The 72,089-nt window shown below is 43.0% G+C and overlaps 1 protein-coding gene across 3 annotated transcripts; it reads right to left on the bottom strand.

Moving 5' to 3' along the window:
* Nucleotides 1-1,142: 1,142 nt before the first annotated feature.
* Nucleotides 1,143-37,255, bottom strand: LOC122941365 (oocyte zinc finger protein XlCOF7.1-like). Of its 3 annotated transcripts, none has more exons than XM_044298566.1 (7): nucleotides 37,158-37,255; nucleotides 28,607-28,755; nucleotides 28,336-28,524; nucleotides 28,138-28,261; nucleotides 19,244-19,329; nucleotides 18,627-18,735; nucleotides 1,143-4,819 (listed from the first exon to the last, which is right to left on the bottom strand). In XM_044298566.1, the coding sequence occupies exons 2-7, from the start codon at nucleotides 28,676-28,678 to the stop codon at nucleotides 4,065-4,067; spliced, it is 1,335 nt and encodes a 444-aa protein (XP_044154501.1). In that variant the 5' UTR covers nucleotides 28,679-28,755; nucleotides 37,158-37,255; the 3' UTR covers nucleotides 1,143-4,064. The 3 variants fall into 3 exon arrangements, with proteins under 3 accessions (XP_044154501.1, XP_044154500.1, XP_044154499.1); XM_044298565.1 differs by having other exon boundaries at nucleotides 1,143-4,816; nucleotides 28,327-28,524; XM_044298564.1 differs by having other exon boundaries at nucleotides 28,327-28,524.
* Nucleotides 37,256-72,089: the final 34,834 nt, after the last annotated feature.

Below are 72,089 nucleotides of genomic sequence, written 5' to 3' on the forward strand. Positions count from 1 at the left end.
TAGTCTTCAGCACAAATCTTGGCACTCCAGTTTACCTCCAAGAGGTAATTTAACTTCCTATGAAAATGACCCTACTGTGTGTTGGGGATGAGCATCCACATGTCAGCCACCAACTACCCTGCTCCACATCTATGATGTGCCTCGAGTCCCTTGTTTGGGAATAGCGTATTACAAATGTTTATCATCAGTGGTCTTAAAGGGGTTTTGCCATCACAGACAACGGAGGCATATCGCGAGGTTATGCCCCCATTATCTAATAGGATAAAGGAGCAGGGAAAGTAGTGGAGGGTGCACTGCACATGCGCAGCCTCCCTCCATTCATTTCTATGGGGCCACCAAAAATAGCCTAGCGAAATGGCCCCATTGTCTGTGATGGGAATACCTCTTTAAGGCTGTATTAGACACCCCAATCAGGTAGACGATTGCCAGGAGGGAAGTGTTCCTTCTTGGAAATCACCTGATCACTAGTGGCGGCAGTATTACACTGCAAGATGATCGCTAAGGTTAAGGTCACACTTCAGTTATTTGGTCAGTTATTGTGAGCCAAAACTAGGTGCAGGTCAAAAACACAGAACAAGTGCAGATCTTTCCATTTCCACCTGGTCTTTGAGTAGGCTTCACTACTGGTTTTGGCCTTATGCAAACGGCCATTCTGTGCATTGGGGACCGCAATTTGCCTGTGCGGCGGCCGTGACGGATCGAGACCCATTCAACTTGAATGGGTCCGTGATCTGTCTGCACTGCAAAAAAAATAGAACACTTTTTTTGCAGTGCGTAGGCGTGGACAGAAACACCACAAAAGCACTCTGTAGTGAATAGGTCTGGATCCATGATGGGGGGAGCAAACAGCCGGTGCACGCATATTGCAAACCTGCTGTTTGCGGGCCGCAATACGGCCACGGCCGGGTGCATGAGGCCTTTGGCTCACAATAACTGATGGAAATAACTGAAGTGTGAACTCAGCTTAATCAGCATTGATACGAAGGCTCGTTAGCAATGTGCCAAAAAATCTGCAGATGCAAGGCTCCATTCACACGTCAGCAAATGGGTCCGCATCCGTTCCAGAATTTTGATTGGGAAAAAAAACTGACAAATTTACTTTCTCCATGGCTTTATTAAAACCAGCGCCCATTAAAGTTTGTAATTCTTGAGCAAAATCTTTTCCAATGCAAACTTTCTCAGTTTGGTATTCCACAAACCACATTGTAGTAGCAATCATAAGTATCTGAAACACAATACTGGAGTAATATTTACAGAGCTTGACGGTTCCTTCACACAAGGCGTAAAAATCAGACAGAAAATATGCAGTTGTGATTTTTACAATACTGTGGATTGTGAATCTTGATGTTATCTGGATTACATTCCCCATTGAAATATATGGAGACATTCTGCTTTAGAAAAGCTGCAACACATCATTATTTATGCAGAAGAATTTGCAGAGATGACCCTTCAAACCCATAGGATAACAAAAGGCAAATATGGGGCAGATTTTCCTAACATGTGAAGTCTCTTGAGACCAGCAGATAGAAACTGTCTGCTGTAAGTTCTGGTAGAAAGGAGTATAAATGGACACAGAAAAAGAAAACATAACATGCTTTATTAGATCAGATCCAATGCAAAAACAAAGGATTGCAGTCTGTCATTTTTTAAAGGGTAAGTAACACTGTGGTCCGGATTACCATCTATAATTGTTATTCTTTTTTTTCCAAATCGAGACTAAATTCTAATACAGGGAAAAATGAGAGGATTTTTTTCCCCCCATTTCTGGGTTATACTAGGACCATAACTACTCAATTACTGAAATGATACCTCTGTTTACCTTAGCTATAGTTCTGCGCACATTCAAGCATTCCTTTGTTTCTAGATCAGCTGCTCACAGCAACAGTTAGGGCTCATGCACACGACCGTATATATATATTGCGATCCGCAAAAAACACGGATGAGGTCCGTGCAACATCCATATTGCATCTGTTTTTTGGCGGATCCGTTGTAGCAATGCCTATCCTTGTCCACAATATGGACAATAGTAGAACATGCTCTATTGTTTTTACGGAACGGACATAAGGAATGCACACAGAGTCATTTCTGTTTTTTTGCAGACCTGTTGAAGTGAATGGTTTCGCCGCAAAAAAAACCCCAAAAAACAGAATGGATAAGAAAAAAAAAACCACTCGTGTGCATAAGACCTTAACCTAATGTAGGCAGATATGCTCTCCCACAACAGAATGGCCAATATATATACAAGATCATGAGATGAAATTAGAAATCTGAATAATGGGGAATTATGTGGCTTCCATATAAACGTATTGGTTCCAAATGGAAGTCTGAAAAGTCGTTCAGTAGTTTTACAGAATTTTTATTTTTCCATTCACTCAAAATAAATCTTGACTGTTCCTCATAACAGATATATTTAGTTTATGATTATATTATTCTGTACTATGCTCATCATCAGAAAGGGAACTGGAACCAGCCTTCAGGGGAGCTGCTGAATGACAAAGACCTCTGCAAAGGACAAAATAGTTGTGCTGAACAGTGGCACAACTTTTTCTTAATCCGTCCGAAAACCAAGGTTGCCATGCCTAACCACCACCCATGGGGCTGCCCTAGCCTATGTTGGTTCTCACAGCCACTACCTTTGATGATAACCTGGCTACTGTAGGCTGCAAGTGTACGCCTTGCACCTTGCATCGACATTTACAGACACTGGAGTATGGCCCTAAGGAGGGTGGCAAACACATCTCTAGTTCAGTTCTAGTTCTTATGAAAACGAGTACCATCTCTTTAAGGAACCTCTCAATGGAATTTGCAACAACAGAACAACAATAGCCCAATACAGAGTGCTAGAATACTTTGTCCCACTATTTCTTCCACTCTGTTAACTTGGAGGATCTTCAGTAGCCTTCAGGTAAACCAGTTTCTCACAGCCCACACTGTAAAGGCAATGGCTCTCAATTTTGTACAGTCACTGCCACCACTACACTTGTCTTACAACTGTGTAGCTTGACTGACCTAGCTGGAAAAGAGACAAGTGCAGACAGCACTTTACTAACCTAGACTCAAGGAGAAAAGTCACAACCTTCTCAGCACACGTCAACTTCTCAGGCTGGTGCGAGAAAGGCTTACTTTCTGTGTTTCATCCACTCTGCGGCAATCTGCCCCACTGTTTGTACTCCGCTCGGCCTTGTGCAAAGACCTCTCACTACACCTAAGACATTCTGCAGGAATAAGAGTTGCCGCAGGTACACTGACACGCTACTGCCTGCCACCAGTGTTTTAGTAATACAGCCAGCCCCTTCAAGCCCTACCATGGTCCCTCGCTACACCGTAATAATACAGTACAATGCTCTGCACCATCTCTCTGCCTCCACTGTCAGCATGGATCCACTTTCTGCAAGCTGGCCATTAGGATGCAATTCCTCCTGGTAGCCATCATTCAAAGGGGCAGAGACTGTAATACAGGCATGCAGGACATATAAGGGCACAGAAACAGGGCAAAAACAAATACAAGGGGAAAACACAGGACTGTAAAGGGGAATGAGGGTTACCTATTTTACAGGTTCATAGAAGGTGCTGTTAAAAAAATAAATGAAATCAGACCCCTCTAATTTGACCACCTCTTGGTGCTCCAGAAGACTGAAGTGCCAGAGAGATGATTAAGACTGTCCAGTCTTTACAATACCTGCAGCAAGGACTACATGTCTAGGAATGCCTGTACAAAATGGATTTTCTGTCTATACACAACTGGTTTACTAGCACAACGTCACTGGTGGTCATGGATCATGCTTGACCTCAGCAACAGCGATCACATTCCTACTAACAAGACTATAATCCTCTTCTATCTGCATCCAGACAGCAAACTGTATTTGAGAAAGTTGCAGTGTAAGTGGATGAAATGTCACATATTTGAGTGGACTGTTTGAATGGATAATAAATTAGCATTTATACCTGTTTGAATGCGGAGTTCATCTCTAACCACATTTACATCTGCAACAGACTATCTACATACACATGGTGTAAAGTTTCAGGGTGACTGATGCTCCAGAGACATTTCTAAGCCTACATTTTCAGGTATCAGATCCTAAAGCAGCTGTCACATTGGGGCCCCACACATGGGGCAAAACATTGCCAACAGTCTGAGCATCGAATGGGTTCTGCACTTTGTGACGTTTCTGATGATCAACAAGATTTGATTTCTTGGTATAACTTTTCCCACATTCTGAACATGAATATGGTTTCTCCCCTGTGTGAATTCTCAAATGTTTTACAAGATTAGATTTGCTTGTAAAATATTTCCCACATTCTGAACATAGAAATGGTTTCTCCTTTGTATGAACACTCTGATGTTTAACAAGATTTGATTTCTGGATAAAACATTTCCCACATTGAAGACAAGAAAATGGCTTCTCCCCTGTGTGTATTTTGTGATGCTGAAGTAGATGGGATTTCTGGGTAAAACTTTTATTGCACTCTAAACATGAAAATGGCCTCTCCCCTGTGTGAATTCGCAGATGTTTTACAAGATCTAACTTCCTGGTGACGCATTTCCCACATTCAGAACATGAAAACGGTCTCACATCTTTTTTCTGCAGATTAGAATTAGATCTATTTTTGAAGTTTCCCCCATATCGTTCAAATGCTTGATCCCCTCTGTGGCCTGGAATTTGCTTTACAGTCTGTAAATAAGCAACAGGAGGGACTGAGGGAAATATAATGGAGCGTTCTCCAAAATTATCTCGAATAGTATCATTAGGCATTGCTTCAGAATCCTGGTATGTAAGAAGATGTCCATCTGAGACTTGCAGACTGTTGTAATTATCTGCTGAAAAAGAAAAACAATGTAATGTTATTTCTTTTCCAAACCCCAACAGAAGCTACATTTTCTGAGGCCATTACACACATTTCTGTAAAAAGAAGGAACATTTCTTTATTATTATAGCATGTATGGCATACCCACAGAATGTACCATACATGACTGATAACTGCCATCAGAACAGGGGTCTAGTCACCTCAGTTTGCCAAGGATTCATAGATTTAATGAAGGGGTGGCTAGGGTGGCACACAGCCCTCTAGATAAAAAATAGGAGAAATCCTTGAACAGGGCACAGGGCTGTATTTACGAAAGGGTTTCTACACTTGGCTCCCTGGCGGCAGCTCCACTTTCAAATGCTTCAGGATGTACATACTCAAAGGTTATGGAGCAGTTAGCCACTTTGTATAACACAAGCACGCAATGCATCATGCCCCATTCACATGACCGTATGTTTGGTCTGCATTTTTTGCAGATTGGATGTGGACCCATTCATTTCAATGGGGCCACAAAAAGTGTGGACAGAACACTGTGTGTTGGTCATGAATAAGACAGTTTGTCAAAACGCGTAGACCGTAAAGCGCTCTGATCAGCTCATGGAATTTTAAAAAAAATCACAATAAACAGGCTGGATTTTATCCGTAGTACATGTGCAGGATTTTTTTGCTCCTGAAGAAATTGTTTCCCTGATCCGGGGTTCCTTGCATGCCTATGGAGTGGAGCAGGCGAGCTGGAAATATTTTGCTGTTAGAATACTGTGTGTCCTATACTAGTCCGTCTTGTGGACATGAATAGGTATTGTTACAATGGATCTGCAAAAATAATGGATGCAACAGGGATGTCCCAAGAACATCATCTGCATTTTTTGAGGATCCATGTTTTGCTGACCTCAAAATACATATGCTTGTGTGAATGCACCATTTGCTTGTTTTACGGTCCGCAAATTGTGGATCCGCAAAACACAGATACCGTCCGTCTGCGTTCCGCAATGTCTGGGCCATAATAGTACCATCCTCTCCTTGTCAGTAATGAGCTGTCCACATCTTTTGCAGCCCCATTGAAGTGACTATGCACACAATGCATTACTCTGACAGACTAGCGCAACATTTGGTTGATGAAAAAGCTACCATCTCTCTTCGGCTACATTCACAGGGCTGTCACATGGCCGTTTTTTAAAAGCAATTAAAGTCAATGGGGTTATTCATGTGAACTTTTTTTTTACCAGTCGGTCAATGGCGGCTGTCAAAAAATAGGACGTGTTACTTTTGGACATTTTCATGACTAGACGGACCCCAATGAAATTAATGGGACTGTTTTTAATGGTAGTTCGACACGAGTGCACCCATCTAATGGCCATTAAAAGAGGTACACTCGTGGAAAATAGCCATTTACGAGTTCACAATAAATAAATTACTCATCTCATCCACTTGAACGCACAGTGGCACTCGCTCCTCTTAATGGCGAAGGGCCTGTGTTCCCAGCATCATGACGTCACCACTCTCTCCCAGCATGATCACATGGGAGAGCGTGGTGACATAATCACTCTGGGAGCACAGGTTCTTCAGCATCAAGACAGGAGCGACTGCCACGGCGTGTGCTAGTGGATGAGGTAATGGGGACATTATTACTGCTGGTGGGCCAGTATGGGGGACATTATTACTGCTTTGGGCCACCACTATGGGGGACATTATTAATGCAGGGTACTACTATGGGGGACATTATTACTGCTAGGGGACAGTATGGGGGATATTATTACTGCTGGGGGCCATTATAGGGGACACTATTAATGCTGGGGGCCACTATAGGGGGAGTTTATTACTGCTGGGGTCCAGTATGGGGGACATTATTACTGCTGGGGGCCATTATAGGGGACACTATTACTGCTGGAGGCCTCTATGGGGGACTTTATTACTGCTGGGGTCCAGTATGGGGGACATTATTACTGCTGGGGGGCTCTATGGGGGACATTATTACTGCTGGGGGGCTCTATGGGGGACATTATGTGTACTGCAGGGGTTCGGCATTTAAATTAAAAAAATAAAGATCATCCATTTGTAATGTCCATTTTTAACGGCCGTTAAAACCAGATGCAAAATAGCAATTTAAAAACGTCCAGACTGCCAGAAAATGGATGAAAAAATGGTTGAAAAATGGTCATGAAAAACAGACTGTGTGTCTGTTTTTTTATGGCTATTTTTCACATGTAAATGTAGCCTTAAAGAAAACCTGTCATCAAGATCAACCATATTGGACCAGGCTTGCTGCCTGCTTATTAAGGCTGCGTTCACACGGGCGAGATTTCCGCGCGGGTCCAATGCGGTAGGTGAACGTATTGCACCCGCACTGAATCCTGACCCATTCATTTCAATGGGTCTGTGTACATGAGCGGTGATTTTCACGCATCAGTTCTGCAATGCTTTAAAATCGCAGCATGTTCTATATTCTGCGTTTGTAACGCAGGACAGGCCCCATAGAAGTGAATGGGGCTGCGTGAATAACGCATTGCATCTGCAAGCAAGTGCGGGTGCGATGCGTTTTTCACTGATGGTTGCTAGGAGATGTTGTTTGTAAACCTTCACTTTTTTATCACTCGCGTGAAAAATGCATCAAAACGCATTGCACCCGCGCGGAAAAAACTGAACAACTAAACGCAGTCGCAGACAAAACTGACTGAACTTGCTTGCAAAATGGTGCGAGTTTAACTGAATGCACCCTGAACGCATCCGGACCTAATCTGTCACGCTCGTGTGAACTCAGCCTAAAATGAGACGTATTGTGAAAATCAGTTGTTGCATTCCAAAGAAAAAAGATGTTTATTCTTTATGCAAGTGAGAGCTTCACTGCACCAAGGGGTGTGGCCAGCACTGGAAAACTCAGGTGCTAAGCCCCACCTCTCGGTGCACTGAAGCCTTATTTTCCTGGAAACATTGCAACAGATTGTCACAAGACAGGTGTCATTTTATTCAGAACGATCAACCATACCAGGTAATATCTACAAGTATTATGAGCCACAACATGCCAAAAATATGAAAGTCTTTATTGACTCAATACCGTAGTAAACATTACAGTACATAAAATAAGTATAAGAGGCAGAAAAAGGCATCATCACTGGTGACCATACACCATATGGGAGTATTTAAGTAATGACCATAAATTTTAATATTGCGGCAAAATGGTAGCGGCACTTACAGAATATAATAATCACCAAGCAGGTGGAACATAAACCACCAGACATAAAGCTATCATGGGCAAGAAGTGTGAACAAGCCCAGATAATGACACAGTAACAACATGCCCTGCAAAACCATACATTGACCAGGATGGAGCACATTTCGGCATATTTGGTACACTGTGGCGCATAATTCTTGTAGGTTTTTTGCAATAACTTTGGAGCCTCACCAGTGACTATATTGGTGTATTTAGGTACCTGACTATGCACACTGAGTGGATTTACCAAATTCTGATAATATGCCTGGTTTAATATGGTTTATCCTGCTTACAAACTCCTTAAGGATGAGCACTGTATAGGCACAGCGGGAAGCAAGTTCCTGACATGTACTATATATGTATACACACAGCGCTCTGATCCAGTGGCGCTATCACTCAATCAAGACAGGGTTCTGGCTGCTACTAACAGCTAGGCCTCCGCTGTAACTACCGGCAGCAGAGATCACTCTACTGCCAGCTGTTTGACCCCCTACATGCAGTGGTCAATGCTGACCGCGACATCTGAAGGGTTTTCCAGAGGGAGGGGGCTCCTTCTCTCAACCCATCGACTCCCCAAGATGTAATTGAGTTGCTATGGCAGCCAGAGGCCTTACAAAGGCTTCTCGGCCTGCAAGCGATGGAAGTCTATGAGACCCCAGGCTGGGTCTAATAGGCAACGGTCAGTCTGAAATCAACAGTTACAATGCAGTAATATGTAGTGTACTGCATTGTATCAATGATCAAACACTGAAGTCCTCTATTGGGATAAAAAAAAAAAAAAATGTGTGTTATAAAAATAATAAAAGTTTCAAGCTATCAAGAACTATTTAAAAAAAATAGACATATTTGGTATCACCATGTCCATAACGACCGCCTCTACAAAAATTTCCATGATCTACCCTGTCAGGTAAATGCTGTAAAAAAATAAAAATAAAAACAATGCCAGAACAGCCTTTTTTGTCACCTAGTCTCAGAAAAAGCATAATATCGGGCGATCAAAGAGTCGGATGTACCATAAAATGAAAATGTTATCAGCCCACAAAACAAACCCTCACACAACCCTGACAACCATTGCCAGAAAAATATAAATAAAAATATGGCTCTCAAAATATTGGTGATACAAAAACATGATTTCATTTTTTTCAAAAATGCTTTTATTGAATAAAAGTAGTAAAACAAACAAATACATTATAAAATTGGTATTTGTGTAATACAGTTAACATGTCATGCTTCCTGCATAGTACACGTCATATAAACAAAATCCAAAAAGCAATGAAAGTATTGCTGCCTTTTCTTTATCCTTCTTCCCAAAAAGCAAAATAAAATAAGATTCAAAAAGTTGCATGCAACCCAAAATAGAACCAATGAAAATGGAAATTTGTCCTGCAAAAAATAAGCCCTCACACAGATTATGCTTATTAGAAAATGGCTGTCATGGTACCCCAGATGCTGTTCAAAAGCAACATGGCGGCTGCAAAAGCCAAAAGGTGGTTGTTCCCTTCTGAACCCTGCGGTGTACCCAAACAGAGGTTTATGTCCATAGTTAAAGAGGACCTTTCATGGGTCCGAACATTGTAAGATGCCCAGGGATCTCACTGCACTTACTATTATCCCTGGGCGCCGGTTCACCAGGGAGGATTCTGCCCTGTTTCTCTCTGGGCGTTCCTTCTCCCTGGCTGTAGCGCTGTCTAATCGCAGCGCAGAGCTCACAACATGGGAGTTTCTTTTCTCCCAGGCTGTGAATTCTGTGCTGCGATTGGACAGCGCTACAGCCAGGGAGAAGGAACGCCCAGAGAGAAACAGGGCAGAATCCATACAACGCGGCAGAAGGTAACGGGGTCACAGCGGGCGCCCAGGGATAATACTAAATGCAGTGAGATCCCTGGGAGCCGCTCTACATGTCCAGATAGTTATCTTACAATGTTCAGACCCATGAAAGGTCCTCTTTAAGGCATTTCAGTACCCAGTCTAACAATTTAAGGGGCGTTATGTGTCTCAGATGGCACTGAAATGCCATATCTATGGAAAACTTTACAGAGTTCACTGCACATTAATTGATGCAGAATACCTGTGTCATCAAAATGTTCTCTCCTTAAAGGGGTTGTCTCATCATAGACAATGGGGGCATATCGCTAGGATATGCCCCCATTGTCTTATAGGTGCTGGTCCCATCACTGGGACCCGTAGCTATTTCGAGAACGGAGCCCTGCAAGTGAAGGAGGGCGCACTGTGCATGCGCAGCCGCCCTCCATTCATTTTTGTCAGCCCAACAGAAATGAATGGGATCGGGGGCCGGTATGCTCCTCCTATTCACTTCTATGGGGATCCGGCTTGGGGGTGGCCGGACCAAAGTCACCTTGCGGGGCTCCGTTCTCGATATAGGTGCGGGTCCCGCACATATAAGACAATGGGGGACATATCCTAGCGATATGCCCCCAGTGTCCATGATGAGACAGTTAATGCCTTGATGGGCAGAGTTTTCAAAGGGGGAGGGGGGGGGGGGTCACTTGTCAAGGGTTTCATTTATTATTTCACCCCAGATTAACAAATTATACCTTTGCTGCAATGAGGGAGTCATCCTTGCGCTTTATGCACCCAAGCTCCACTCCTTTCTGTGGCCAAGCCCCTCCCTCGTTGCTTTGATTGATAGGGTCAAGCAGTGGCAAAGCAGCGAGGGACAGGCTGGACACAGAATGGAGTGAAGCTTGGATGCAGAAAGCGCAAGGATGACTCCCTCATTGCAGCTAAGGTATAATTTGCTTATTAGGTTAAAGTATCATAACTAAGTAACTGAGCCCCGGTTCATCAAAAGAAAAACGACAATAATGTTGATAGCACACATTTAATCCCTCAGATGCCATGGTCAAACAGCCATGGCATCTGGGAGCTCAAAAAACCCGGGAGCACAGGCTCGCAACAGCTCCCCCTAGTCGGGATTGGTGGAGACGGATAATGTGTACGGCAGCCTCAGTCCTCCTGAATGTTCCAAGGCTGCCGTAGATAGGTTGCTATAAAGACCCCTGCCTGTGGCAGGGCTCCACAAAAACACAGTGTAATTCTCATAGACAACAATGGTTATGCACTGATGTCTACGAGAGAATCTATCTGATGGTTGCTTGTTCAAGTTGAAGAGTAACTAAACCTTTATAAAAACTTTTAATACGATGTCCCTAATGCCCTAATAAAACTATCTCTAACATACTTGATTAATCAATTTAGGATTTTTACTACACTTTTCCCTGCCTAAAGCGCACCATTCAGTGTGCGCTTAAAACTCTGTACGCCGCTGACAGCTCAGCGGTGTACGGATTACAGGTTGTAGACATTTTATGAATAGGGCCGCAGCAACGCTGTGAGTACAGGCAGGAGCGCATATTGCTGCTCATGCCTGTGCTCCCTGGACGATTACTAACTCTTGTCATGGCACATGGCTACCCTGTACCGATGTACTATGCTAGGATTAGCTGAGTGGGCTCCTGCTTCTGCCTGCTCCACTAAGATAAGAGAGCTGCATGTCAGCTTTTAGCTTCAAGGAGCAGGCAGAAGCAGCAGCCCGCTCAGCTCAGCTAATCCTGGCACAGTACATGGGTCTAGGGTACCCATGTGCTATGCCATAAATTAGTAATCCTCCGGGAGGATAGGCAGGAGCAGCATTATGCGCTGCCTGTTCCCCATTTTTTTTTTTTTTTTTTAAAACAATTTTTATTTCGGAGAAGCAGGCAGCATACAAGAGTACAGGTGTACAATCAATAGGCATGCACGCAGGCATGAATATACATGCTGTTCAGCCGAACAGTACATACAATAAAAATCTGTCTGTTATTCAAACATTGCCTGCTACCACCGAATTTTTCAAATTTTCTCCCCCCCTTTAATAATTATCCCCTCCCCGTTCCCCCCAACTGTTTCCAAACTCATAATGCCATGCCAACACTTCAGATTGAGATTGCCTGGTAAAGTATCCCACCTCCCTGTGTAAAAAGAAAAGAAAAGGGTGACATCCAGAAATACTACCTCTCTCTAGACTATCTCTAAGCCTCCTAGCGTTCCCTTCAGTTTCCCGTCTAGGTACCATTTAGTATGTACAAAAGGCCTAACCACCTCTGAGACTTCTGTCGGTGTCAAAGAATATTCAATGAATCTTTTCCAGGTATGAAAAAACTGCCTTGCGGATTTCTCCTTACTACTCTCTACTTCCAACCTGTCCAGATACATAATATACTTCACTGCTCCCAGTGCTTCTTGGAAAGTAGGAACCGTGGGGTATATCCAGTGTCTGAGTATGGTCTTCACTACCGCCAGTAGAAACAAATGTACCCCCCTCACATTAGTAGAGTGGGATATTTCTCCCTTCTCATCCAGTGGGATATAATGGAAAATGCAGTGTAATGGAGTCATTTGCGGCTTAAAACCCCATACCTGCTGGATGTACTCTACAGAGTCCTCCCACAAGGTCTGCAAGCAAGGACAATGCCAAAGTCCATGCAGCAAGTTGGCTTTTTGCAGTGAACATTTCGGGCACCACCTCAGATAATGTGCGGGCGCGTCTCTATAAGATAAATCAAAGGCATACGTAGCTTTATGGAGGATCCTAAAATGCATCTCCCTCCACATCTCACTCGCGATCGCCTGTCTCACTCTCTCCATCCCTTCCCTCAATTTAGGGGTGACTGCGACCTCTCCTAATTCTTCCTCCCACCTCTTATACACTTTATCTCCTAAAGGAGTCGAAAGGATGTTCTGCATACGCCCATATAGGTCCGATAGCGAGTATTCTTGGGATCCCACCAGAGCCCCGAACCAAGTTAATCTCTCAGGATCTCCCAGACTCCCTGACTGGGCAAGACAGAATGAGTGAATCTGCTTATATGACAGAAAATGGGACGCAGGAATTTGGTATTTGGATTGAATCTCAGGCCAGGTTAAAAGCTCAGTACCTCCCTCGTTCAATAGATGCTGCAATACATGAATCTCCTTACCTCTCCACAATCTAAAAAGACCTGATTGCCTGCCTTCCGGAAATGCTGGGAGACTCCATAACGGCATATAAGGAGTAATATACATGGGTAATTGATATAATTTCCGAATGCTCCGCCATGCAGCCAGCGTGTCTCTCAGAACTACATAATCCTTTAACGGTTTAGGAAGATCTCTTATTCTAGTATGTAACAAGGCTACTAAATTCCAAGGTGCTACCAATTCACTCTCCAGGGGGGTGTTTGAAAAATGCGAGGTGTTCTTCAGCCAGTCTCTAGCATGTCTAAACAATGAGGCCAAGTTATATCTCCTAATTGACGGCATCTGGAGTCCTCCCTCCCATTTAGTGAGACAAAGTTTATCGTAGGCTACTCTAGGACGTTTCCCCTGCCACAGGAACCGTACAAACGCTCTCTGGATCCTTGTGACATCAACGTGCGTTATCAGAAGGGGAATTGTTTGAATCGGATAGAGCAGTCTCGCAAAACTCACCATTTTTAAAAGGTGAGCTCTCCCAAAAAGTGAAAGCGGTAATTTAGTCCACCTTTCTAACTCCAACTCTATCTTCCTAATTAGGGGATCATAGTTCAACTTATACAACGAGGACGGGTGCCGTCCTATTTTGATACCCAAATAGGTCAGATATTGCGGTACTACGTCAACATTACATAGATCTCGTTCGAACTGAACTGGAAAACCTCCTTTATTCAGGAATAACAATTGGCTCTTAGTGACATTTATTTTATACCCAGTGGTCCCCCCAAAATATTCAAAAGTGTGTAGTACTTTTCGAAGGTGGAGGCGAGGGGAATCTATGAACAACAAAATATCATCTGCAAAGCAGACTAATTTAATTTCTTTCCTCCCTACCCGAATCCCTTGAAAAACATCTGATTGGACCAGATGCTGCACAAGTGGTTCTAGAGCCAAATTGAATAGGAGGGGAGACAAAGGACAGCCCTGCCTTGTGCCTCTGCCGAGCCGGAAAGGAGCCGACAAAAAACCGGGCACGCTCACCTGAGCTTGCGGGCTTTGATAGATGTTTTCAACCAGTGATCTGAAAGCCCCGTCTACTCCAAAGGCAGTCATGGATCTCCACAACCAGTTCCAATTAACAGTGTCGAATGCCTTCTCCGCGTCGACAGACAGCAAGGCAGGGTTCCCTCCCACACACCCATTCTTATGATGAATAAAATCTTGCGCCACCAACACAGATCTAATGTTAGCTACCGCAGCTCTATTTTTTATGAACCCAACCTGGTGTGGTCCTATAAGGTGTGGCATATACTGTGCCAGTCTATTAGTTAGCAGTTTGGTCAGTATTTTAAGGTCTTGGTTAATTAAAGAGATTGGTCGATACGAGGCGGGCTGTGTCATGTCTTTGCCTGGCTTGGGGATAAGCTTGATATGCGCCATATTTCCGGATTGCATAATGCTTCGACCCTCCAGGCAACTATTAAACAGTAATGTTAAAAAAGGGGTGACCTCCTCCTTAAGTCCTTTATAAAAATCTGCTCCAAATCCATCAGGGCCCGGAGCTTTCCCGTCTGCAAGGGATTTAATGGTACTTTTTACCTCATTCTCTGTAATCTGAGCATTAAGTTGGGTACACATTTCCACTGTAAGTCGTGGTAGCGATACAGTAGAAATAAGTTCCTCTGCTACCTCAGCGTCATAGTCTGCTCGACCATATAGCGTAGCATAATATTGCCCGAAGCAATCTACTATTCCTTTTGGGTCAGTAACTCTGTGCCCCGATGCATTTATGACGCACTTAATGCTTGTGTTAGGTACATAAGGTTTGGCTAAATTAGACAGCATCCTCCCTGCCTTGTTCCCATATTTGAATAATTGTGCTTTTTTTATAGTCCCCAGACAGTTTGGCATTTTGTTCGGCATAGAAATCGTAACTGTGCTTAGCCGTAACCCAACGGATCTTATTCGCATCTGTTTGGTCATTTAGGAAGGACGTATAAGCACATCTCACCTCATCTGTCGCCTCATTCAATTTTTGGGCCAGTTTCCTCTTTTTAGCTGCAGCATACGACATTATGCGTCCCCTAATGACCGCTTTCGCCGTGTCCCAAAATAAAGTATAGTTATCTCGGTGTTCTCTATTAGTATCCGAAAATTCCCACCACCATCCCTTCAATTGTAGTAAAAACTCTTCATCAGTAGCCAGATGGCTGGGCATGCGCCATATATAATCCGTGCCTCTGGGTACATTTTCTAAAAGAGACAGGGACACCGGGGCATGGTCCGATATTAGAATATCCAGTATCTCCGCTCCTTTCACCTTCCCCATCAGTCCCGGTGAGACAAGAGCATAGTCTATCCTAGACCAAGACTGATGAGCAGGCGAGAAATGAGTGAATTCACGTTCTGCCGGGTTTAGATGTCTCCATATATCCGTCAGGGCGGTAGATTGTAAAAAGGGGCCAAGCGATACTCTCTGAGCAGATGTCCCTAGCCTTCTTATGTCCGCTGTCCTCCCGCTCCTGCAATCCTCCTGGGTATTATGGACCACATTAAGATCGCCCATCACTATCATATTACCCCTATTCTCTTGCACAATCCTCAACTCTAACTCTGAAAGAAAAGTAGCCTGCATAATATTTGGCCCGTAGACATTAAACAGTGTTAGCCTGCCTGCGTCCGTATCCAGATCAAGCTTCAATAGCCTACCTTTATCATCAACCTCCGTCGACAATACTTCACATCTAAGCCCCTTGTGGATTAATACCATGACACCTGCCCGTCTCCCATCTGAGGGAGAGCCATATATTTGACCCACCCACATGCGCCTCATCCGCCAAAAATCAGCCTCCCCAAGATGCGTCTCCTGAATCAAGGCTATATCTGTTTGTAATCTCTTTAGGTGGCGTAGAACCATTATTCTTTTATGTGCGGACTTCAGCCCTCTAACATTCCACGAGACTAGTTTAATCATTTGAGCTAGGTAAATGGCATTGATGAAAGTGTGCCACCCCTGAGAGGCTGATTTCCGGCGAATTTCCCTCCACACAGATTGTCAGATACAATACAAACATGACATTAGATGGCATAGCAAACACAACCCCCCCTCCCAACGTAATCCCAGTAAACACAGAAACCCTCTCTCCCTTAAGATCCTGGAGAGTATTCAAACAACACAGCAATTCTTCTATGGACTCCTCTTTTTTCGCACCGACCTGGGCTGGAGCGCTGTGTGTTCCTAACCCAGAATCCATTCTCTAATAACACTTCAATCGACCTCCCCTCCCCGGACCCAATGTATCTGTGGTAGTAAATTTGCCCGTTAACCTCCTCTCCTCCCAACATATTCAAACCAATTGGAACATAACCCACCCAATCCGTACTGAGTTTTCTACAAGAATGAGATCCCAACCTCAGCATAGGTCCCTGCCCCTCCAACCTCTAAACGTTATTTACAGCGTTCATCTCCAATCCGGGCTGGACGCAGGATCCCTTCCTCGCCTCGGGGAAACTCCAGGTGACGCAGTGGACCTTGTATTCCTCGACTTGCCGAAGCGACGTCCTCTCGGAGACGTCATCCCTCCGGTAGGTGATCTTGTGACCGCGTCCCTAGGTAAATTACTGTCCTCTAAGGCATCCACAGCGTCCGAAGGCGTGAGGTAAGTGTCCACTCTTCCATCTTTCTTGAACACTCTCAGAATTGCCGGATAAATGAGAGCGAACTTAACTCTCCTCTGTACCAGCTCAGTGCATATGCGAGAGAACGCTCTCCTTTTCTTGGATACCTCCATGGAGTAGTCTCCAAAAAGTAGGATCTGGTGACCACGTAATTTAAGTGGCTGCTGAAGCCTTCTGTATTTAAACAAGATGGCCTCTTTATCTGCGTACTTCAAGTACTTTACTATGGTCGTTCTGGGTCGTCTTTGCGGCTCAGTCCCCACATTTTCTTGCGGCGGGCCTATTCTATGCGCCCTTTCGACCGTAGCAGGGTCCTGTAATCCCAGAGCTTGCGGCAACTCATCCGAACAAATCCTGGAGAGCTGGTGTGCTGGTATGTTCTCCGGTAAACCAAGTATACGCAGATTACTTCTGCGGGATCTATTTTCCAAGTCCTCGACTTTGTCCCGGAGCGCCGTGTTGGACTGTGTTACATCTCTGAGCTGGGTATGAACTCTCTCCAGTTCGTCCTCAACAATGCTCATTCGTTGCTCAAGTTCTTGCACTTGTTCAGTATGCTGGCTCACCGTGGCCTGAAGCTGCTGCAGGGAGTTAGTAATCGTAGCCTCCAGAGTAGCTTTGATATCCGGCGCCAACAGCTTAGCCACCGCTATGGCCATATCCCTGCACGAGGCTTCCAAGTCACCCGCCTGCTGGGCTTTCTCCAACTGCGTCAGTATTAGTTCCTCTACCTCAGGAGGCTGAGGAGGTTGCGAGGACGAGCGAGTCAGCCGTTTCCCGGCGTCCGCCATCTTGCTTTTCTGTAGGTCAGCCACGTCGCGAGGCGGGAGAGGCGAGCTGGTCAGCGCGGTGCCACTGCGCACTATAAACTTCTCCATCAACCTTTCGGTATGCTGGGGAGATAAATGATCGGGGTAGCGAAGCCCCGGGTCTTGGCTGTGCCCGCTGTTAGCGTCCGGGGAGACGGAGCTCTCTCTGCACACCTCCTTACATGTGCGCGCCGGAACCGGAAGTCCCCGCCTGTTCCCCATTGATAAAATGTACTCACCAGTACACCGCTGAGCTGCGTGGCTGAAAGTAGAACCAAATACGGTACATACGCCCTGCGGCGTATGCCAGGCTATGATGACCAGGCATGCTGCTGGATGCTGCGCCTGATACATTTCAGTGTTCATCTATCCCAGTTTGAATAATACAACCGGCTGCATCGTTCAGAACGGATCCGGTTGTATTATATCGAAACTTAACATGCCGCTGCAAGCAGCGATTTTGTGTGCCGCATGGGAAACTGAACATGCTGGATCTGGCACTAAAACCATTGTAAAAATCTGAAAAAAAAACAGATCCGGCATCATTGACTTACAAGGTTTTTGGTGCCAGATCCAGCATCTTCAGTTTCCCATGCAGCACACAAAAACACTGCTTGCAGGGGTTTTGTGTCCGGCATGGGAACCCAAAAAAACGGAATGGAATGGATTCTGGTGCACTCCGTTCTGTTTTGTTCAGTTTTGTCCCGATTCACAATGAATGGGAACGGATCTCAAAACCAGAAAGGAAAACGCAGATGTGAAAGTAGCCTTAGTATTAAGAAGGTGATATCGTCATTGTCAGTGTATCAGGACTTATCAGAGGTATTCAATTATGACCGGCAGATGGGCCCTTACGATTGGTATTGAGAAACACTGCTTTAAAAGGTCCTTTAAAAAAATTTTTGTTAGAGCTTCCTTTTGGCATGCTTTATTTCTTTTAGCATCACATGCAATTGCTTGGGAAAGGTCCTCAAAACCAGCATGGTGCTATGCAATTTGTAGGATTTTGTTATCAGATTCACAATTTGTCAAATGGTAACTGTCGAGTTAATTATTGATGGTTAGTACTATACAATAACTGCTCCCTACACATAATCTGTCATTATCAAGGAAGATGCCACTGCGCTCTAACTTTTAGTAGCACAACATTATTTTTTTCTGGTCATAACTCACCGGGACTGATATCTGTAGGGATGTTCTCCTCCTTACACTGCTGCTCACTCCAAACAAATGTATCCTCTTCTTCCTTTACAATAACTTTAATATCGGACAGATCTTCAACCTGTATCGACCAGTCAAACAAATAACATACATTTTAAGAGACAATTGGAAAATTCTAGTTGAAACCAAATCAAAAGTCCAATGTCAACAGTATGTACATTATCTAACCAACACCAGGTCTCCTTACGCTGGCCATAGTTTATAGCACATACATTAGCACTGCTAAGACTCTCTAACGGCCCTATTAGGTTCACAAGAACCTTCATTCCCGATAATTGGCCTGTGTAATCATAACTTTGATCAGCCGATAAACGAGCAAACTCTTGTTTGTCAGGTGATTTGAATCTTTCTTCAGGATGAAAGATGCTGATTATCAGACAGTGCATCTCCCTGTGTAATCAACAGAACTGAATAAAGAAGAAATGACTGTGGTAGCAATAGTTCCTCCAACATTCACTTTGCATTGGCCTGTGTAATAGGCTGATGATAACGAGTCATAACTGAATCCAAAACAGGAGATGTCTTCTCTACAGATCATATAAAGTATATGGTGAATCTTCTCCGTTTACCTGATGAAACTGCTTTTCCACTGGACAATCCTGGAAATAAAGACGACTGGGAGATCTCTTGGGTTTACTTTGCTTACTGGATGTATCTATAGGAAACACACACACACTTACAGTGAATACTTTTTTATATGTGATGAAATGTTGGATCTATTTAAGTGATCCTAAAAATGCTGTCTCCAATAAAAGTTGTTGGAAAAGTTTCTTGACAAAACATTGATCAAAATGTCACCCGGCTATCAGATAAAATCTGTCTGCAACTGTTCAATTTCCCCCAAGAGTCAAATACAAATTTTTAACATAAGGTTTTACTGTGCATGCAAAATGCTTGATGTAGGATGCAACAGAAAATGGTTCCTACAGTGATAATCAACAACGTTCCAAATACATTATAATTAGGGGTGAGCGAATCGCACTTGGGATCCAAGAGCCGAAGTTGATTGATTCCCCAACTGATTTCCCATGCTGTACGAAGACATAAAAATGTATGCGCTTACATTTTGTTAAATCCCAAGTCATGCAAGACTTTGGTGAAGAACTTCGGCCTTCGACTCTACAACTTTAAAAACATTTTAAAATAGCAATTCGAAGTCGGCGTAGGTAGAGACTAGTATCTTGGTACCGAAGCCAACTTTGGACTGCTGCTTTAAAATGTTTTAAAATTTTGTAGAATCGAAGACTTAACAAAGTTTGCCCCACTGAAGCCAGATCAACAATTCTCGGTTAGGGCAGGAAACTCAGGGTCACAACAGAGATCAGACACCGCTCAGGTCAAGCAGTGAAGGGTTACATCCGGGACAAACGTAGAACAGCACAGGACACTAGCTGAATAGAATATATTGTTCATGCAGCTACTCACAGAGATTGGTACCTTAAGTACACCAAGGTGGCCAGCCTATGGCTCGTGAAGATTAGGATGCCTCATGCTGGCTCTTTAAGAGTGGTAAAGAGTGCGTGCCATACGGGCAGAGAGAGGGGTCTAACTGTCAAGAGGCAGGCAACAACCTATGTGGAGGGACAGAGCTACACCAGCAGATGAGAAAGAGGGGGCAGAGGCACACGTACTGGCTCTTTAGGAGTGGGAGGGGGTGCGTGCCCTATGGGAAGAGAGAAGGGCCTAACTGTCAAGCCTGCGTAAAAGCAGGTGAGCAGTGCACATGCTGGCGATGTAACAATCTGTACACCTCTACCTTGACCTGTCATCTGCCTTTGACACAGTTGAACACTCCCTCCAAACTCTCTCATTCCTTGGCAGCAGAGACTTGACCCTCTCCAGAATTTCCTTACCTTACCAACTGAACATTCAGTGTCTGTCATTCACACACCACCTCCTCATCATGACTTCTTCCTGTTGGTGTCCCTCAAGGCTATCCTGGGACCACTATTTTTCTCCTTGTATACCTCACTTGGGGACTGCTCACCAAGGCTTTTAATACCACCTCTATAATGATCAATGTTTCTCAAATCTGCTACTTCTTCAATGCCTAGTCAACTAAATGCTAGGGTATACCTTTATCATCTCCCACCTGGATTACTACAACATTGTCCTCTGTGGTTTCCCATGGAATACTCTAGCACATTTCCAATTCATTCTTAACTCTGCTGCATGCTTAATCCAAATCTTCCAATGTTTCTCTTCTGCCTCTCCCTGTGCAGTCGCTGCTCCAAAGTCAAGCCTCTGCCCTTGCTATGCTAATTGTCAGGGCTGGGCTAAATATCCAGGCCTTTCAATCCAGCTGCGGATGGGTGCTTCTTCACCTGCAGACACAGCCCCTCAACAAGGGAAGAAGTCCTGCTGATGTGACGAATCGTGCCGCTCAAGGCCTTTGTTGTGAGGCACCTTGACACGTGAGACACAAAACAGCTGTTGTGTCAGCAGTCAGGAGCCCTGCTACTCTGAATACCCCTGGAATTAGAAGGGGTATTCCTATCACAGACAATGGGGACATATCGCTAGGCTATGCCCCCGTTGTCTGATAGGTGTGGGTCCATCCATGAAAGGTTGGCAGGTTCTATGTATATGCCGCTCAACCTTTACACCTCAAGTTCACCAATTTTATAACTAGGGCAGAACCTCTTTAAAGCTCAGTTGTGAGGTGCCTCAATTTTTTCTTGCTGCTACTCGTAGCAGAGGCTGTTGCTGCCACCTGCCCAGTGTTTCCAGGAAAGACAGTGGAGGACACTTATGAATGTTTGTACGCCACAATTGTGGTGTAAGTACGTTCCACATTACCTTTCTAAAGTGCCAAGAAAAGGGGGCGTGGCTTAGCTAAAGGGCCCGTGGCTTAGCGCTGCCCACCGCATTTACTATAACTTTCACCAGAAAGTGGCGGAAGTGATAGCTGCAGTCTACACCAGCCTGTAGCTGGTGTAGACTTCAGTTTCTGGCGCACAGCAGGGCAGAGATGTGCCTGATTTAAGAAACTTCTGTCAGTCTTGATATATCTCCCCCAGTGACCTAATGATTGCACTGCTTTTCTACATCTTGGAAACAGGCAGCAAATAGCTGTGGAACTGGGCAGATTCCACTATGGCAAAATTGCAGGCTGCAGACAGGCTGTTGTTTTGACAGCCTGGGGACTTAGGGGCAGGGCTTAGAGCAGTCCGGAAGCGGAAGTAACATTGTTCCCTGGCCTCAAGCAGGCTTCGGAGTATATTAGAGGAATATACCAATACAAGCCACTAGGTGGCAGCACTGCATTGTTATATTAACCCCTTAATGATCCAGGGCGAGAATGCTTGTCCTCAATCGCCGGCACTTAGCGCTCGAGGACGAGCGTTCTCGTCCTGCAGTTGTTCCTCTTCCCGCGTGCGGTCCCCCCGATCAGCAGGAGAGATCCAGCGGTTACTGACAACCGGATCCCTGCTGCATCCACCAGCATCAGCGATAACGTATTGTGCTATATTAAAACAAGGATCAGACCCTGTCCCATAGTGGGACAAAAAAGAAAGTGTAAAAAAAAAAAGTTATCATATGTTAACATATCACATGACCTAACCCCTCAGATGAACACCGTAAAAAATTAAAAACTGTGCTAAATAAACAATTTTTTTGTCACCTTACATACCAAAAAGTACAACAGCAAGCGATCAAAAAGGCGTACGCCCACCAAAATAGTACCAATCTAACCGTCACCTCATCCTGCAACAAATGAGTCCCTACCTGAGACAATCGCCCCAAAAATAAAAAAATAAAAAGAATATGGAGACACTAAAACATCATGTTTTTATTTTAAAAAAAGCTGTTATTGTGTAAAACTTACATAAATAAAAAAAAGTATACATATTAGGTATCGCCGCGTCCGTATCGACCAGCTGTATAAAAATATCACATGACCTAACCCCTCAGATGAACACCGTAAAAAATAAAAAATGTGCTAAATAAACAATTTTTTGTCACCTTACATCACAAAAAGTGTAATAGCAAGCGATCAAAAAGTCATATGCACCCCAAAATAGTGCCAATCAAACTGCCATCTCATCCTGCAAAAATCATACCCTACCCAAGATAATCGCCCAAAACCTGAAAAAACTATGGCTCTTAGACTATGGAAACACTAAAACATGATTTTTTTTTGTTTCAAAAATGAAATCATTGTGTAAAACTTACATCAATAAAAAAAAGTATACATATTGGGTATTGCCGCGTCCGTATCGACCGGCTCTATAAAAATATCACATGACCTAACCCCTCAGGTGAACATCATAAAAAAATAAAAACTGTGTAAAAAAAGCCATTTTTTGTCATCTTACATCACAAAAAGTGTAATAGCAAGCGATCAAAAAGTCATATACACCCCAAAATAGTGCAAATCAAACCGTCATCTCATCCCACAAAAAATGAGACCCTACCTAAGATAATCGCCCAAAAACTAAAAAAAAATATGGCTCTCAAGACTATGGAGATTTTTTTGTTTCAAAAATTAAATCATTGTAAAACTAACATAAATAAAAAAAACAGTAAACATATTAGGTATTGCCGCATCCGTGACAACCTGCTCTATAAAAATACCACATGATCTAACCTGTCAGATGAATGTTGTAAATAACCCCAAAAAAACGGTGCCAAAAAAATTTCTTGTCACCTCGACTCACAAAAAGTGTAATATAGAACAACCAAAAATCATATGTACCCTAAACTAGTACCAACAAAACTTCCACCCTATCCTGTAGTTTCTAAAATGGGGTCACTTTTTGGGAGTTTCTACTCTAGGGGTGCATCAGAGGGGCTACAAATGGGACATTATGGAACACCTAAAGGGCTACCAACGTTTGTAAAATCAGTTTTTAATACTTTGAGGGGTGTAGTTTCTTAGATGGGGTCACTTTTTGGAGTTTGTACTCTAGGGTTGCATCAGGGGGGCTTCAAATGGGACATGGTGTAAAAAAAAAACAGTCTAGCAAAATCTGCCTTCCAAAAAACATATGGCATTCTTTTCCTTCTGCGCCCTGCCGTGTGCCCGTACAGCAGTTTACGACCACATATAGGGTGTTTCTTATAACTACAGAATCAGGGCCATAAATAATGAGTTTTGTTTGTCTGTTAACCCTTGCTTTGTAACTGGAAAAAAAATATTAAAATGGAAAATCTGCCCAAAAAGTTAAATTTTAAAATTGTATCTCTATTTTCCATTAATTCTTGTGGAACACCTAACAACGTTTTGAAAAATCAGTTTTGAATACCTTGAGGGGTGTAGTTTTTATAATGGGGTCATTTTTGTGTGGTTTCCATCATGTAAGCTTCACAAAGTGACTTCAGACCTGAACTGGTCCTTAAAAAGTTGTTTTTTGAAAATTTCTGAGAAATTTCAAGATTTACTTCTAAACTTCTAAGCCTTGTAATGTCCACCCAAAAATAAAATGTCATTCCCAAAATGATCCTAACATTAAGAAGACATATGGGAAATGTAAAGTCATAACTATTTTTGTAGGTATGAATATATATTATAGAAGTAGAAAAATTGAAACTTGGAAATTTGCAAATTTTTTTATAAATAAAAATGTTGTTGTTTTTTTACTCCATTTTACCAGTGTCATGAAGTACAATATGTGACGGAAAAACTATCTCAGAATGGCCTGGATAAGTCAAAGCGTTTTAAAGTTATCACCACATAAAGTGACACAATGGTCAGATTTGCAAGAATGGCTTGGTCCTGAAGGTGAAAATTAGCCTGGTCCTTAAGGGGTTAAAAATGAAGTGTTCAATGATGGCTATATAGCCATCAATGAACACAATGGGCAGTTATAGTTATGATTGCCAGTTATAGTCACCATGGGTAAAAAAAGTTTTATACAAATATATATATAAAAATATACATATTTTTATATATATATATATATATATATATATATATATATACACACATATATACATATACATACACACACACATTTAAATCACCCCCCTTTCCTTAAAATAAAAATACTTTACCAATAAAAAAATATGCAAAAATACCCATACAATTTAAAATATAACAATATTAATGGCATACGGCAAATGGCGTAACAGGAAAAAAATATAAAAACAGCCAATTCGCCATTTTTTGTCACCAACTCCCCAATAATTTCTTTTTTATAATGATTAAAAAGTCACACACACTTCAAATTGGTAAAAGTACAGATCACCCCGCAAAAAATTAGCCCTCACACAACCCCTTACACATAACTAAAAAAAAAGTTATAGCGGTCAAAATATGGTGATAAATGTATTTATTTTTTCTCAAAGGTTTTAATTTTTTTCAGTATTAAAAAGCAAGAAAAATTATACAAGTGTGGTATAGTTGTAACCATACTGACCTAGAAATGAAGATAACAATTTTACCGCATAGTGTACAGTGTAAAAAAATAAAATAAAAACCTTTATCAGAATTGCGTTTTTTCCCAATTCTACCCCAATTGGAATTTTTTCCTTCTACATGGCATGCAACCGTAAATGGTGCCATTAGAAAGTACAACTTGTCCCGCATAAAATAAGCCCTCATAAGGCTATGTGAACGGAAAAATAAAAAAGTTAGGACTATGGGAAGGAGGGGAGTGAAAAATGAAAACGCAAAAATAGAAAATCGCAGGATCCTCTAAGGGTTAATTACATTTTTCCTGTAACACATCAAGGGTTAACAACAAAACAAACTTCAATATTTATTACCCTGATTCTGCAGTTTACAGAAACACCCCATATGTGGTTATAAATTGTTGCATGGGCACACAACAGGGCTTAGAAGACAAGGAGAGCCATATGGTTTTTGGAGGACAGATTTTGCTGTAATGGTCTCTGGGCGCCATGTTACATTTGAAGAGACCCTGAGGTACTCTTACAGTGAAAACCCCCAAAAAGTGTCCACATTTTGGAGACTACACCACCCAATAAATTTTAAGGGGTACAGTGAGCACTTTCACCCAACAGGCATTTCATAGAATAAAACGTAGCTGTGAAAATGAAAACGTAATTTTTTACGGATGTCAGAATATGGCGATGCTAATCAAACATTCTGATTTTTTTCAACAGTTTTATATAGTTTTTAGTAGTAAAACATATGAAAGACTACGGCGACATTAACATGACAGTGAACAAAAATTGCCAGGAAAAAACGGACACACTAAAATTTCTTTCCAATGTACAATAAGTGTTACCCAGTGTTTTACCATTTAGTATGTACGGGTGATTTGCATTATTCCTTCCCATGTGCATAACTTTACATTTGTCAGTGTTAAACCCCATCTGCCACTTCTCTGCCCAAGCCTCCAATCTATCCAGATCCATTTGTAGCAGTACACTGTCCTCTTCAGTGTCAAATACTTTACACAGTTTAACATCGTCAGCAAAAAAATTATATTTTACTGTGCAAGCCTTCTACAAGATCATTAATAAATATATTGAAGAGAATAGGGCCCAATACTGATGCCTGAGGTACCCCACTAGTGACAGTGACCCAATCTGAATGTGTACCATTAATAACCACCATCTGTTTTCTATCACTGAGCCAGTTAATTTTTATTTATTTTACGCATTTATATATCTTTATTTCACAGTGCTTTACAGACATTAGCATCACACTGTCCCCAATGGGTCTCACAATCTAAGTCCCCTATCAGTACATCTTTGGTGTGTGTGAGGAAACCGGAGTACCCGGAAGTACCCACGCAAACACAGGGAGAACATACAAACTTCATGCAGATGTTGCAAGGAGCCACCGTGCTGCCCATACTTACCCACAATACACACATTTTCACCCAATCCAAGCATTCTCATTTTATGTACCAACCTTTTATATGGCACAGTATCAAACGCTTTGGAGTCTAGAACTTATCTCCTCATAAAAACTGATTACATTAGTATGATATGACCAATCACTCATGAAGCCATGCTGATATGGCGTTATACAGTTATTTTCATTGAAGTACTCCAAGATAGCATCTCTGAAAACCTCCAAACACTTTACCCACAACAGATGTTAGACTTACTGGCCTATAGTTTACAGGCACTGTTTTACACCCCTTTTGAATATTGGAACCACATACTCATCAATCCTGTGAAACATTCCGTGTCACTATAGAGTTCTTAAATACCAGAAATAAGGGTCTGCCTATGACATTACTTAATTATTTTACCATTAAGGCTGCCGATATCCATGTTGCTTGTGCAGCTTTTTCTACCACACTTTTTGCTTCACTCAACTTTCCATTAATATGCTTGAATACAGCACTCTGTAAACAGACAGCTTCTGTAGAAATGGCCTTTTGTGGCCTACCCTCCTTGTGGAGGGTGTCAATGATTGTCTACTGGACAACTGTCCTGTCAAGTCAGCAGTCATGATTGTGTAGTCTACTGAACCAGAGGGACCAGTTAAAGGCTTAGGGAACCTTTGCAGGTGTTTTCTGTAGATTAGCTGATTAGAGCATGACACCATAAGTCTATAGCAGGCATGCTTAACCTGCGGCCCTCCAACTGTTGCAAAACTCCAACTCCCAGCATGCCCGAACAGCTTACAGCTATCAGCCTACAGCAGGGCATGGTGGGAGTTGTAGTTTTACAACTGCTGGAGGGCCCCAAGTTGAGCATGCCTGGTCTATAGTATTAAACTTTTTCACAATATTCAAATTTTCTGGGATACTGACTTTTGGGTTTTCATTAGCTGTAAGCCGTAACAATCAACATTAAAAGAAATAAATGTTTGAAATAGATCTCTGTGAGTAATGAATCTATAGAATACATGAGTTTCACTTTTTGAAATAAAAAGGGTCTTCAAGGATCTGACATACAGGACCCCCACCGATGATCTGTGTTGTGACAGCAGTGGCGCTCCTGTGAGTGCCTTTGGCTTCTCGTCAAGCACAGCGCCGTACATTGTATCGCGGCTGTGCTTAGTATTACGCTCAGGCCAATTTACTTGAATGGGAATGAGCTGCTTCTAGGCTACATGATGGATGAACGCGTCGTCACTGGCTTCACAAGAGTGCCGCTGCCTTCTCAAACAGCTGGTTTGGTTGGTGAGGGTCCCAGGTGTCGGACCCCACCGTTCAGATACTGATGACCTATCCATAGCATAGGTCATCAGTTTAAAAAATCTCAGAAAACTTCTTTAACTTTTCAATGTTATTCTAATTTATTAAGATGCATTAGTATATCACTTCAGTATCACTGTAATCCTATAAACACTGGCAGAATTTTGTAGTTTGTTTTTTCCAACTTCACCCCAAAAAGAGTTTCTACATGATATGGCAAACTGAATGGTGCTATTAAAAATAAAACTTGTCCAGCAAAAAAACAAGCCCTCATATGGGTAGGGGAACATAAAAGTTAAAAAAAAGTTATAACTCTTGGAAGGTGGGAAGAAAAAGGAAAACCTAAAAATTGGACTGGTTCTGGAGGAGTTAGTAAGTAAAAGGCATCTTCTTACCTAGTGACATGAGGGTCTGTTGAGTCTCCATCATGATGTCTTTGTACAGGTCCTTGTGCTCTTCTAAATACTCCCACTCCTCCATGGCGAAATACACAGCAACGTCCTGATACCTTATAGAAACCTGACATATACAATATTATAGACATCCTTCACATACCCCTTGACATTACTTTGTATTTTCCTTACGTTTCTCACCTCTCCCGTCAGCAGCTCTATGATCTTGTTCGTGAGTTTTACAATCTTCTGGGCATTATTTTTGCCATAATTCAGCACATTAGGTGGAGGCTTTAAAAAAGAACTCTGGCCTTTTCCCCATCCTCCTGACACATGGGCAAATCTGTCAGGGGTCACAATATCACTAGATGTCTGCACCTCTGCATACTCCTATGTATGAAAGAGAGACCCTTAAATAAATCACTACATACATGCATAGAAGTCATGCAACATGATTTACAGAAGTTCTCACCTTCCCAGTTAGCAAGTAGATGATCTCCAGGGTGAGATTTAATATCCTGTCAGCCATCTTGCAGTTGTCCATTCTTGAGCGGTCAGTGGGGCAACAGTTAACTTTGTTGTAAAGAATACATGAACCACCAGGATTGTATAGTGCAGGAACTTGAAAGGGTAAAAAGAAGTGATTTTAAGAAGGGTCCCACAAAGCTATCAGTAATCTACACACGTGTCACGGGTGTATGCTTCTACCACACTGCAGTTTACATGTGCAATACATGGCCACATGCGGCCCTCAATACCATTCTATGCGGCCCCCAAACATCTGGTAGCAGACATGTATGTCTATGTCTTGTGGCTGCTCACATTAATTTTTCATGTATTGTCCCATTAGATGGGAGTACTAGAAGTGTAACTAGACATTTATGATATATATACTGTATGTTCAATATGCCATAAATATAGTATTTCAATTGGTAATACCCCTTTAAAGTTTATTTTCGGCCCTTGGAATTGGTTCAGGTTGACTATGTGGCCCCCAACCAGAAAAGGTTGTGCACCCCTGCTCTAAATAGATACTGCTCGCCCCCTGGTGTTGCCAAGTCTGTTTTTTTTACTTGTTACCTACAATGTCTCTTTTTATTATGCCTCAGTCTACAGCCAACGTCCTATAAGTGGGCAAGGAACCTAGGGCCGTTACCTCTAAACTGGAAAATGCGCATCACTAGCAAGTAACTAATGCTGTATGGCAACAAATAATTAGCAGGGTAGTTTATGGGTTAATAATGGCATCCCTGTGGTTTAGGGCAGTGAAGGGGCTAATGTTTGCATTACTGGTGGTATGGAGCACAGGAGGGGTTAATGACAGTGTCCCTAGTGGTCTAGAGCAGAAAAATAGAGATGATTAGATTCACGTGTATTTTGAGTGCGAAGGAGAGATGGTCTACCCCAAAGCAGAGGAAACCTACAGGTATAAAAGGTAGACCCTCGCACACTGTGGTGAGGTGGTGTGCTGAGCAATTATTAATACGTTCCTTTTTCAATTGCCTATTCCGGGATTTTAATATTGGTTGCGTTCCCTATGCTCAAGATAGGCCATCAATATCTGATCTGCAGGGTAAAACACTCTGCAACGCGGCTGATCAGTTGTTTTCACGTAGCTTCAGCGCCAGATGCCCCTAAGGTGCACAGCTTTGGACAGAGCTATGTAGTTGAGATGAGAGAGCTAATTAGTGGGGCTGCAGGACATCGGATCCCCGCCAATCTGATACTGATGACCTGTCCTGAGGATAGGCCATCAGTACTAAAATCCTGAAATATCCCTTTAATGGTGCTTAGACTCAAAGTAGTATATTAATGACCTATCCTCGGCACCTCCAACAATCACTTGTTCTGCATTACCTTGTGGTACGTCCTCTTTAAGGTTTACCTGCATGCTGTCTACATTGTAGTGGATATCGCAGCTGTAATTACACTGCAATGCCATCTTTATAATGTAGAGGAAGTACAGGAAAATAATGAAGAGGACACAGCACTCACACTAGTGCCACAACCCCTTAAAGGGTTTCTGTCACCAGATTTAACCATATTAAGCTAGCTGACATTAGCGATGTGCTAATGTCAGCTGAACCTAACTAGCTTATTCCTACTTTTATCTATGCCCCCGTTACGCCAGAAATCTAACTTTATAATATGCTTATTAGCCTGTAGGAGCAGGAAGGGGGGTTGTTCCTGCTCCTAGAGGCTCCGTTCTCCCACCTTTGTCGCCTCCCTCCAAGTGCTGATTGACAAGGCCAGGCAGCGCTCGCATCTGTCTGTCAGCCCTGTGCTCTGGTGAAATCTCGCACCGTTCAGCATTCGGCGCAGGCGAGATGAGGGAAGGACGCTCGTAGGCTGCTAGCTTCCTCACTGTGCCTGCGCTGAATGCTGAGGTCGACAAAGGTGGGAGAACGCAGCCTCTAGGACAAGGGTGGCCAACCCGCAGCTCGCGAGCTGCTTGCGTCTTCATTTGCGCTCCTCTCTACAGCGGTGGAAGGCTGGAGGATTCAGAGCGCCGAGAGCGGGCACGTGACTCAGTCACTCACAGCAGCCCCGTCTCCTCCTCCAGCAGAGAAGGCGAAGCTGCAGTGCTTAACCCCGCCACCAGCCGCCGATGTGCCCGCCCACGGCCACACCCCCATCTGTGAGTGTGTCTGTGTGTGACTTAATGCCCGCCCATAATCTTCCCAGTGCCAGGCCAGCAACCAGATTCATCAGACCGCAGGCTGGGTCACTGCCCAGCACACCAAGTGTATTTGAGCGGTCGTCTAAGCATGGGCGGTCATCTGAGCATATGGGCGGTCATCTGAGCATATGGGCGGTCATCTGAGCATATGGGCGGTCATCTGAGCATATGGGCGGTCATCTGAGCATATGGGCAGTCATCTGAGCATATGGGCAGTCATCTGAGCATAGGGGCGGTCATCTGAGCATAAGGCGGTCATCTAAGCATATGGGCGGTCATCTGAGCAAAAGGCGGTCATCTGAGCATAAGGCGGTCAACTGAGCATAAGGCGGTCATCTGAGCATATGGGCAGTCATCTGAGCATATGGGCAGTCATCTGAGCATATGGGCAGTCATCTGAGCGGTCATCTGAGCATGGGGCAGTCATCTGAGCATGGGGCAGTCATCTGAGCATGGGGCAGTCATCTGAGCATGGGGCAGTCATCTGAGCATGGGGCAGTCATCTGAGCATGGAGCAGTCATCTGAGCATGGGGCAGTCATCTGAGCATGGGGCGGTCATCTGATAATAAGGCATCATCTGAGCATGGGGCGGTCATCTGAGCATGGGGCAGTCATCTGAGCATATGGGCGGTCATCTGAGCATATGGGCGGTCATCTGAGCATGGGGCGGTCATCTGAGCATGGGGCAGTCATCTGAGCATGGAGCAGTCATCTGAGCATGGAGCAGTCATCTGAGCATGGGGTGGTCATCTGATAATAAGGCATCATCTGAGCATGGGGCGGTCATCTGAGAATGGGGCAGTCATCTGAGCATATGGGCGGTCATCTGAGCATGGGGCGGTCATCTGAGTATACGGCAGTCATCTGAGCATAGGGCAGTCATCTGAGCATAGGGCAGTCATCTGAGCATAGGGCAGTCATCTGAGTATAGGGCGGTCATCTGTGCATAGGGCGGTCATCTGAGCATAAGGCAGTCATCTGAGCATAAGGCAGTCATCTGAGCATATGGGCAGTCATCTGAGCATATGGGCAGTCATCTGAGCATATGGGCAGTCATCTGAGCGGTCATCTGAGCATGGGGCGGTCATCTGAGCATGGGGCAGTCATCTGAGCATATGGGCGGTCATCTGAGCATGGGGCGGTCATCTGAGCATGGGGCGGTCATCTGAGCATGGGGCGGTCATCTGAGCATGGGGCGGTCATCTGAGCATGGGGCAGTCATCTGAGCATGGGGCAGTCATCTGAGCATGGGGCAGTCATCTGAGCATGGGGCAGTCATCTGAGCATGGAGCAGTCATCTGAGCATGGAGCAGTCATCTGAGCATGGGGTGGTCATCTGATAATAAGGCATCATCTGAGCATGGGGCGGTCATCTGAGAATGGGGCAGTCATCTGAGCATATGGGCGGTCATCTGAGCATGGGGCGGTCATCTGAGCATGGGGCGGTCATCTGAGCATGGGGCGGTCATCTGAGCATGGGGCGGTCATCTGAGCATGGGGCGGTCATCTGAGCATGGGCGGTCATCTGAGTATACGGCAGTCATCTGAGCATAGGGCAGTCATCTGAGCATAGGGCAGTCATCTGAGCATAGGGCAGTCATCTGAGCATGGGCGGTCATCTGAGTATAGGGCGGTCATCTGAGTACGGGGTGGTCATCTGAGCATGGGGTGGTCATCTGAGTATAGGGCAGTCATCTGAGTATAGGGCGGTCATCTGTGCATAGTGCAGTCATCTGAGCATAGGGCAGTCATCTGAGCATGGGCGGTCATCTGAGTATACGGCAGTCATCTGAGCATAGGGCAGTCATCTGAGCATAGGGCAGTCATCTGAGCATAGGGCAGTCATCTGAGCATGGGCGGTCATCTGAGTATAGGGCGGTCATCTGAGTACGGGGCAGTCATCTGAGCATGGGGCGGTCATCTGAGTATAGGGCGGTCATCTGAGTATAGGGCGGTCATCTGTGCATAGGGCGGTCATCTGAGCATGGGGCGGTCATCTGTGAATGGGGCGGCCATCTGTGCATGGGGCGGCCATCTGTGCATGGGGCGGTCATCTGAGAAATCTTGAAACACAAAGATTGCCAGAAGTCTCACTATAGCTGTCTACATTACAGGTAGGAGAGGTGGTTTAAATGCACTTTTAAATGTTTGATAACTCAATTGCAGTAATACTGTCGTGTGCACGCATATTTGTGTAAACAGATAGCTTGTGGCTCCTGGCAGTCATACGATTTTTTTTTCTGGCTCTTTGTGTCTGTAAGGTTGGCCACCCCTGCTCTAGGAGCAGGAACAATACCCCCCTGCTCCTAGAGGCTAATTAGCAAATTATAAAAGTTTGATTTCTGGCCTAATGGGGGCATAGATAGAAGTAGGAATAGGCTACTTAGGAAAAACTAAATAAATTGGGAACAAATATCTAAAGAATTCACCCCTGATTGGCTAAGGAAGGTCATCCAAACTGTAGCATAAATCTTAGAGGATAAACCTGTACACTGTCTCACTCCCCTGATATGGTGCAACACCACCTGATTATATGCACTCCTCAATATGGAAATTGCAACACCAAGAAGGAAAAGTCGTGGAATTCTGGAAATCAAAGGATCGCTAGACAAGTTAATGATATGCAAATAAAAACTGACGCGCAGAAATACACACACTACATGCCTTGACATGCTATCAACCAGGTTATTAATGTTTGTCCGAGGAATGTTCTGCCACACTGAATGCATTTGGACACGTAAATCATCAAGATACGCTATTGGCAGCTCCCTTTGCATATGACAAACAATGACCTCCCAGATCTGCTTGATGGGAGATAAGTCCAGAGATGCTGCCGGCCATGGTGGCAAGTTCAGGCCAAGCAGACTGCTCACAGCAGCACAAGCAACATGCTACCTGGCACGGTCCTGTAGAAAAATGAGTCCCGAGACACATTCGAGAAATGGCCGTACTACTCATACCATGACCAAATCAATGTAACACTGAGATGTTAGTGTACATACATTGAAGAATAGAGGAGTCTGGATACCATACATCATGGCACCACATTCTATAACACCTGTGTAATGTTCCCTTGAGGCCTCTTCACGCATTGCCCAATTGGTCTTCAGACCAATCTCTGGCTATCACTGCATCTGAGACAAAAGCAGGGCTCATCACTGAAAAGGATAGACCTCTACTCTATTCCAGTCTCCATTGCCATCCTGCTGTGCACCATGATAGCCCTTGACAGAGGTGGCATGGTGTCAATGGAACACCTTCTGATGGTTTGTGTAGACATTGTTTGCCACCCTAGGCTTGGGATGTGACATCCAATTTTACTTGCAGCACAGAATAGATCATTTCACTCCATTCTTATAAGATTATTCATCCATGCAGAGGTTCGACTGTGCTGTTCTCCTAACAGTCGAGGGACACAACACTGAACAGTGCTGATAGCCTAGGCAAGTAGGGATCTGCTGGAGTGATAAACCAAGGCCTCTGGATTCAAGGATTCTGTCCCTCTCAGTTTTCACCAAGTGGTGGTAAGATGCATATCGACAAATAGAAAGCATAGCAAAGCCATCCCACACAACGTGATCTGATCTTTGAGGTTTCACGTGGCTTAAAAACTTTGCTTTCAATCTGGATTTTATGCTCTCCCCGCATGCCACAGATTGGAGCTGGGTGCTTGACAATTTGATGATTTGCAGATCTTAGTGACACCTGCAACTTTGTCGATTTGCATAACATTACAGCTTGTCCTTCTTGGTGTTGTAATTTCAACGTTGAGGAGTGTAGGTTGTTGACTGCATCACTGGCCCTCCAGCCCTGCCACATCCATGAGTTGAGCCTGTTACATCAAAGTCTACATTTCCGAATACTACAGCACTGTGTACAGCTCTGCTATAACAGCAGTGATTAACCTCACTGCTCTGCTACACCACCACTGCTTACCTGTGCGGCTACAAGATCTTCAACTATGCCAGATATATACAACTTAGCGGGTCCACCTCATCAGGGAAGAACATCATCCCATTTCAAAAAAATGTTGGTGATGTGTTCAGATAGTTCCATCTAAAAGGAATTCCCCATTATAGACATTATCCTTAAAAAGGGGTATATGCATAGGATAGGGGATAAGTGTCTGATCAGGAGCAGTCCAGCAGCTGGGGCACCCTCACAAGAACAGGTACCCATGCTCCTTGATTTGAATGAAGCAGCAGTTATGCATGCAAGCTAATGCTACATTTAGCTGTATGGAGATGCCAAAGATAATTGAGCTCTTGTACTCTACTATCTCCATTACTACCAGAGAGTTGAATGGAGTGACAGACATGCACACATGTATGCTACTCCATTCAAATGGGATGAACAGGCTCTCGTTCTAGTGATCAGTGTAGGGAATACTTATTGTAGTCGGACAACCTCTTAAATCCCTCAGTGACCACCAATACGCCTTTTTATGGTGGTTACTAAGGACTCTTTTCACTGTGGCCCAGACTAAACACTGAACGGGTCTCCCATGCAGCGGAGAGTGAGGGCTCGGCTCTCATATGAGAACCGTGCTCCTGGTCTAACAGCGTGAACCGACAGGAGCACCGATCAGCACCTGAGGAGTTAATTGACAGGGATCGCGGTGCCCTGTCACGGAGGCCGGATGCTGGGTATGTGACATGGCCGGCGCCCACCGTCTACATTTGTATTAATGGTTCAATTATTTTCATTGGTAGCGCAGTGGCCCCCCCCCCCTCAACCCCAGTATTATATTCATTGGAGGTGCAGTACGCCCCCACCCCAGTATTATAGTCATTGGTGGCGCAGTGCGCCCCCCTCCTCAGTATTATACTCATTGGTGGTGCAGTGCGCCCCCAACCCTAGTATTATAATCATTGGTGGCAGTGGCCACAGGGTTCCCTCCCCTTCTCATTGGTGGCAGTGGCCACAGGGTCCCATCCCTTCCTCTTCATTTGTGGTGCAGTGGCAGCTTCCAATCGGAGCCCCAGGAGTGAAATCACAGGGCTCCCATCAGTTACCATGGCAGCCAGGACGCTACTGAAGCCCTGGCTGCCCTGGTATTCTCCCTGCTGCTGTGGGCACTATGCACAGGGCAGCAGGGAGAGTGTGAGGTCCTATTCACCCTAATAGATCTCTATTAGGGTGAATAGGACAAGGGTTCTAGCCCCTAAGGGGGCTAATAGTTATTAAATAAAAAGTTTTTACATATAAAATATATGAACAATAAAAAAAGATATTACATATCGCCACGTCCGAAAAAGTCCAAACTATTAAAATATTAAACAATATCTCCTATGCAGTGAACGCCATAACAGAAAAAATTATAATAAATGCACAATTTGCCATTTTTTTTCACCTTTTCCCCCAAAAAAATAGGATAGGACTGTTCTAAAAAATAGGATAGCGACCTTCTCTATCTTTACAAGCACAGCGCCATACATTGTATAGCGGTTGTGCTTGGTATTAAGCACATTCACATTTATGGGGCTGAGCACTATATATCAAGCACAGCTGCTTTACAATGTATGGAGCTGTGCTTGGTAAGCTGCGAGAAGGTCGCGGTGCTCTTAGTAGCGCCGCTGCCTTCTCAAAACAGCTGATCAGCGAGGGTCCCAGGCGTCAGACCCCCACCGATCAGATACTGATGACCTATCCTGAGGATAGGTCATCAGTAGTAAAATCCCAGAAAACCCCTTTAAACACACCCACACACCGTAAAGGGGTTTTGCACTCACATACAATGGGAGCATATCGCTAGGGACCTGCACCTACAACAAGAACAGTGCGGGAAATCAATGGGGCCGCTGAAAATAGCCAAGCGCGTGCGCAGTGCGCTCCTATTCATTTGTATGGGAGCAGTGCTTGGTGGTTGACAGACCCTGGGAAACCCAGGGTCCTCCAGCCACAGCTCTCCCTGCTCCGTTCTCCTTGTGGGTGCAGGTCCCAGAGGGGGACCCACACCTATCAGATAATGGGGGCATATCCTAGCGATATGCGCCCATTGTATGTGATGGAAATACCCCTTTAATGGCACCCTAAAAACATCCAGCTAATCCACCAACCCCTCATGCCATCCCTGATGAGGCATGTCTAGACTCAGTGCCCCATAACAGTGCTACCATTGTAGGGCCAGCTATAGTGTCAAGAAACTAACAGCTATATATAAAATGATAATGTAGACACCCGTATAGTAACACATTCATTACATATCTAGTGCTGTATGATTATATGTTACACATCATGTGGAGACATACATATCATACACATATGTATATTACACACAGTTCGATACAATCCCAATATAACAATGAATACAATTCACACATCTCCCGACCATTATTATACCTGTACCAGAAGGATCTCACATTTAAGGACCTTTCATGACGTCATGGCCACGTGATCAGTCGCCTGCATGGACCAATTGTAGACGTCTCTCTATGGCAGTGGATAGAGGACCTTTGATGATGTCCCAGTCATGTGATTTGTCACATACAGGGGGATATCGGTAGTCTTATCCCTGGTGTGTACGGACCCCCGAAGGTCACATGAAGCGACCAGGTGACTCTGAGATACTTGTGGCGAAAAATAGCATTTAGGAAATGACTGTGTCTTCATGTGGGCAGTTAGTGGGTGTTATCGCTGCTGTGCCGGGTGAAGGACCTTCCATGATGTCATGGTCATGTGACCCTTCTCCTGCGGAGAGCCGATGAGCTGGCTGCTGGGGGATGGTTCCTTTGTATGGTGTAAACTGTGGGCTTTTTATGTCGGGGGCCTAAGAAGCAGCAGAGTGCCACATGGGTGACGATCCCTGGTAGGTGTAGGAGTCCTCTGGTTCTCCTGTCCTCAGGATAGGTCATCAATGTCCTATTGGCAGGTGCCTGACCGCCAGCAGCGCTGCACACTGTGTAGTGGCCATGGCGGGGTACTGCAGCTCCACAAGGGGAAGGGAGCAGAGCCTCAGTATGCCAGCACCTCCACTAGTGTACAGAGCCTTGTGCTCCCACTCAGTGCCTCTAACCTGTGGGGTCGGACGCCCACCAATGTGAGCTTGATGACCTATCAATATCTGTAGCCTGGAGAACCCAAACATAATTCACATGAAAACTTACAGTTACTTGGGGATCTCGGACACCCCTTCCACACTTTGGCCAGGGGCTCGGTGGAGCTGATGTGTTTTATCCTAATGAGAAAGATTTCATGCTAAGATACTATGTCACATTAGTTTCAAGAAGAATTTCATGGGGTAAAGAACGTGACTTTTAAAAATACCTTTATTTATAATCAAACGGGTATAGGTAAATATATACCAACAATTGTGCACTACAGTTACCAGGATTTCTTTACAAGGGAGTAGTGACCCCGAAAAGAAAACATCCATGGTGACAGGATAGACCAAGAGCTTCCAGCGAAGGGACCAAGGTCTATTAGACAGGGCAGGGCAGAAATCATTTACCCTAGTTACCCTACAGACTGCTTAGCACAGGGCCACCCCCTGATGGTGGAGGCTCCCTGTCCCCGAACCTAATGCTATCCGGTCCCTAATAATCAGGGAAAAGATAATATATATATAGAATGTGGATGGTTATCCTAGTGAGTGGATACCACTACCACTTTCTAAAGAAAAAAATCAAACAAAAAACCCTGACGCGTTTCGCCTAAAACTTTTTAGGCTCATCAGGGGGTGATTTCAATACCAAGATGGATATAACAAATGAGGTACGGAATATGATACAAAAATGATACTTAGCTCCAAGCCAGATGTGAACAACAGGTTTTAGTGGACCACCAGGTGATAGGGATGTCCCACTGATGATACCTGGAGGGAATATGTATATGCGTAATTTGTTCCGTCTGGGTCTCAAAAGTGAAGCTCAAGCCCTTTGATTATAAATAAAGGTATTTTAAAAGTCACGTTCTTTACCCCATAAAAATTGAAAATGGAATGAAATTTCACATTTTTTGCCAGATTTTCCATTTTAATCCATTTTTTTTGTAACACATCACGGGTTAACAGCCAAACAAAACTCTAAGGCTGGGTTCACACCTAAGCGTTTCGCAAACGTGCATTTTTATGTAATAGTAAACGCGCGTTTGACGCGCGTTTGGGTGATTGACAGCAGTGTTGTCCAAAGAGTCTATGGCCCAAACGCGCGTCAAACGCGCCAAAAAAAGCTCCTGTACTTGTTTGAGCGTCGGGCGTTTTACAGCGCGATCGTACGCGCTGTAAAACGCCCAGGTGAGAACCATTCCCATAGGGAATCATTGGTTTCTCTGTGTTGAGCGTTTTACAGCGCGTAGGAATGCGCTGTAAAACGCTCAGGTGTGAACCCAGCCTAAATCTATTACCCTGATTCTGCAGTTTACAATTTTGTGTGAAATTTATGGAAAACGTAAAGTTTGCGCTACAGTGATATTATATCAAGAAAGTAGGACATTTAATGGGAACCTGTCACCGGGATTTTGGGTATAGAGCTGAGGACATGGGTTGCTAGATGGCCACTAGCTGAACTGCAATACCCAGTCCCCATAGCTCTGTGTGCTTTTATTGTGTAAAAAAAACGATTTAATGCATATGAAAATTACCTGAGATGAGTCCTGTCCCTGAGATGAGTCACATACAGGACTCATTGCAGGTTAATTTGTATATGTATCAAATAGTTTTTTTTATACACTAAAAGGACACAGAGCTATGGGGACTGGATATTGCGGATGTGCTAATGGCCATGTAGCAACCTATGTCCTCAGCTCTATACACAAAATCCCAGTGACAGGTTCCCTTTAAGTAGAAGCATCAAATTGTGATTTCCTCATCTCAAACAATCTATTAAACAAAAGCCAACACCAGTGGTGGGTACCCCCACCAAAATATCAGTGTCTAAACAACTTGTCATGTGGCCCTGAGCATCAATTACAGCTTGACAACAACGTCTCATGCTGTTCACTTATTGTCTGCTGAGGCATTACATCCCTCTCTTCTTGAAGTTCGGCCCTCGGGTCATTGAGGTTCTGGGGTACAGAATCACAAGCCTCTACACGGCGACTGAGCTGATCCCATAGGTTTACACTCCATTTGAGGTACCCCAGTCTCCAGCAGCCGTTTCCTAATGATGAGCTGGCGTACATGTAGATGAAATTAGGCCTGTGTTGTTCATGCAGAGGCACAATGACTGGATTAATTATGTTATTCAGGTAATATGGGCTTGTTACTGTACCATTCACAAAGTGTAGGGCAGTTCTGTATTGACTAGACACACCTGCCCACTCTGTAACACCACCACCACCAAAGGCTCATCTGGTGACAACAGTAGCTGATGCATAGCGCTCTCCTGGACGTCTCCAACATCGTTGGGGGCCATCGTTTCTGCTCAGCGTGAATCGACTTTCATCAGTGAACAGCACTGAGGCCCACTGGTCCCTTGTCCAGCGTAGATGCTCCCTGGCCCAAGCAAGACAATGATGCCTGTGGTCAGGTACCCTTGCCAGTCTCCTAGCATGCAGACCACGCTGATGTAAACGGTTTTGAATGTTCTGACATGACACTTAGATGCCTCTCACCTCACTTAAATGTACCTGGAGTTGTGTGGCATTCATCATCTGGTTCCACATAGCATTGTTCCTAATTAACCCCTTAAGGACACAGGACGTACCGGTACGCCCTATTTCCCGAGTCCTTAAGGACACAGGACGTACCGGTACGTCCTGACTTAAAATCGGGATTCCGGCGCCACGGGGGTTAATCGGAACGGGACGCCGGCTGAAATAATTCAGCCGGCATCCCGTAACAACGCAGGGGGGGGGGGGTTCCTGCGTTTCCGGTCCATTGGGGTGTCCTGTGACCCGATGAACCGGAAAAAGACTGCGATCGGTGGCGTAATTATACACCACCAATCGCAGTCCGAGGATTTGCAGAGGCGGAGCTGGTCCTGGTGCTGATGCCTGCTGTCCAGGGTGCTGATTGGTGCAGGGGAGAGAGGCGCGAGATTCAAACTTCCTGCGCTCCTCTCTCCCCTCCTCTTCCTGTCCAGCACCCGCACCGTGCAGCATCATCCAGCACCAGCTCCTGTGTCCCCCTAATCGCCATCCATCACCCTCCTGCACTCATCGCCACCCAGGTAGGTTAGGGTCAGTGAGGGAGAGGCACTGTTAGGCAGGGAAAGAAAGGAAAAGTAAGTTAGGAAAAAAAAGAAAAAGTACTTTTATTCCAAACTTCCATCTAACCCTAACCCAGACCTCCCCCCTGCCACTTGACCCCCCCCCCCCCCACTTTTTTTTTTCTGTGTGCGCTGACTGGCCGGCACTTTTTAGCGTCCGTCCACTGTTAGCGCATCGCCCGCCCCACCGCTGATCAGCGTTGTACCGCTGATCAGCAAGTTTTAACTTTTTTTTTTCCTAACACTTGCCCTTTTTTTTCCCTTTTTTAGTACGCGAACACCCGTTGCCCCCACACACACGCACATATAATAAAGTTTTCCACACACGCACACCTACACGCACACACACCCATGGCATTGCATTGCCTCAAAAAAGAGTAATATAGAGCAACCAAAAATCTAATTTACCCCAAAAATAGTCCCAAAACAACAACCACCTTATCCCGTAGTTTCCTAGATGGGGTCACTTTTATGGAGTTTCTACTCTAGGGGTGCATCAGGGGGCTTGAAAGGGTACATGGTGTAAATAAACCAGTCCAGCAAAATCTGCCTTCCAAAAACCATATGGCGTTCCCCTTCTTCTATGTCCTGCCGTTTAGCCAAACAGTAGTTTACAACCACATATGGGGTGTTTTTGCAAACTACAGAATCAGGGCAACCCATTTTGAGTGTTGTTTGGCAGTTAACCCTTGTTTTACTCCTGGAAAAAATTGATTATATTGGAAAATTTTCCAAAAAATAGAAATTTCAAAATTATTTCTCCATCTGCCATTAACTCTTGTGGAACACCTAAAGGGTTAATAAAGTTTGAAAAAACAGTTTTGAATACCTTGAGGGGTGTAGTTTTGGGAGGTTTCTATTATCTAAGCCTCACAATATGACTTCAAACCTGAACTTGTCCATAAAAAGTGGGATTTTGAAGATTTCTGAAAAATTTCAAAATTTGCTTCTAAATTTCTAAGCCTTGTAACATCCCCAAAAAATAAAATATCATTCCCAAAATGCTACAAACATGAAGTAGACATATGGGGAATGTAAAGTCATCACAATTTTTGGGGGGTATTACTATGTATTACAGAAGTAGATAAACTGAAACTTTGAAATTTGCTAATTTTTCAAAATTTTGGGTAAATTTTTTATTTTTTTATGCAAAAAAATTAACTTTTTTGACCCAATTTTAGCAGTGGCATGAAGCACAATATGTGACGAAAAAACTATCTCAGAATGCCCTGGGTAAGTCAAAGCGTTTTAAAGTTATGAGCTCTTGAAGTGACACTGGTCAGATTTGCAAAAAATGGCCTGGTCCTTAAGGTGAAAATGAGCCTGGTCCTTAAGGGGTTAAGCAGTCTTCAGTGTGGGATGTGGTCAAAGGATGTTCAGTTCTATGCCTTTCTGTGACTCTTCCAGTCTCTCTTTATCTCTGTTGCAACCTGCTGATGACACTCTGTGACACTCTAAGCTCAGTAACCACTTCTGACTGAGAACATCCTGCTTGAAGCCTCGCAGTAGCAAGGTACTGTTAATTAATTGTTAGGTGTCGTAATTTACGATGTTCCAACATCAGATTAGCTCTCTTGCTCCGTCCGGGGAATAGAATGCTTGGATGAAAGTCATCCATTTTGTGTGGTATGATTCAAATGTTTTATCTTTACATCTGTCTGCTTCCCAGGCATGGTCAATAATCTCATGAATAGTCGGCACATTAGGTGATAGCCAATGTTTAAGTATACATTGTTTAGTGGCTAGTAGGACAACATTATAAGGCATTATTTAACAGTGTACCCTTTAGGAATCCTAAGAGTTGGTGATATGCTAGATAGTGGCTTTTATCTAATTGGTAAAGTGCACATAAGGCTACTTTCACACTAGTGTTTCTATTTTCCGGTATTGAGATCCATCATACCTGGAAAAAAAAACGCTTCAGTTTTGTCCTCTTTCATTGTCAATGGGGACAAAACGTAACTGAACAGAACGGAATGCTCAAAAATGCACTATGTTCTGTTTGGTTGCGTTCCCATACTGAGGGCAAACCGCAGTTTTCTTTCTTTGAGATGCGGATCAAAACTGATCCGTCATGATCCACAATGCAAGTCAACAGGGACGGTTTTCTCTGACACTATCTGCCACAATAGAAAATGGATCCGTCCCCTATTGACTTTCAATGGAGTTCATGACGGATCCGTCTTGGCAATGTTAAAGATAATACAACCGATCCATTCATAATGGATGCAGACGGTTGTATTATCAGTAATGGAAGCGTTTTTGCTGAACCCTGCCGAATCCAGCAAAAACGCTATTGTGAAAGTAGCTTAAGTCTGTAAAGGAGTAGTAAATGTAGTTTTTGCATGTCCCATAGATCTTTCACTGACTTAATGCCATTTGCCTGCCACTTTAAGGATCCTGCTGGGAATACTGGAATACTGGGTGCCTCCAAGGGGAAAAATGTTTAGAAATGAGAAAAGGTAGGCAAAAGAGCTTTCTGTCCGCTTTCCAAGCTTCCACTGCGTCTTTAAGTAGCACACTTTTTTTTAGGTGTGTGTGGAAGGCTGAGTATCTGGTGTGTAGCAAGGCATTGAGACTCCATGGCTGTGTCAGCTGTGTCTCTAAGGTAGGGTTGGAGAACTGGGATGATCCTTTAATCCAGTCTATGCCATGTCTCAGTAAACTGGCTATATTATAATGACCTATGTCAGGGAAGCCCACCACCCCATCCCTTTGATTGAGCATCAGTGATAGTAATGCAATTGTTGTTTTTTTGCCTGCCCAAATGAAGCGGCGAAAGGCTGTGTGAAGAGTATCGACATCCGTATTTTTAGTAGCAAGGGTAATGTCTGCAACTGATATTATAATTTTGGGAAACATATCATTTTTACTAAGTAGCATCTGCCCAACAGGGACAGGGGGAGGTGCATCTCTCTAAATCCTACGATATGCGTTTGATCAGATCTGGGTAATTTAGATGGTATAGAGAGTCTGGCGTTTTGCCTATGTGAATTTCCAGGTATTTGATGGAGCAATGTGCTACCTTCACCCGATAAGCCTACCAATTTGTAGGGTCTCCTAAGTGTGTCAAGCAGAGTAATTTGCATTTAGATACATTTAGTTTGAAACCCGAAAAGGAGCCAAAGAGGTTAAGGAGCTTAAATAGTTTTGGCAGATCTATCTTTGGATGTGCCAGGAACACCAATAAGTCATCCGCGAATAGCACAAGTTTAACTTCAATATTGCCCACTGTGATTCCACGGATGTCTCTGCTTACTGCTATGGCTCTGGATAGCGGTCCAATTACCAGGTTGAGGAGCAGTGGGGATAGAGGACAACCCTGGCGTGTGCCCTTTTGTAGTGTAAGTCTTGGGGATAGGAAACCTGGGGTTCATATTTGTGCTGTGGGAGTATAGTAGAGAGTCGCCAGGTATCGACAAAACGGCCACACCGAATCCAGCACTCTGTTCAACCAGTCCCAGGCCACGTTATCAAACGCTTTCTCTGGATTAATTGCTATAATGGACGGGGACTGGCCAACCCGAGGCCGCATTTATTTATCATCTAACACCGACGCCCTCTTTTGTGTAAAACTTGCCTATGCTGGTGAAAGAAGTCTGGGCATCAATTGAGCTAGTTGACTCGCTAGGATTTTAGATATTATCTTTATGTCCACATTTATGAGGAATATTGGTCTATAAGAGGATGCCGTAAATGGGTCTTTGCCCGGTTTTGGTAGCATTTTTATGTAGGCGGTACGAGCCAATGTGGACATCTGTCGGCCTAACATATAGTCGTTGTATAGGGAGGTCAGCAAGGGTGCAACCTTGTCCCTCATCGTTTTCTAAAATCCTCCTGTAAAGCCCACTGGGCTTGGGGCCTTGTTGGATGCCAAATTCCCAATAACCTCTGTTAATTACTCTCTAGTGATTGGGGTATTTAACGCAGCCAGGTCTACAAGAGTAATTTTAGGTAGGGGTGTGTGTAAGAGACACTTCGTCGCCTTATCAGGTCGGCTCACTTGTCCTGAATACAGGGCAGTATAGAAGTCTTTAAGAGCTTCATTTATTTTTGAGGGTTGTTGTGTGTGTTTCCCCTTTCATCCTTCAAAGCCAGGTGTGGAACAGTCCTCTTGCCAGACATGCCAGCAGTTTCCCAGTTTTGTTCCCATATTTAAATAATTGGGCTTCAAATTGTGTCCTAAAAATAGTTTATTTTTGATGTACCCATTGCTCATATGTCGCCTTCGCCTTCACCCATGTCTCTTTGTTCTGAGGATTTGGGGAGCTGAACCGGGGCATGGTCTGAGATTATCAGTGCCCTATCGATACAGTCATGGTTCTAGTCTGTAGAGTAGCTGATAAGAGGAAGTAGTCTAGACTGGACCATGATTCGCAGGCATTAGAATAGTGAGTGTATTCACGTCCCTCAGGGTGCATGGCTCTCGATATATCACATAGTGTATGTGCCTGGCAAAAGCGGGGGGGTGGGGGGGTGGGTGCAGAATCCCTACCTCTTGGTGTGATCAGTTTACCCTGTGATTGGCGCCGTTCTTCCGAGTGATTGTATACCACATTCATGTCATCTGCTACTATTTGTTTTTTGTAGGTGTCATTCATGAGTCTATGCCCTAGATCAGCATAAAAAGAAGTGTTGGCATCATTTGGCCCATATACATTATAGATACTAAGTCGTCGGATGGGGAGTGTAGGCAGACACGCAATATCCTCCGCTATCCATCCGAGGAGCATGGCTGCACAGTATATGGCTGGTTCTTGTGCAAAAGTGTCAACACCCCTGCTTTAGAGTGTACAGATGGGGAGCACGTAACTTTTCCCACTCAGTTTTTGCATTCTATTGCTGTCCACCTCACTCAGATGCGTCTTTTGAAGCAGATCTAATGTGCCTTTCATACAACTCCAAGCAGATGACTGAGAATTCCCACCTTCGGCTTTGTACCTCCACGGAATAGTCTATGAAAATCAGGAGTCTTTGGCCTTTGATCTCCAACGCTGAGTGGTTTTGTTTGTAGGAGCGCAGGGTTGCTGTTTTAACTGTAAAGTCCAGGTATTTTACTATCACCAGTTTAAGATGCCTAGCCAAGGTGCTTGGAGCCTTCAAGTTGTGGTCTTTTCAGGCCCGTAATTTGGGGCCTACTTTGTGCGCCCTTTCGACATTGCAGCTGTTCGGTAACCCCAACGCCGCTGGTATATCACATTCACAAATGTGTAGTAGGTCTTGGGCAGGAATCGATTCAGAGATGCCGATGATCCGCAAATTGTTCCTACAGGAACAACTCTCAAGGTCATCTACCTTTTCTTTTAACAGTCTATTATCCGGAAATACAGACTCTAGGTGAGTTTTCATTTTGAGTGAGAGGGCTTCCAGTGTCTGTACTCTGTTCTCTACTCCATCAAATCTGGCGCCATGCTCGGTGACTTTGAAGTGCTTGCAGCGTCGACCCGACAGTAGTGGCCAGGGACTCATGTAGGTCCGGTAATATTCTGTTGGCTACTTCAATTACAGCTGCTTGTAATTGACTTGCAATTCCTCGCTGACTATGTCTGCGTCCATGCATGTGAGCTCAGCCTGGGCGCTAGAGGCTTGCAAAGTCGGAAGTATTAGGTCATCCTCTGCCATTTCTGATTCCCGCGCTGTGAGCTTTGCCTGCTTGCCTTGGCTTTTTGTCTTGTTCTTGCTCCCCATGTTCAATAAAAAACAAACAGTCCATAGGTGGCCACCAGTCAGGTCGAGATGATGGTTCTGGTATTTCTCCGGTTTGCAAGGGGAAGAGTTAGGAGTTTCACCCCGTGGAGCTGCAATTCCACGCGTCTCAACATGATGGCGCTGGAACCTGAAGTATAGAGTGCATTTTAAGTTCATCCTGAAATTTCACCCACCAGCCAAATATACCTAACTTTTTGTGAGTATACTAGTATGTATGTATAATGCTCCCACCTGTCTCCCTCTCTCGAAGGGTATCTTGTTTGCCATAACGTATCCTTAGGGTACTTTCACACTTGCGTTGTTTGATTCTGGCAGGCAGTTCCGTTGCCTGATCCAGCAAACTGTATGCAAATGCCTGTCATTTTTTCTGACTGATCAGGCATTTTTCAGACTTATCAGGATCCTGATCAGTCTGAAAAAATTCCTGATCAGTCAGAAAAATGCATTGCAATACCGGATCCGTTTTTTCTGTCATCTGGCAAAATGGATCCGGTATATATATTTTTTCACATTGTTAAAAGGTGTGCGCATGCGCAGACTGGAATGCCGGATCCGTCAGTGCGGCAATTTGAATGCCGGATCCAGTACTAATACATTCCTATGGAACAAAAAGCTGGATCCGGCATTCAGGCAAGTGTTCAGTTTTTTTTTTGGCCGGAGATAAAACCGCAGCATGCTACGTTATTATCTCCGTCCTGAAAAGTCAAAAAGACTGAACTGAAGACATCCTGATGTATCCTGAACGGATTGCTCTTCATTCAGAATGCATTAGGATAAAACTGATCAGTTCTTTTCCGGTATTGAGCCCCTAGGACGGAACTCAGTGCCGGAAAAGAAAAACGCTAGTGTGAAAGTACCCTTATTAAGATATCATTTGCAAAGGGCATATTAATATGCTTATGTACCCAAATGAATGTTTGGCATTGTACCAACCAATGTGAGCTACGGTGGTGCTAATAGATTGGCTATTATTATGTCAAAGGTGTGGATAGACATGTAGAGGGACAAACAACCTCTCTTATGGTTAGAATTAACTCCTCTGTTGCATTTCTTACAGGTAAATTGAGAGTACATCCACTGTAGTCATCCTTCTGTGAATAAATAGATTGAATCCCTGACCAAATAAGGGTTTTCTTTGAGGCTCATCTTTCTTATCCCAATACATTAGTATTATGGGACACCATTAAATCCTACTTGAGCAGTGCATCAAATTCCTTGGTTTAAAAAACCTGCAAGAGGAAGAGCTGAGCATAAAATGTGAACATCTGGAGAAGTCAAATACAGTAGATCGTATAAATGAACAATTAATTGGCTGATGACAGGGTAAAGGTCTTGAAGGAGAAAATGTAATGTCACATTTTCTTCTCTAACCAATCATTCTTTGAACTGGACTAGTTCAGCAAACTGCTTGTCCATATTGTACATCAGGACTTCTCCACCTGTTTAAGATTCAATCCTCAGATAGTACCCTCATTGCTGATTCTATTGCCATATTAAATAGATTGTCAATGTTATAGTGACCTGTATCAGTCTCAGGTGCACTGTAGAGGAACTTCAGGTGTATTTGGAATCCATTTTATTTCCCACCCTTACAAATAAACACATTACCCTTCTTACTCGTATCCGTCTTCCTACCATGTTACCCGTCTCCGATCACTCAGCAAGTGAATGTCAGTGCTCTGACCTCTATGGCTATATTTGTAATGCAGAGACACTATAGCCCCTCGGTTACTTTAATTGCATCAAACAATTGGGGTGCGAGGATTTATCAAAAACGGAGTGTGGTTCGCTGGTTATGACATCCCCTGCGCAGACAGAGGATGCACTTAAATTATGACAAGGTGCAGGCCTCATCATAAATACAACACATCTTGTGACAGTAAGTGTTCCTAAACTGTAATCTACGGCAACTCGTAGCCATAACTTTTTAATGTTTCGGTTCACATTGCAGTATGAGGGCTTGTTTTTGTACATTCTAATGGCACCGTTAACTGTTGCTCTTTAAGTCAACTTAGGTAACTATAAGAAGCATAGATTGACACTTGTATTCTGTCATGGATTTTGATCTATTATAGAATACAGAATTCAGTATATTCCAATGCAGTGCTGAGACCTGCAGGCCAACATGTACTAGTAATGGGCCTGAAAGCCTTGTCTGGCAGAGAACAGCCTGCTGGAGTTCTCCGGATCTGGTGTAGCCAGATAGTGCCATGTGCCTACAGGACCCCATAGACGATAATTGGATCCTGCTGGAATCTGGCCACTCCCCAGCACAAATGCCTGGATTTGGCCACACAAAAATTGCTTCAAGCAACAGTTTTTGTCCAGCTGATTCCCAGCATTTATGCTGGGGAGCGGCCAGTTCCCATTAGTTAATGGGCTCCAGCAGTGAACGGGAGTATGCGGCTAGCAAGGATTCAGAGAACTCCGGATTGCTTTAGCGCAAGTGTGAAGGTAGATGAAAGCACTTTCGAGCATAATGCAGGCGCTTTATTGTGGACAGGATAGGGACAGTGTAAAATGCAAAGTTTTTTATGATTGTGTGTGGCGCAAGTGTTTGGTGCAACTTATTTGAAGCCACAGTCCCATCACTAGTAAACGTCTGGGTCGTTGCATCAATAAACAGCATAATTAGGTGCAGAGGGGTGATTAGATGAGCAGGTACCCATCTTGTTACTCTTTCCTGAAAAAAAGATCCCCCCATATGTAACATAGAGCAAGTATGCTTTCTTATTAATAGAGATGGGGACAGAAGGTTAACATGCACAGAAGTCCATGTAATTCATCTCTCTGAGGTGACATATAGGTATACATGGAAATGACAATATGTGCCTCTCTACCTTTCCCTGATGCTGTTTGCATCTGTCCCAGGAATATGTAGCTCAAATATCACCGTCTGTATCGTGGCTATGATGACAATTCTTAGCTTTAAAGAGGACCTTTCACTAGTTTAAAAACTATAAACTAACTATATCAGTGGGCAGACGGTGACTCCCAGGCTATGAGCTGTGCGCTACGATTGGCCAGCGCTGCAGCAAGGGACAACCCTAATACAAAAACTCCGCCCAGTACAAAAGAAGGAGCTGCAGACACCGGAGCCTATACCGGGCGAACAGAGCGGCGCCCAGACATACTAGTAAGTGCAGGGGGACCCCTGGGCGCCGCTCTGCCTACTGATATAGTTATAGTTTTTAAACTAGTGAAAGGTCCTCTTTAAACTCATACCACATACCCATTTTTTTTTTATACTTCTTGGTGATTTTGTTTCTTTTAACTTTTCATGTTACTATTTCTATATATATTTTTTTAATCCTAAAATCCTGCAGTTTTTGCACTAGTCAGTAAAACTAATAACAGAAACTACTTTTTGGTCTGTACAGATCACTTCTCAGCAGTCATCTTATCATCACTGACAGGATTACAATCATAGTCGTTGCACAGTCCACGCCTAGAAAGGCAATCACAGTCCATTTGGGCCATAGAAGACTTTTGTGTCTATGGCCCAAATGCTGATAATTGTTTAGGCAAGATGGCTGCACACAATCACGTTCAAGAAATAGGATAAGAAAATCTACAATCAGAAAATAAAAACAAATTTGAAAAAATATATATGTATCATTATCTGGTATTACCTGGCAGCAAAAAATATAGATTACACATTCCTTTTAAAACAAGACCTGATTTATATCTCCAGCTAGTATACAACCTTAGCTAGAACCCTCAGTAACAAGGATGTATCTCATACGTCCTTAGCTACTGAAATGCCACCCGGCGACGATGTATGAGATAAGCCCTTGGCAGTGAAAGGGTTAAACATGTACCTTTCATCTGTGGTCAACAGTATCCTGCCAATGTCATATACCTTTAAGGGGACAGTAATCAAGGTTCCAACCAAGTATCACTTCTGGTCACTAACTTTGAATAAATCAATAGTACCGGTGAATATAAGAAACATTGTAATATACCAGCGGATCGCAGCTACAGCTCATAGAGGTCAGGAGCCGGCTATGTGATACTGCAGCCAGCTCCCGCCTCCTGAATATGAATAAATAATATTACAGGCTATAGCTACTAGAGAGGGGTCATTGATCCAGGGAGTTATTCTGATTGCCTGATTGGAGTCGGGAAGGAATTTTATATTCCCCTAAAGTGGAGAAAATTGGCTTCTACCTCACAGGGTTTTTTTTTTTGTTTTTTTGTTTTTTTTTGCCTTCCTCTGGATCAACTTGCAGGATAACAGGCCGAACTGGATGGACAAATGTCTTTTTTCGGCCTTATGTTCTATGTTACTATGTTACTATGTTACTATGGCAGTGGGTGTGGAACCACTAAGTCAACCAACAGATTTGATTTTCTACTAATTCTAAGGCCGTTATCCTGGCAGTCCCCTGGTATTCACCCTTTAACCCTTATACAGGGATCTAAACTTCAGTTCAGGGGTACCACCAGGTCACTACCTCCTGAAATAGTCTCTGTTTGGTTGCCAGCTGACCCATGCAGGTCAGAGACACCAGTGCAGGGTACTGAGGGTAAATAAAGAAACTATAGTCAGGGACAGCCTGAGGTCAGGGCAGAGTACAAGCAATGCGATATACAGTCTGAGGGCAGGCAATGAGGGGTCAATTAGGAGGACAGGCACAAGTCAAGTAGCAGAGGGTCAAAATCCAAGAAGTCCAATCAAACAGATACAGCACAACTGTCCAGGATCTAGCAAGCTAGAAAACCAATTGCTCAGGCACCCTCCAACAGGAGAAAATGTTTTCAATACTCTGAGGTGACCAGTCATAGGCTAGTGTGAATTAGGGTGCACAAACGGCCCTTTGGGAGCTAGAGGGGGCGTGTACTGGCACCCCACGGCCAGAGCAGAGAGGTCCAGCCAGCAAGAGCAGGGGAAAAAGAATCTGGTGACCTGGCTCGCTTAAAGAAAGTACACTTTCACTGGCAGATTATTATGTACAGATATTCGTAAGAATGCCACTGATCACCAGTTCATCAGATGAAACCATCATACATTGGCCAGAATCATAGTTTTGGAGGAGTGTGGCCTAGCGCTGGAAGGAGCAAGACCTGTGTGGCGCAAGCTCCACTTCTGCCTACTAAATACTAGGGATCGACCGATTATCGGATTTACCGATATTATCGGCCGATATTCAGGTTTTTGAACGCTATCGGTATCGGCATTTATTTTGCCGATATTCCGATAGCGTATGGGGAACACAGATCGCGCTGCTGACAGCGCGTTCCCTCAGCAGCACAGGGGAGAAGGAAGCAGTGTCTGCTGCTCCACCAATGAAGCTTAATCTCTAATTTATTCATATACAGGAGGCGGGAGCTGGCTGCAGTATCACATAGCCGGCTCCCGACCTCTATGAACTGTAGCTGCGATCTGCGGTAGTTAACCCCTCAGGTGCCGCGGATCGCAGCTACAGCTCATAGAGGTCGGAAGCCGGCTATGTGATACTGCAGCCAGCTCCCGCCTCCTGAATATGAATAAATTAGAGATTAAGCTTCAATGGTGGCACAGTGCGCCCCCCAAGCCCAGTATTAGACATTGGTGCAGCCCCCCCCCCAACCCCAGTATTAAGCATTGGTGGCGCAGTGCGTCCCCCTTCCCCCCCAGTATTAAGCATTGGTGGCGCAGTGCGCCCCCCCCCCCCAACCCAGTATTAAAAACATTGGTGGCGCAGTGCGCCCCCCCCACAGGATCCCCTCTCCCCTGCTCCTCCGATCGGAGCCCCAGCAGTGTAATGCTGGGGCTCCGATCGGTTACCATGGCAGCCAGGACGCTATTGAAGCCCTGGCTGCCATGGTAAGCTCCATGCTGCTGTGTACACAAAGCACAGAGCAGCAGGGACAGTGTGAGCTCCTATTCACCCTGATGGAGATCTATCAGGGTGAATAGGACAAGGGTTCTAGTCCCTAAGGGGGCTAAAAGTTAGTAAAAATAAATAAAAATAAAAAAAAGTTACAAAAATAAAAATAAAACACCAAAATATTAAGTATAAATGAAAAAGAAAGAGATTTACAAAAAAATACACATTAACAATAAAAACATAAATTTTCAGCAGATTTGTGGGATTTTTTATTTTTATTTTCAAAAATGAAAATTCCCAGAATATCGGTATAAATTATCAGCTATCGGCCTGAAAGTTCACAAATTATCGGTATCGGCCCTAAAAAATCTATATCGGTCGATCCCTACTAAATACCTATCCAAATCTATTAGCCCAGCTGGACTTTCGGCTCACGGGGAATCTGTACAGCCGGTTACTGGACGCAGATATCCTTAACAGACTTCTGGGCTTTCTCAGCTTGGCTCACTGCTGTCATCCTTGGTATTTCCTAGCCTACCTGGCCCACCGGAAGTTTATCATTTTTGGTCCGGAGAGATCTAATATACTACGTGATACCTGTGACGGTCAGCATAAGATTCTTCAGTATTCAGATCTCATTATCTGCACTCAATAAACAGCCGGGTCGTGGCATTTACCCCACTCTAGAGCTACATCACCCCTTAATGTGACTCACGGACCTGGTAAAAGCTTGGCTCTAATTTATGTTTGGATTACCCTTTTTGGCAGTCAAAAGTGATCATCTCTTTAGTGAACTGCATTTACCATACTTTGCATATAGGGTCTTTGGCCCAATTTTTCTCGAGTGCCCAGCTATGACGCTCGCTCCAATGTAACAACGTGGAGTTTTGGAGGGTTGATGCCCTGGTTATTTTTCTGCCTCCTTAGCCCATTCACCTGGCTCTTGCTTTAGGTCATACTGGTGCTCTGCCCTACACCATGGTTAAAGTGGGGGAACCTGAAGGGACTGGTTTTGTAATTACAATGAAAACACAATCAGGGAAATTCCTCCAGTAAAAGCCCCCCCCCGGACCCAAAACACAACACCAGCTTTCGGCTTTGGGGAATGCTGACAACCCTGAAGTTTCTGAACATGATAGCGTAGGCTCGGAGGAACAACGAGAAGGTGACTCTAACATCTCAACACTCCGTAAGACCCATCAACAGATAATTGAATCAGCTATTCAGCCGGTCTTATGGGAACTATTGGACATTAAAGCCAACATTCGGGAGATTGGAGGCTGGGTTGAGCATCTTGAGGAGACTCAAGCATCTCTTGTTTCTTTTGGGAACTCTACTGCCTCAACACTCTATCATTGTCAGTCTGAACTCAACGGTCTCCTATCCTACATTGGAGATCAAGACAATAGAGGGAGACTCAACATTCTTTGATTGAAACTTCAAAGGGGTTCCCGAGTCAGTCCTGCTGTTTTCTGTTGTGGAGGCCACATAAGACATCCTGAAGCCCCTTTTACTGTTAAACATGAGAGGCCACTTCACTTTGCAGAGAGCTTGCAGAGCGCTATGACCGAAACCCAAAGATGGAGATCTGCCACATGACATCAAATGCAAGGTACTTAATTCCCATGGTAGGGACACTATTCTGAAGTCTATCAGGCAAGACAAGGAACTCTCCTATGAAGGTTCTCCTATACAGATTTTGGAGGACTCATCACAAGTAACGTTGTCTAAACATCGCAAGATGAAACCTTATATCGAGAGCTGTTTTCTTTTGGACTTGTGTTTACCTTTCAGGGATCACACAAAGTAATTAGTAATTCTTATATAGGGCCTACTTAACCTGGACCCTTCTCTGCCCCATTCCTGGGACCCCATTACTGACGTAGCTGACCTCTCGAGCCTTCCGACCATACACCCCTTGAAGACACAGAAGAGTCGGAAGAGGCTTGCTGCAACTCAGGAATAAGCTCCTTTTTTTTTTTTAAACTCTAGCACTTCAACCTGTTCTTAACTATTGATGAGGTTGACACATTAGTGACACTGTACTTCCAAGCTTTGCTTTTCTCCCCTCCCCCTTTAATGCTCCTCTTCCCTCCTCTCTCTGCTCTTCTATGATTTCTTTTCTGCTCTTCTCTGTTCTTTTTCTCTCTATTTTTACTTATCTGCATTATGAAGTCAATTTTTGGCACCATCACTCCCCTTACCACTTTGTGGTTACACTTTAACTAAGGTTTCCTTCTTTATATTTTTGTGTTTCTTGCTTTTTGAAAGAGGTGCCCTCCTGGATTCTCTGCTGTTCCTGGAGACGGAAAGAGCACACCTCCTCACTTTGTCATACTTTGCCTTATTGATACTCATTGCATTTGTGTTCTTTTACCTTACCTATCCAAACCTCTCCTATCCACCTCTCCCGCTCCTTTCTCCTTAAGCTTCGTAAATACTTTCTGACATGTCTCTGGGGTTCATCCCACCACAAAATTGCTTACACTACTTTGACTAAGTGGAAGAAGGATTGAGGGATTGGATTCCCAGACATTGTTTCGCTATATGAATCTATACAACTATCCCGGATTTTTGATTGGTATAAATGCACCCGCACCCTAAACTATATAAACCCATTTAAGAGGAAGTGACACAATTCTCCCTTACCCAATCTCTGTTACTTGTGCAAGCCCAAGTCCCTCTCCAATCAGGCCTTAATGTACAGACTAGAGCTCAATTGTGCTCATGGAGGAATATGGTTCAGAAGCTACCTATTTGGCCACTTATTTTACCATTAATGAGCTTGGGAGATCTATTAGGATTTATTAACCCTTAATCTTTGCATTGGCTTCCACTCCAAAGGAAGATGAGGCGTTACTTAATTGGAGACAATCTCCTTACCCTCCAGTCTCTGGTTACGGACAGCACACTAGACAGCATTACCTATAATCACTTGATTCTAAACTTCAAACTAGTGCTTAAGAAACGGAACATTGTTAGAGATCTTCCATGGTTTGAAAAACTAGCAGCTTCCCACTCCCTAGTTTCGAGGGCTTTATAAAAAAAATCTGTGCTGGTCTGTGCTCTACCCCATCTGATTGACATCCTCTCCCATATATTTCTGCCTGAGAGTTAGAACTATCTTTGATACTCTCGGACTCAGAGGTCATACAGATTTATAAGTTCTGTGTGGGACCCTTGAATTGAATTATATTACAAGAAGCCGTCTACAAGTTGGTAAGCAGGTGGTATAAGACCCGTATAATCTTAAATCGCATTAATCCTACTATACCAGCTACTTGCTGGATATGTACCAATTGCGTAGGTTCCTACCTTCATATATGGTAGGAGTGCCCAGCGCTCAAACCCTTTTGGACTGGGGTGCAGGAAGTCCTCTCTAAATTGTGCCTTACTGCTCCATGTCTGACCCTCAAGGTTATTTTCTTGAATCTCCTACGACCTCTAAAACCAAATACATTAAGAACCTGTGGCTGCAGTTAGTTTTGTTAGCCAAAGCCATGATCCTGTTGTATTGGAGATGAACTACTGCCCCCCCCCCCCACATCTCTCATTGGCTGCAAAATATAGCTTAGGTAGCAAGTATGGAGGAGTTTTGTCATCTTGCGTGTTTTAAAAACTTTCTAATTATAGGCTTACATTGTCTCCTTTTTACAATTTGCACAGGGTTTTGAGATTCTACCATACTTGTCCACACAGGAAAAATAAAAGTTTGAACTCACCCAGCCTAGTCTCTGTCGAACTGGGATTGGGTTTGATATCCTCACCAATGGCCTTGATCCCTGCACATTCCATTTTTATTAAATTCCAACACTTGAGCGAGACTTTTTACTACTGTTATAGGTTCCACATTAAGACACTTATATTTCCATGGACCTTAAATTTATTTTCTTACTGACCCTACCTTCTGATATTTTGTTGTACAAGTTTTTATTATCTTATGTGTAAAACTAACAAAAAGAGATTTGACACAAAGTCATAGTTTCTGGGCAGTAGATTGTTCTGTGTAACTAAGGATCTTCTGCTTAGAAAAAATGAATATTTTGGGAATGAGCTATCACAGTAGCAATTGCTGCACATAAATGCAGTTCTCATCTCCACTCACGATCAGGCAATTATAGGGAATTAAAATTGCCTGGTTAGGGGACCTATGTTATTCTTCAGTTACAAGCTCTTTTATGCCCCCTCCCAAACTAACATTCTCTGAGATGGAGAGTTGGACTGTCAGCTCACTCCTCCTCCCTCCTCATAGACTATTAGTAGCATCTAATCTGATCCTTTAGCTAGCTGACAGTTGTCTCTCTGTCTAGGAAGTTGCTAGTTTACGAATAAAGAGAAGTAAAAGAGTTAATAAGGGGAGAAATAGACATTTTATTATAAGTTTGTTATATTCAACTGTACTATTGATTTATGCTAAATTGTATGAAATGCTTGTGACCATTAATCACAAAAAAGTACAGGTGTGTCTGAGCAAAAAAAGCTCCAGCCTGTCAAGCTATATCTTTTATATAAAATATAAATATTTAATATAAGAGATAAAATGTCAATAAAATATGGAAATCAATCAGTAAATCCACTAGGCGGACATAAAAAAACACCCTTTCTTTTATCTCGAGACTCTAAATTTAATTTATGCAATTAATGAAAACAAAGGGGCAATCAATTATGCAAAATATATGTAATAATTTATTTATAAATGAGTAAAAATCCAGACATAAGATCAATGGATAGACAAATTTACGCAGTACCAACAGACAGTGTAACCCTCTATTGCTTTCTCACCAGCGTAAAATTATCTGAAGACTAATGAAATATATATTATACACAATTGAATATAAAAAGGATAAATACATATTAATACTGGAAGCATAACTGATCCACTGTCTCCTTATAACCAATCAAAAAAAATAATATGATATTAATATGATATTATATCCCACTCGGCAATCATACTATGGAAATATAATTTCCCAAAGGTTTTTCCTCTACTCAGATAATGTCCAATCTCCCATTAGCAATATGCATCTTTGCTAACTAGCATTAGGGAGGTGTTTAACACTATATGTTCCCTCAGTATGGGGACTCTTGACTATATGCAGAGAGGAATATCTTATTAATACCACAATCAGTAAATACAAATATACGTTACCGGGTCAAGGATGAACAGGGTTTCGGGGGTGATCAGTTCTCAAAACTCTTCCAGTAGACAAAAATTGATCCAAGTTTATTTTTGTTGTTGACATAAGTTGTTAGTTGCAGTTGTTTCAGTTGAATAGTGTAGATCATGTGTAACCTTTTACATGCATACTTTATACCCCATGTTATCTAAGAACTCATCCCCTTCTAGATTAGGGATCTCCAATCAGACAAGATGGGTGTATTCGTATGCAGATACCAATGATGTCATTTTAACCCCTGGAATACTGGTTAAAATGACATACTATTATCCATCTACCTCTAGATGGCACTGTTGTACCACATAACAATTTCAACATTCTAAATACCTAATAATACGTTCACATGACCTATTTAACATCTCCAGTATACATCAGTATTGAGGGTTTCTTCCTGACATTTTACTTATCCATAATCTAGACATGTTGGAGTCAATTAGTAGGAAGATAACTTCAATACTTTCTAAACCTCAAAAAGTCTATATTCAGTCAGTGAGATACACATGGCATAAAATATATATTCTAATTTTTATATATATATATATATATATATATATATATACATATCTATATATCGACACACTGTTACACATAGATGACATATCATATAATTAATTGGTTAAAATATGTTGCAAATCTAAATATACCACACAGGAATATATAGAATATAATTATGAAGACATGAATGGGACATTCACACACCCAATGCTTCCTATAAGGCAGACTTTCTTAATGACTTTGTAATGAAGTAAAATAATACATTGTTATTTAACCTTCTCAGGACCGCCACACGCAGGCGAGATTTCCTGTGAACGCGTGCACACAGGAGCGCGCGTTCACAGGATCGGACGGTAAACCAGTGGATCTAAAGCCTGCCAGCAGCGATTATTCGCTGGCAGGCTGTAGATGCAATTTTTTTTAACCCTTGAAAGGTATATCAGATGCTGTTTTGTTAACAGCGTCTGATATATCTGCTACCTGGTCCTCTGGTGGTCCCTTTTGCTTGGATCGACCACCAGAGGACACAGGCAGCTCTGTAATAAGTAGCACCAAGCACCACACTACACTACACCCCCCCGTCACTTATTAACCCCTTATTAACCCCTGATCACCCCCTGTCATTGATCACCCCCCTGTAAAGCTCCATTCAGACGTCCGTATGTGTTTTGCAGATCCTCAAAACACAGACACCGCGGATCTGCAAAATACGGACACCGGCAATGTGCTTTCCGCATTTTGCGGATCCGCACATTGCCAGAACTATATAGAAAATGCCTTTTCTTGTCCACAATTGCGGACAAGAATAGGACATGTTCTATAGGCTCTACAAAAAACGCAGTGTTCGCCCGATCAGGCCTGATCTTGTGCGCACACTTGCGTTCAGTCCGCCCCACCGCAGTGACAGATTTAGTTTTTCTGATCACTGCAAAAACACCATAAAATCGCTGTGGCGCTATAAAGATCACTTTTGAGGGGCATGGCGAGTTCATAGATTTTTTTTGGGCACAAGTTAGCTGAATTTTATTTTTATTTTTTCTTAGGCTACTTTCACATTTGCGTTCGGGGCTCCACTTGTGAGTTCCGTTTGAAGGCTCTCACAAGCGGCCCCGAACTGATCCGTCCAGCCCTAATGCATTCTGAGTGGATGCGGATCCGCTCAGAATGCATCAGTATGGCTCTGTCTGTCCTCCGCTCCGCTCAGCAGGCGGACACCTGAACGCTGCTTGCAGCGTTCGGGTGTCCGCCTGGCCCTGCGGAGGCAAACGGATCCGTCCAGACTTACAATGTAAGTTAATGGGGACGGATCCGTTTGAAGTTGACACAATATGGCTCAATTTTCAAAGGATCCGTCCCCCATTGACTTTCAATGTAAATTAAAAAAATCAATAAAAATAATAATATTTTTTGTTCATGGTCAATGGTTCTGAACGGATCTAAGCGTTTGCATTATAGGTGCGGATCCGTCTGTGCAGATACCAGACGGATCCGCACCTAAACACAGGTGTGAAAGTAGCCTTACAAAGTCTCATATTCCACTAGCTTGTGACAAAAAAATAAAATCTCACATGAACTCACCATGCCCCTCACGAAATCCAAATGCGTACATTTTTTTAGACATTTATATTCCAGACTTCTTCTCACGCTTTAGGGTCCCTAAAATGCCAGGGCAGTATAAGTACCCCATAAGTGACCCCATTTTGGAAAGAAGACACCCCAAGGTATTCCATGAGGGGCATGGCGAGTTCCTAGAATATTTTTATTTTTTTGGGCACAAGTTAGCAGAATTTTTTTTTTTTTCTTACAAAGTCTCATATTCCACTAACGTGTGACAAAAAAATAAAATTTTACATGAACTCACCATACCCCTCACGGAATACCTTGGGGTGTCTTCTTTCCAAAATGGGGTCACTTGTGGGGTATTTATACTGCCCTTGCATTTTAGGGGACCTAAAGCGTGAGAAGTAGTTTGGAATCCAAATGCGTAAAAAGTGCCCTATGAAATCCTAAAGGTGCTCTTTAGAATGACAAAAAATAAAAACTTCCATGAACTCACTATGCCAATCAGCGAATACCTTAGGGTGTCTACTTTCCAAAATGGGGTCATTTGTGGGGTATTTCTACTGTCTGGGCATTGTAGAACCTCAGGAAACATGACAGGTGCTCAGAAAGTCATAGTGCGTAAATTCACATTTTTGCACCATAGTTTGTAAACGCTATAACTTTTACCCAAACTAATAAATATACAATTGTTGCATTTTTTTTTATCAAAGACATGTAGAACAATAAATTTAGAGAAAAAATTATAAAATGTAGTTTTAATTGAAAAATGTTACAACAGAAAGTGAAAAATGTCATTTTTTTGAAAAAATTTTGGTCAATTTCGATTAATATAAAAAAAAAGTAAAAATGTCAGCAGCAATGAAATACCACCAAATGAAAGCTCTATTAGTGAGAAGAAAAGGAGGCAAAATTCATTTGGGTGGTAAGTTGTATGACCGAGCAATAAACCGTGAAAGTAGTGTAGTGCAGAATTGTAAAAAGTGGTCTGGTCATTAAGGGGGTTTAAGCTAGGGGGGCTGAAGTGGTTAAATGGTTCTCTCTCACAGACACATGCCTGTAGGAGGCATCATGGCATTAACAGATACCACAACTGCTCACAATAATTTTAAGAGACAATACACTCTATGTCCCTACAAACATTTTACCCAAACTGAACTCAGCATAACCTCATCTCGGGCCTGTTTCAATCCTACAGAAATATTTTAGACCTTGGTTCAGTCTGTGATTACACTTAAAAGCAATGAGCATTGATATTTAGACTATAATATCTTCAGATAAGACTGTACACTAATGAAAATGCATGACAAGCTCAGACAGCATTCATGCAAAGGTATTGTGGGAATTCATCTGAGTAATTGATAGACAGCTGTATCTTATCTTCATAAAGGGCCAATGTGCTTTCAGAAAACCTTTACAATGTTATATATGTTATAAAGATTTTGATCAATGCGGGTTTGAGTGTGAAGCGTTCACTTAGTGTGTTCTCTCTCCTCACTGCACTACAGGAATGAGAGGGACTCAACAGAAAGTATATGGGCCCGTCTTACTCCAGTCTTGTGCAGCTAGGAAAGAGAGCTCGCTAAGTCGGCGCGTTCTTCCTCTCATTCTAGAGATCGTGGGGATCCTACCGATCGTACCACACAAATCATGAGAAAGGGAGGGCCAGAGATGGCCAAGCACTGTATCAAAGTGAAGATTTTGTGAGTGGTGCGATTTCTAAAATGGGTTCACTTCTTGGGGGTTTCTTTTTTTATTTACCCTCAGGGTCTCTGTAGTTGTCAGCCAGTGATGTATAAATCGCAAATTAGGCCTCAAATGCACATGATGTCCTTTTTCTTCTGAACCCTGCAGTGTACGACCACATATGGGATGATGGGATTTTTCTTTTTTACAGCCAAGTGTTTCTGAATTCTATAAAATGCCTGAGTGGTGTACATTCCAAAATGGGGTCACTTCTTGGATGTAGGATCTCTTCAAACACAACATGGTGTCTGAAAACCATTCCAGCAAAATCTGCCCTCCAAAAGCAATATGGCACTTCTTTCCTTTTGAGCTCTGTGCTATACCTGTACAGCATTTTACGACCAGATATGGGGTGTTTCCATGTAACAAATTGTGGGGAAGTTTGTTTCCTGTTACCCCTTGTAAAAATAAAACGTTTTGGGCTTATATTCATTTTCACAGCCCACTGTTTCTAAATTCTATGAACCGCCTGTGGGGTCAAAGCACTCATAACACCCCTCGATAAATTTCTTGTGGGGTGTAGCTTCCAAAATGGGTTTCCACTGTAGGGGGTACCTCAGTATCTATTCAAATGTGACAAGGCACCCAAAAACCATTTTAGCAAAATCTACCCTCCAAAAACCAGATGGTACTCCTTCCATAAGCAGCTGATCTGAGAAAAAATGACAGCGATGACAACTACTAATTATGCCCTACAGTGCCGGGTACTTATATTGTAATATCAGGACCAGTGAAAGGTCCTCAACCCACATTCTCGGGCAGTCCATGCACCTACAATGAAATCTATGCCAGCCTTCTTCACTGTAATTGATAGAGGTTCCTGATGACCAAGGATTGATTTAGCTGCAATCTGACATGAAGCAATGTCCTTGCCTGTGAAGCCCTTTTGATGTAAAGCAATGCACGTACTTCTTTGGAGGTAACTATGGTTAACAGAAGGAGACAATGATTTCAAGCTTTCCCCCCCCCCCCACCCCCTTTTAAAGCAACTAGTCAAAGTGATTTTATCTGCCTTGCACTTGTTAACACTTTTCAGGACAGAAATACTGTGAAAATGGGGGTTTTGTGATTAAGTTAATTTTCATGGCAAGAAATAACTTTGCAATCACAGTAATTACAATTCATCTGATCACTCTTCATAAAAATCTACAGTGCAAACTGTCGCCATAAAAACTGAAAAGGAGCAAACTTTTTATTTCCTTTTAGTCTTCCAACACGTATATAACAGCAAAAACAACAACAAAAAAGAACACAAACAACCTGACATAGTTAAAGTACTCCCACAAAAATGTTTATTCTCTGACCTGTTAGAAAGGTACATGTTCCCTTCTGATCCTCAGATGTGTCATGTTACCAACAGTCTGACTTTTCAAATAATACAGCATCTTATGTGTGGACAGGAAACCAGTTTTTCTATGTTTTCCTATGGGAGCTCCAATTTCAGTCTCATAGGAATGGAGAGAGAAGTACCGTAACTGACGTCCTATGTCATAGCTGAGCATCAGGAGGGAGGTTATAACTGACAGATACAGTCATTGGTGAGAAGATTACATTCTCTACATTCAGGGCCGGCATTAGGGAGGGGGGCAAACTGGGCAATTGCCCAGGGCCCCCATTGTGTAAGGGGGCCTCTGCTTCAGTGCTGCTGTTCAGCTGAACGTCCGAGGAAGCAAACGGGTAGACAGCTGAACAGCTGCACTTTGCAATGCAGTGTAAGGTCCCCTCCCTCACATATAAGAGAAATCATTACCTTAGTGCTGACAGGACCTGCGATAATGTCAGATGCAGGAGGCGGAGCTCAGCAGAGAAGAGGGGATGAAGGACCTGCGATGACCTCACCATCATGTGACTAGAACAGGAGGCGGAACTCAGCAGTGCAGTAAAGTAATGAAGAAGAAGAAAAAAAACAGCCATGCATGTAAAGTATGGATTCAATGTAAGTGACAGGGAAATGCTGGAAGTTGTAGTCCTCTCCTCTTATACCTCCTGTTATGTAATATCAGAGTACATTACAAGAGGAGGTATGAGGAGAGGACTACAACTCCCGGCATGTCCAGCTTATTATGTAATATAAGAGTACATTACAAGAGGAGGTATAAGAGGAGAGGACTACATCTCTCAGCATGTCCAGGCCATTATTATATAATATCAGGGTACATTAAAAACACCCTGGATATGCTGGGAGTTGTATACCTCCTATTATAATGTACTCTGATATTACATAATAACTGCTTGAACATGCTGGGAGTTGTAGTCTTCTCTTATACCTCCTCTTGTAATGTACTCTAATATTACATAATAATGGCGTAGACATGCTGGGAGTTGTAGTCCCATCCCTCTTATATGTCCCCCTTTAATGTGCTCTTATATTATATAATAGACATGCTGGGAGTTATAGTCCTCTCCTGTTATACCTGCTGCAGTAATGTGCTCTGAATTGGGGCTGGGACGATGGATAGGGGAGGGTGCCACTTTGCTACCCATAAATGGGGGCGCACTCATGGCGGTCCAACTTCCGAAGCCTCAGGCCGCTAGGCCTCAAGCCTGTGAAGCATTAGAACAGAGCAAGAAGCCAAAATGACATCACTGCAACCTCCTGCTCTGGGTCTCGCATGATAATGTCATCACTGAGACCCGGAGCAGGAGTGGTGATGTCATTGGGACTGCATGCACTACGCGTTTCGGGGAAAGAATCCCCTTCATCAGGTAGAGAATATTGCATAACTAATGAACAAACAGACTGGATATATATACACACACATATGGTCACATGCAAGTAAGGTCAGAGGAGAGGTGGGCGTCACCCCAAAATCTCCCCAAACTGGAATCATAAAAACAAATATACAAACTAATAAATTCAGACATATACATATATTCACTGCCCCTTTGGGCTTACAGGCTATCCACATAAATGTATTTTGTTCATTAATATACATTATGATCGCTTAAAGACACTTTAGGGATCAGCCCATCGCTAGGAAGGAGGAACTGCGTCACCCAGGGTCACATGATCACTGTTCCGATCATGTGACCTATGATGCAGACTTGTTGCTAGGCGACATGATGCTTCCAGGCCGGCGTGAAGAGAGGCTCGGCAATCGGAAGCGTCAGACGTCACGCCGCCTCCATGGGACAGTCCTCAGGTGCTTGAGGTGCAATTCCTCACTGGGAGCGATCAGTCCACAGGGCAATGTATTATTTTAATTGGAAGAAGGACGCACCCTCAGTGCGTCTGTCTCAGGGGTGTAAACTACGGTCCTACCTCAGTTTCTCACTGATTTTGCTGACATATTCTCAGAGGGTGGAGCTCAGGAGCTGCCCCCCTATCGGGAATATGATTGTCCGGTCAACCTCAACCCTGGAGCTAAACTGCCAAAATCTTGGCTATACAACCTTTCCCAACCCGAAATAGGGGCTATGCGGAAGTATATTGCCATGAGTTTGGCAAAGGGACATATTAGGCCATCCAAGTCCCCTGTGGCCGCCAGGCTTCTTTTTTGTAAAAAAGAAAGACGAATCACTTAGACCGTGTTTGGATTTCCGTGCATTGAATCTTATTACGGTCCGTGATCCGTATCCCCTGCCTTGTCGGAGCCAAGGTGTTCTCCAAGTTGGATTTAAGAGGGGCCTATAATTTGATCAGGATAAAGGAAGGAAATAAGTGAAAAACGGTCTTTAATACACCCGAAGGTCATTTTGAGAATCTTGTCATGCCCTTTGGTTTAACTAATGCACCAGCGGTCTTTTAGCGAAGGGCTCTGTGAAAATATTTGTTGTTTTGTGGACTATTATTTGCAAATTCAGGTGGTTAATTTGCCCTCATTTGTACAGGATACCACGGCGGTTTTGAAAAGACTAGAGAACATCCAAATGGAGGACAACATGTGGCTGGTTACGGCAGATGTTGAATCCCTATACACGAGTATCAAGCATAATGATGGTCTGAAAGTAACAGCTGATTTTTTAAGAGGTAATAATTGTGAGCCGCAGTTCAATGATTTCATTTTAAATCTATTACAATTTATACTGGAACACAACTTCTTTGTTTTTAAAGATAAATATTATGAGACCTGTGCCCCTTCGTACGCCAATTTATTCCTCGGTGCCTGGGAACGGTCAATTTGTCTGGATGGTCAGATCATCCAGATAGATAAGGTACACAATTGGATACGTTACGTCGATGATGTCCTCTTTATTTGGGCAGGATCTTTGGAAGACCTAAATTGTTTTATGACAAAGTTAAATACCAATGACCTAAATATCAAACTCACCTTTCAGGTGGCAAAAGAATTGGATTTTTTGGATCTCCGGATTACTGTTGGTGAGGGAGGTACCCTTAAAACAGACATCTATAGGAAAAAGACGGCAGTTAATTCCATCTTGCATGCTGAGTCGGCACATCCTAAAACAACCATCAATGGAATCCCCACAGGTCAGCTTTTAAAGCTTAAAAGAATTGTTCAGAAAGAAATCAATACCAAAAACAATCACAGATATTGAAAGACAGATTCTTAGAAAGAGGATACAGCAATCGGCAAATTAAAAAGAGCATGCATATAGCTAAACAAAGAACAAGGGACAAATTGCTGCACCCTAATAGTAAGATACTAAAAGATCAAAGCCAGGAAACAAGGTTTATAACCAACTACAATAGACAGTGGGGGCAGATTAATGGTGTCCTGAACAAGCATTGGGAAATACTCCTCACTGATATGAGATTGAAGCAATTGGTCTTAAACAGACCATTAATAACTGCGAGAAGATCCAGAAATCTAAAGGACATTTTAGTCCACAGTCATTACATACCAGATGTGGCAGGGAAGAGTGAGGAGATAAGAGGGGGCTCATATGCTTGTGGTAGGTGCAACGCTTGTAGAAACATGGAAAGAACTAATGAGTTCATTGATGGAGATAGAAAGAGAACCTATCAAATTAGAGAGTATATCACATGCTCTTCCACAGGGGTAGTGTACTATGCCACCTGCCCCTGTGACAAACTATATGTGGGTCTGACCACGCGAGAACTGAGGAAAAGGGTCAGGGAGCATGTGAGGGACATCGAAAAAGCCAGTGAAGAAGAGGACTTAAATAATTTTAAAACCATACCTAAGCACTTTAAAATCTTCCATGGTGGTAATCCAAGTGGACTCAAATTCAGAGGCATTGATTTGATTCATCTGGGGACAAGAGGAGACAATAAGGGCAAAAAATTAGCACAATTGGAAAGCAGGTGGATTTTCAGATTGAACACCTTGGCACCTATAGGGCTGAATGAAAATCTAGGATTCAGTTCCTTCCTGTAAAATGCTGTGTCTTTTAATACATTTTATGGGGAGAATAAAAATATTTTGAAGTAAATTTTTAAATGTCTTATATATATTTTTAACAGTTGTCTATTTAAATATATGTATAAATCATTCTGATCAGTTATTAACCCATGTCCTTTTATGTACCACCATCATAGGTCCTTTCTATTTAGGAGACTATCGTTGGAAAAACTTATACCATCTCATGTCACTCGCAAGGGATTTCTGCATTTGTTGAGTCAAGATATTATATTTACAATCATTAGGAGGGTGGAAGGGTGAGAGGGTCTCTGGATAATAATGCCAACAACAGTACAATATGGATATGGGGGAGAATTTATTGGTCCCATTAGACATATAATTGTCTGGGATGAATTTAAAGGACATTTAGCAGCATCAGTATAGCATTGTCGTATTTATTATATATTTATTGTGCACCAATATTGAGGTTTTATTATTATAAAATTATTCATAGTTGTATGTATTGTTCACTGTATTTAATCATGTGTTTAAATTATAATTACACAATATGTTTATAAATGGTTTATATTATATTTAATATGTACACTAATTTATTCGTATGCACTTTGCACTTTATATTGAAGAGATAGGATATCTCGAAACGCGTCTGGGCGTTACCTGTGAGACGGTGCATGGCCATGTACTGAAAGACGGAGAAACTAATTCTAACACAGACGGGGAAATTCTCCACTTGACTCACGCATACGAATTACCGTATTTGGACTCACGAAAAAACTTTTCGAAAAAATTATTCGATACAGGACTCTCGCGAGACTAAAGGCGAGATCCGGAAGTAATACCAACACGGCGGAGAAAGGTGGAAGCGTGGGACGCCACAGCAGCAACCTCCAGCAGGACGCATACAGTGTGCCTATACGGGACGCAGTGAGTAAATATACAATTGAGACAAACACAAGTGGAGTTCTGCCATACCTCTGAGGTAACATTGACACAGGTGTGAATATATGAATCGTACCGGACTGTCAGTCTTATCTAGATGACATACTCAGACTCTTGAGATAACCATACCAGAGGAACAGTTGGCGCATTATATAGTGGAAAGAAATATTCGTAAGCTATATTCCACATTCCATACGGTGGTAATCCACATAGCCATCTGCATGTACCAAATTTCACTTGGAACAAAGCTATACAAGTGGTCCTAAATATAGGTGGCTCTACCACAGATGTCTGCGATTCATTAGTCCTACCCATCGCGGAGGATACGGATGCAGCCACATATGATACAGCGAACCTAGAGGGCAATGCAGTGGTGACTTATGTTGTTTATTGAAGGTGTTTTATTGAATGTTTGCAGTAGTGCATATTTTTATGCTTTTATATTTTATATATAACAAATCCAGTGCACATAGAGTATACTATTTAATAAAGGTTTAATATTTTCAATCCAATCCCACGTGAATTCCTATTGTTTTGAGTGCCGGTTCCATCCAACATATATTGATACAGCACAGAATTAGGGGGGTGTCTTTTTGAACCTGTGCACCATTCGTGATAAACTAGAGTGAGCCATCTGCTTATTATTAATTGATTACCATACCTTGTACTCCTTTTTTGTAGGATTCCTCCGTTTTTAGAGAGGCCGTTATTTTAGATTTCCCCGCGTAAGTTACAACATGTTCCACACATATCTATACGACTGTCCCCCTTTCCTTCATTATATAGTCTCCTTACCGCTCAATTGTTCACAACCGCTGGAAGATATTATGAGAGACGAGAATGGCCCAGTGCGCATGACAGTTCGGCAGTCAGCAGGCTTCCCCCGGTCTCCAAGGAGATCAGACGTCAGTGACGTCGGTCAGTGCCGTACGCGGCATGTGACTGCCCTCGCCGGCATGGACTCAGAAGATGGGCGGAAGCGGATGTGTTGCGGCCGCTCCAGATTGGTCATGCGCCTCCAGCAGCCTCCACTCGTCATACCGCACATGTGACCTATACTGACATAATTCATTGGACATCATTTCATGTTAAATACCGATCATCTGGCCCCATTTAATCACTCCTCCTGAGGACGCAGAACAGCGAAACGTACGTCGAGGAGATCATGCACACTTATTCTGACCCTTACCGGTATGTTCTTAATTTTATCTCTGGTTTTCTTATTGGGAACATTTTGTATTTGACCTTGTTATCCCGATTAACAATTAGGAATAGGGGAGCCATTCACCTTGTGCCGAGCCTGATACTAAGTGAGAGCTAGCTCACACTAGGCCCAGAGCACCATTGGTTTTAGAGCCCTCTCCTCCTGTTACGGTATTAACCTTTGATTGACTTTCCTTGTAAGAGGTAGATTTACATTATATAGGTGTTGTAATTCATTGGATTCATCCACCATATGCTTCATTTATATGTAATATTCTATATGTGTGATATTATGTTTGTACTGCGATTTTTTAAATAAAGATTATAAACTTTTAAATTTATGGGAAGTGTAGTACTCATTCAGTGTGGTTCATATCTATATTCTGAGTATCCCAGTGACAGTAACTGTTACAACATTTGACCTATTGGGTGATTATTGATATATTTTCTGTTTTTCTAACAGATATAAGGTCGACGACATGGAGACTGGAGCCAGAGAACAGGCTTGGCTCCTTCAGGCGGAAACCATTTTTAGTGGTGGTTCCAATTCGATTTTAAATGACACAGCATTTCAGGTTAAGGAAGTTAAAAAAAAGTATAAAACCCTGTGCCACAAAAAAATTAAAATGTGGAATAAAGCATCCCTGCAAAATCACAATACTAAAAAAATTGTCCCTAGGGGATTGAGGATACAAATATTCCCCAGCTTTGGTTTGGATGACCCTTTTCATTTTTTATATGTAGTGCTATCTGATAGTTGTCTATTATTGTATTGTATTGTTGTATTTGTAAAATGACGATTGCCCCTCCCTTATCCACGGGGCGGATTACTACATCTTCCTTTTTTGTAATTCTCTAATAGCTTGAATTTCACTTTTTCTCTTTTATTTTTCTCAAATCAGTCTCTACGCATTTTTTAAATGTTGCAATTTCAGAACTAATTTCCTTTCTTGAGAATTTTTTAGATTTATTCCTAAGGTTAGTATGTATGAATGAGTTGTCTATTTTGTCCTGTAAATTTTTATGTGATGGGATTTTTCTTTTTTTATATTTCTTTAAACACAGTTTTCTAATGAATCTTTGAACTCCAATATATGTGTCAAACTTATTGAGTCTGGCTGTCGGGGCAAATTTTAGAACTTTGTTTAATAATTGTACCTGTGGTTCTGTGAGTGTCATTTTACTCAGATTAATTATAACTCCTGGATCCAGTAGTGTTTTTTGTGCTCTGTTCTTTTTCTTCTGTCCTCTCCGTATCTTCTTGGTCTTGGGGTGTCTTCCTAGTGTTGTTGCCTTTGTGTATCCATCTGTCTGTGAATGGACGGTGAGTTGTATTGGTGCTGGTTGTAATTCAGTGGATGTGTCTTCTGGTGCGATTGGCCTCTCTGATCCAGTTTTTGTTGTGAAGGCTTGTGTCTCAGGTTGTAAGAATAAGTTGGCGAAGTTTGTCTTTGTCAGACATACTCTGGTGATTGTGACTGTCTGTGTCTTATTCGCGATAGGTGGTGGGGTGGGGTTCGGTCTAAAAAATGTTGGTGTGAAAGGGTTCCATACCTATCTTTAACTGGTATATTATATTTAACTTGATTGTCTAGTCTTTCTCGTTCTCGAGTGTATATTTCTTCTGACTGTGTTTCTAAACTATGTTGTGTATTAGTTGTTCTTTGATGCTCTGATTTGGGAACGTTCTTGTGTTTCTTAATTTTTTTGTTAATGATTTCTTGTTCTGTTTTATCAAGCCTTTTACATAATCTTTCTTGCCATAAGTAAAATGTATTGTTTTTTGGAAATTTCTCTAAAGTGATTTTTATTTGATTAATTTTGTTGGATAGTGTTTCTAATATCTGTGATCTTCTTTTAATAATTAACTCTATTAGTGCCCGTGATTGTGTAGCAAGTAGGTTGTCCGATTCTTTATTAAATTCATCCTGCAAAGATTCTAGGCGGGAGTTTTGACTAATAATAAACCTTTTGGAACTTTGCCTTGATCTAAATATTGTCTCAATAATCGGATTTCCCAGTAGTGTCTGAATTGTTTTTGTAATAGGCCCTCCAATTCTCTGAACGTGTCTGATACAGACTTGTCCTCTGATTTGTCTCTGTCGTATCAAACAAAAACGATTCTGCTTTTAGTCTTTTTTGTGTTCCATGTGATTCCATATGTCCATGGTTAGCGAGAGAGGAGCTCAATTGCCGATTGGGTGATAAAATTTAATTATATCTGTATATAAGGCAGTGGCTTACTCTCCCGTAACCCTGGGGTGGTGCTCTAGTCTAGTTGAATCACCCTTTCAAATATAGTAAATATTGTTAGAAAAAGACTGGCACTCTAACATATTTTAATCACATGGACGCAATATAGCAAACAATGTGTAATGTTACATATATTTATGTTGCTCAACATAAAAACACCCCTAAAATATCTTAAAAAGCATAAAAACCAATGTAAACAAATATGTACACAAAATAAGAACTTCAAATAGAGACGGATAATCTGTATGATCAGTCACAGACCAAAAGTATATAGGTCATTCACAATGGCGGATTCCTTGTATTACGGATCTTTGGCCGCCAATTTGATACTTAATGGCGGTAATGGATAGATTCAATATGATGTAGTTGATCTATAAATATACATAGACCGTTGCATATTTCACAATCATTCATGGGTTGTAAAAATGAAGTGATTAGTCCATGTGTACATAGATAAATATGCCATCCACAATCCTCTCTTAATCGCTGTCTGTGAACTGACCGTTCATAGATCACTATGGCTAAATTGTTCCAGTCACTGTATAAAAAAGCCTATGGCTACTTCTATTTTTGGTTTTTGGTTGTACAAGTCATATACAGTTGCCATTTATTACAGCATTGCTGATTTTATGGGTAATTGGGAATCGGAGGTAGTATGACCATGATGAGTCTTTACTCACAGTTTCGTCGGTAGACCCACTGTGGCATCCCACTTCAGTGGGCTTACCTGAAGTTGTGGTCAGTACCGTTGTGCTAGATGTTAACGAGTGGGGTGCGTCATCTCAGCAGAAGAATTCCAGCCAGGTAACGGGGTTGTGCTGGGTCTCGGTGTCTCACGTTATGCTTGTGTTGGCGTATCACGTGATACACTCTGAATCCCGCAGGAACAGTTTCGAATTCCGTGTTCTTATGCCTCCGATCCTGCTTAGTTTTGCTGAAGCGC

This window comes from Bufo gargarizans, chromosome 6, assembly GCF_014858855.1.
Source record: "Bufo gargarizans isolate SCDJY-AF-19 chromosome 6, ASM1485885v1, whole genome shotgun sequence".
Taxonomy (NCBI): domain Eukaryota; kingdom Metazoa; phylum Chordata; class Amphibia; order Anura; family Bufonidae; genus Bufo; species Bufo gargarizans.

Excerpts from the sequence above, each read along its gene's own strand:
- LOC122941365 (XM_044298564.1), bottom strand. The coding sequence starts at position 28,678 with ATGGACAACTGCAAGATGGCTGACAGGATATTAAATCTCACCCTGGAG. Across the intron at positions 28,525-28,606 it reads TCTACTTGCTAACTGGGAAG|GAGTATGCAGAGGTGCAGAC; the intron begins GTGAGAACTTCT and ends TTTCATACATAG. Across the intron at positions 4,820-18,626 it reads CCCTACAGATATCAGTCCCG|CAGATAATTACAACAGTCTG; the intron begins GTGAGTTATGAC and ends TTTCTTTTTCAG.